The sequence below is a fragment of the Castanea sativa genome, chromosome 8, assembly GCF_040712315.1.
Source record: "Castanea sativa cultivar Marrone di Chiusa Pesio chromosome 8, ASM4071231v1".
Taxonomy (NCBI): Eukaryota; Viridiplantae; Streptophyta; class Magnoliopsida; order Fagales; family Fagaceae; genus Castanea; species Castanea sativa.
Window position 1 is genome coordinate 51736468 of NC_134020.1, and position 71254 is coordinate 51807721.

At 34.7% G+C, this 71254-nt stretch overlaps 6 protein-coding genes across 9 annotated transcripts; 5 read left to right on the top strand and 1 right to left on the bottom strand.

Moving 5' to 3' along the window:
- Positions 1-823: 823 nt before the first annotated feature.
- LOC142607651 (outer envelope protein 80, chloroplastic) lies at positions 824-13865 on the bottom strand. Its single transcript, XM_075779218.1, has 16 exons — positions 13112-13865; positions 11923-12016; positions 11693-11775; positions 11421-11518; positions 11189-11258; positions 9890-9983; positions 7561-7642; positions 7392-7427; positions 5359-5512; positions 5069-5209; positions 4581-4651; positions 4373-4451; positions 4185-4300; positions 3880-4027; positions 1685-1754; positions 824-1092 (listed from the first exon to the last, which is right to left on the bottom strand). The coding sequence occupies exons 1-16, from the start codon at positions 13778-13780 to the stop codon at positions 938-940; spliced, it is 2160 nt and encodes a 719-aa protein (XP_075635333.1). The 5' UTR covers positions 13781-13865; the 3' UTR covers positions 824-937.
- Positions 13866-26290: 12425 nt separating this feature from the next.
- LOC142607648 (copper-transporting ATPase HMA4-like) lies at positions 26291-35347 on the top strand. 2 transcript variants are annotated; one of them, XM_075779217.1, is made up of 9 exons: positions 26291-26380; positions 27492-27774; positions 28544-29289; positions 29415-29886; positions 29958-30125; positions 31114-31368; positions 32000-32122; positions 32302-32787; positions 34190-35347. In XM_075779217.1, the coding sequence occupies exons 2-9, from the start codon at positions 27517-27519 to the stop codon at positions 34580-34582; spliced, it is 2901 nt and encodes a 966-aa protein (XP_075635332.1). In that variant the 5' UTR covers positions 26291-26380; positions 27492-27516; the 3' UTR covers positions 34583-35347. The 2 variants fall into 2 exon arrangements, with proteins under 2 accessions (XP_075635332.1, XP_075635331.1); XM_075779216.1 differs by having other exon boundaries at positions 26292-26520.
- Positions 35348-38238: 2891 nt separating this feature from the next.
- LOC142608108 (uncharacterized) lies at positions 38239-40572 on the top strand. The gene has a single exon (XM_075779815.1). It carries the CDS (start codon positions 38924-38926, stop codon positions 40280-40282), a length of 1359 nt encoding a protein of 452 aa, XP_075635930.1. The 5' UTR covers positions 38239-38923; the 3' UTR covers positions 40283-40572.
- Positions 40573-45930: 5358 nt separating this feature from the next.
- On the top strand, positions 45931-49586 carry LOC142607958 (ADP,ATP carrier protein, mitochondrial-like). 2 transcript variants are annotated; one of them, XM_075779647.1, is made up of 4 exons: positions 45931-46206; positions 47544-48062; positions 48158-48529; positions 49083-49586. In XM_075779647.1, the coding sequence occupies exons 2-4, from the start codon at positions 47565-47567 to the stop codon at positions 49377-49379; spliced, it is 1167 nt and encodes a 388-aa protein (XP_075635762.1). In that variant the 5' UTR covers positions 45931-46206; positions 47544-47564; the 3' UTR covers positions 49380-49586. The 2 variants fall into 2 exon arrangements, with proteins under 2 accessions (XP_075635762.1, XP_075635763.1); XM_075779648.1 differs by lacking the exon at positions 45931-46206 and adding an exon at positions 46401-46508.
- Positions 49587-52597: 3011 nt separating this feature from the next.
- LOC142607146 (pentatricopeptide repeat-containing protein At2g22410, mitochondrial) lies at positions 52598-54903 on the top strand. The gene has a single exon (XM_075778571.1). It carries the CDS (start codon positions 52622-52624, stop codon positions 54623-54625), a length of 2004 nt encoding a protein of 667 aa, XP_075634686.1. The 5' UTR covers positions 52598-52621; the 3' UTR covers positions 54626-54903.
- A 5955-nt stretch (positions 54904-60858) lies between these two features.
- LOC142608062 (E3 ubiquitin-protein ligase BIG BROTHER-like) lies at positions 60859-69524 on the top strand. Of its 2 annotated transcripts, none has more exons than XM_075779770.1 (9): positions 60859-61047; positions 61871-61965; positions 62059-62235; positions 62807-63050; positions 64893-64927; positions 65328-65372; positions 67334-67461; positions 68992-69100; positions 69202-69524. In XM_075779770.1, the coding sequence occupies exons 3-9, from the start codon at positions 62095-62097 to the stop codon at positions 69259-69261; spliced, it is 762 nt and encodes a 253-aa protein (XP_075635885.1). In that variant the 5' UTR covers positions 60859-61047; positions 61871-61965; positions 62059-62094; the 3' UTR covers positions 69262-69524. The 2 variants fall into 2 exon arrangements, with proteins under 2 accessions (XP_075635885.1, XP_075635886.1); XM_075779771.1 differs by lacking the exon at positions 60859-61047 and adding an exon at positions 61166-61428.
- Positions 69525-71254: the final 1730 nt, after the last annotated feature.

Below are 71254 nucleotides of genomic sequence, written 5' to 3' on the forward strand. Positions count from 1 at the left end.
ATTTAGTATTTAATAAAATAAATAAACATGTGACATGTTTTTATTTATAGAGTATATAATAGAACAAAAAAAAAAAAAAAATAGAAGATTTAGACTCGAGATAAAGGCCTTCGATTCAGAGGTTGCACACTCATGCTAAAACCCATTTCAAGTCATTTTTAAAACATTTTATGTTTCAAAGGGTTGATTGTAGTCCATGAAGATTAGGTGTTTAGGTTGTTCACAACTCATAACGCATTGAATTCCCACATTCATTCCTTCAAGGCACACTCGTACTAAAAGATAAGCAATGTCACTTCAGTCCTATGTCCTTTGGTAAGTTGAAATATAACATGTTAATAAAGTGGGTGGGGAACAATCTATCTTGATTTTCTATTATTAGCTGAATCCTTCTTGATAAAGCTTGACAAAATATAGGAAAGCCACATTCTTCACGTACAATCATACTCCAAGAAGCAGGTAAAACCGATGTTCAATTATATTTGGGTCACAGCTCACAAGTTAAGTGAGAAACCAACTACACATACGGCCACATGCATGCCCATAATTGCTGCTTCTGCTTAGTAGTTCTTCAATTGCCTATCTAGGATATATTTTTACTCAAGGCGAAAAGTGATTTCTTCAAATGGAAAAACAAAAATGCAAAACTTAAAACTTAGACCAAGTTTTCCAACATAAAAAATAAAAATAAAAAGGATAAAATTCAACTTATACAAGAAGAAATGCATCCATGTGATTGCGGGAAAGATGGGAAGCAATCCAAGGAGGCATTCAATGTTGAAAATGATGAGATAACAAAACAAAACAAAAAAAGACTTGCAACTCAACAAAAAAATATTATAATTTAGTTATATATTAAAAAAATTAATAAAAATAAGAGAGAAGAACAATTGCAAGTAGCATCCAACAGAGAATGTACTACAATACAAAAAGGACCTTAGTTCCGATGACCAACCCCAAAGTGAAATCTCTTGGCATGTTTGTCATTGAATGCATATTCAAGACGTAGAGGGCCCAATGGCGAGTCAACTCGGATGCCAAACCCATATCCATATCCACTTCCAGGCTTCAGCCTTGCTCCAGCAGGATCACCTAACAAGAAAAGAAAAAAAATATATATTTTTTGAAATTGTAGCCCAAGCAACAAATTGAGGGGAAAGTATCCTGCAATGCGCAAAAAGGTCGGGGGGACACATTTAAGCGATGAAAAATGTACAAATGAGATGAGAGTTTTAAAATTTTAATTGATCCAGAATAATATATTCAGCACCTGAAGCTGGTCTAAATTGCTTTGAACAAATATTCTTTTCAAGATAAAAAGGTGTGCGAAGGTCATAAAATTCTACTGCCCACTTTATTGTTCAAAGTTTTCATTCCAAAAGACAACATTTGTGCTCTCCTGCTTGCCATTGAGGATTTATAATTATTCAACTCTGCAGACCAACATATCACAGGACATGGTTGATCTTTTCAAGCAAACAGTAAAATTGGCGGACTTGCGTATGGCAAGAGGAGCAGAAAAGGCACTCAACTCTCAGAGTTACTGTCCCTTTTTCAAACTTCTCTTTTGGTCATCTCATAATCATTGAAATTATGTATGGCAAAAACAACTGCAATATTGACTAGGTAAATAAAACAAATAACCCAAAGAAGTGTAAATTAAACAAACAAAAAAGCCACCTACCAAGCACAGTTGGGCCTGATCCAAGATCTGTGCCATAGTCAGCAAAACAAACTCCCTCTACTGGCCCCAACTGCAAAACAATTAGTATCGAAGTCAAAATTATAATTGTTTACAAGTTACAAGTAAAGCTACAATGAGAGGGTGAATGATAGCAGAGAGGTGCTGGACAAAGTGAAGAGGTGTTGACTAGGTGGTGATTTTTTTCATTTTTTGGTTATCTTAACAAATGCAAAATGACACATGCATATAATTGAAACATTTTAAAGTATTCCCGGGTAATAATTATCATTGTGTATCAAGAAACTCAACAACCATGCTTACAAACAATAATTCATATAAAATGACTTAATTTACGCTAACCATCAACCTACTGCAATCCTCCTTTTCTAGGCTTGGAACAGATTGAGAACAAAATATAATATGAAACTAAGCAAAGAAGCAAGTGGGGAATCAAAGATACAAGGGAATTCTATGTGTAACCATTTTTTTATTGGTAAGTTACACACTCCCCAATGGGTATTGGAACCAAGACTTCACCCTCCACCTAGCACTTATAGAGACAACATTCTAAATGCCAACCCACCCCCTTATCCTAATTCCCCCAACCAAACACCTTTTTTTTAATAAATCGCCCAACAGAAAAATTCTTCCAAAAAAATAAATGCTTAAATCTTAATCCTTATTTTAGTATCTGGGAAAGATGGAATTAGGATATTCACCTACTTATGGAAATCATGCAATTTTCTAAATTTTGCATTTTATTCGTTATTATCTTTTGAGATTAAAACAAGTACGATGACTAAGTCATCAATCTAGCTAAAAAATTTCCTGGTTTATTTAATCATTCATTTCAGAGAGTTCAGTAATTTGGCCACTTTCAAAATTTTGACCATTAAATTCCTTCCATACAGGAATTATCTAGTTCATTGGTTGCTTCACTCTGATGGACTTTAGGATAATCTTCTATTATAAAATTTACACTATTATTTAAAATATTGCTCAAATTTAACTCAACTAACATATATGAGCAACTTGAGGTCAAGTGGTCAACTACACAAATCCTTTTTCTACTATCATGCTCTATCAAGGGCCATATCATTTACAATCATTGGCCTTCAATATAATACTCACAGCCAAGAGATGTCCTTAATTAACTTCCACTGCAAAGCAAGTGCCTCTAATTTATAACAAATCACTACTAAACAGAAGAATAATGATTTTACACAACCCTCAAATTCATAATTGTTGACCTCACCACACCTCAATCCACAAAGTATGGCTAGTCTTCAAAAAAACTCATGAAAACATGATAGTTATGTGTGAAACTCTTGAAACCGTTTCTCCAGTTCATCCATTCCACTTTAATCTTTCCCTTCAATTTTTACATATAATCTGCAACACTTCAATATACACCATCCCTTCTTCTTTGCTCCTAGCTTTACAATTTATTCTTATACATATCTTGTCATACGCCTGTGAATCTAAAACTTTTCAGGGTTTGAAAAATCAATTGCACACAACCTAGTGGTTGGAGGCTTAGGATGGGTTATAGACCCAAGCATCCTTGATTGTCCCCAATAGGAGTTCCCCTAGATTACCTGATACACAATTCTAGATTACCTAGGAGTGGGTCCAAAGGGCCCTAGGTGAGGTTCCACGTCATCAAAATAAAAAATAAAAAATTGCACATCTAGGATTTCTTTTATTTGGTTGTTTACTATTCTGCTCTTTTCCTCAACTTGCTGCTCTTTGCTTTGAACCACTATTTGAAATCCATCAGGTAGTCTTGCATTTATTTAACTCTAATCAGGCAAATCTAACCAGAGTTATATGTTAAAAACAATATGACAATGTAGCTAAGCTGAAAGCTATTGACTTGGAATGCCAATACTATTTTTTTTATTGGTAAATTACACAATAAGTAGCACAGACAACCACAATCCCCAACATTTCCATGTCAGACACGGACACTCCTGCATGCATGTCCTTAGTGTACAAAAAACTCCAGTTTTTTCATTTGAATGAAAAAACTCAGATTTTTTTATATGTTTTTATAAATTTTGAGAGTTATTATAAATTTCGAAAAATTAAAGTAAACATAAATTATGCCTAAAATGCCAAAGACCAATACTAATATGCCAATGACAAGATGCTTAAAAGCCCAACCCCATGCGGGGGGAAATAGGACCACTTACCATGGGGAAAGATATTTCTCCACAACCAACAGCATAAGATCGACCAGAGCCCACATCACCTTCTTCATAACCTCGAACACTGTTTGTTCCACCAATGGCAAAGGCTTCATGCGGAGGGAAATTACCCACCACATGACCACCAGACAAACTAGCAATGAAAAATGCAAGCAAATTAGCAAACTAACCAGATCATTTGCTATACTTACAATGAATAACAAAAATAATAGGGAATTAAGATAAAGAAGATCCCCCAGCCTTATTTTTATAGGAAAAAAGCCTTTCAAATTATTTGTTAGTCACTATACCTTAAAAGAAGGCGAGCAGGACCGATTTCTACACCCTTCCTGGCACGAGCATTTACTCTATTGAAAGACAACCACTCGGACAAAACAGGAAGTCCCTGTTCCATGCTGACTGCAAACTACAAGACAAACGAATACGAGGGTCACAGATATAGTGAGAATTATAACTTTAAAAAGACTAAATGTCTAACCATTGAAGAACCATGATCACCGGATCCAGTGTAAACACTCTCAAATTTAGCAAGCAGCATATTGTCATGGATTTTGCCACTGCAAAAACAAATAGGGAAATGAACCAATATCGGATCAGAAGTATATTGGAGCTCTTCTGTATAATTCCACTAACACTTGGTAATCAAATTTATAAAAGTTCAGAGTATCAACATTTAAACTAAATACCTTGCAGTAAGAGGACTGCTGAAATGATCCTTGATAACAGGATCTCCCTTTTCATCATAAACACCAGCATGCTGGAACGATGAAGATTTTAATTAGAAGTGATACAAATAACAAATATTTTTAGCGTAAGTAATACAAAGAACATATAATTATACAGAAAAAATTTGGGTAAGGATCTCGTCCAATGTCCAATGTGCACAGGACAGAAGCTGGGGATCTGGTGCCACATGATCAACATAACCAAAGCCAATTTACTATAAACTACAATCTTTTCACTTTCTGATTTTCCAGATACACCATAAAAACTGCAATCCCAGTACAATATCAACATATATAATTTCTACATATGGCCCAGTGGAAATACATTCCACCTGAACTGTAGTTTGCTCTATAAAGGTATTCAACACCTTAACAGTACTGCCCAGTTTAGAAATCATCCTATTTTTCATCTAAACCAGTAATGAATATGGTTATTTTTATAAAATTACCTGAAAAAAAAGTCCTGATGTTCCACTCCACTTTGGCCTGATTGGTTGACTGAACTCTATACCAGCAGTGACACGGCCAATGGTCAGGCTACTACCAGCAGGTTGGTCACCATGAACAAGAGTTCCAGGGGTCCTTGAATTCTGGAAAGAAGAAATATTGAGGTGAAAAAAAGAAAAAAAAAAAAAAAAAAAAAGAAGGTTGTGTGATATTCAGCTTCCTACCATCAAGAAATTCATAGTAATCAGACAATCCCCAACCCCCCCCCCCCCCCCAAAAAAAAAAAGATTACCTGAACCATTATTGTTCTGGATGTCCGCTTGTCATCTCCTTCAATCCATGGGTCTGTGTAGTTTATACGGAATATTGAGTCAATCTGGCCCCTCTCTAAAGAAATATTGAGTTTCTGGCTTCTTCCAAGAACATTTCTATGAGAGTACGCAAAGCTGCAATTGAAATAAGCTAAACATCTTAAATGCAAAGTCGCAAAAATCTAGACTATCTAGTGTAACACTAGATGTTATGACCAGAATTTTTTTTTTTTTTTTTTTTTACCAAATAAACATTATCATTGTTGATTGGATGTGGGAGACTATTAACAATTTTCTCCTACACTGCACTCCAGCTAAAGGAACCTTTGGTCTATGGTTTTCTCATTAGTTAGTGCTTTGGAGCCATGCTTTCTTGGTGAAAGATATTCTTACATTTCAGAGAGATGGTTGCAGGGGCCATCAAAGCCCAATTATGTGCATGTTAGTCAAAGGCAAGCCTGCATGTTAGTCAAAGGCAAGCCAAGCACTCACCTAGGCACCTGGGCATGCTAAGGCACCACTAAGGTGCCTCTAAGGCTCTAAGGTGAGAAAGCCATTAGTGAGGTGCTCACCTTTACAGCCTAGGTGAGCAAGGCAACCACCTTAAGCAATGAAAATGGCACTAAGGCGAGAGACTGTTTTTTTTTTTTTAATAATTAAACCATTTTTTAAATTGTAATAGCTATTATTAGATTATTAATTTGCAGAAACTTGTTAAAAAACCTATTTTTAGATTAAATAACCTCCAGAAGCTTGTTGTAAAACTTATTGTTAGATTAATTAATTTATTATAATTATTAGAGCCAAAATCATGTTAAGCCTATTTTGAAATGTAATAATAGACCTAAATTTTTCATGCAACACAGTTAAAACACACTTGATTATGAGATTCCAAATTTTCGATACATTAGGTACATATGATTCAAGTTCTACATGTATAATAATTATATTTAGAATTTAATGCCTCTAATCAGGCTAACACTTTTTTGTCACCTCGTGCTTCAAGCAATACAAGGCCTTGGCACCTTAAGGTGGCCTTTTGCCTTTGGCTACCTTAATTATGTGGGACACCATTCCTTTACATTTAATGAGGTTTATTTGGCATGAACATAACATTGGATCGGCTGAAGGAATTGAAGAACCTTCAATTCAAGCTCATGTTTCATTGGTAAAGGAACGTTGATGATTTTAATTGTTCTTCTTTGGAGTTTCTTGATTTTTGTAATTTTAGTTCTTAAATTGTTGCTTGGCTCTTATATTCTACCAGTGATTTCAGGCTTCACCCTTTTTTCTTTCTATAAAAATTATATTACTTATCAAAGAAAAAATATTAGAGAATATGGAACTAAACAACAATTAACAATATAAGTCCATATGGTAGTCAAAAGAAGATTTTAACGTTAAAATGTGTAGCAGAAAGGCAAACAGAGCTCCCACAGAAGATTGAAACCAATCCACTTATCAAAAATTGTAACAATCAGTATTAGCACAAGTAGTGCAGTGGTGCTGGTAACCCTGACAAATCTGTGACGAAAAGCCAAACATGCTACAATTTGTATGATATGCAATATAACCAACCAAGACTAACAAATTGATGAGTTAGACCAAGGAGACATAACCCACCAACTTCAACTTATGTTGGTTACTATTTAATATTAACTCACATACAGGTGTCACTGTGGGTGCAAATTCAAGAATTGCATTCACCATGTAATGTTGCGTTGAGATAAGCACTTCAATGTGAGGCCAATGTGCAAGTAAGTTAACACACTTTTGCTCAGATCATTTTGTAAACCTATGGCTTACCTCTAGATTAAAAAATAGACCATTTAAACTGGTCATTTCTGTCCCAAGTTATAAGTGCATCAAAACAACTGCATTTATTCCTATAGATATAGAAGGTTCCTTTGAGCTAAAATACACATAACAATGCACAAATGTCATGTAATGAAGCAGAAAGAAGAAATAAAATTGGAAAAATGTACCAATCAGATAATATAGTTAGTAAGCTTACCTTCCAATGAGTCCTGATAGAGGGCCACTTGTGATCCTATAAATTGAAATATCACCAGGTAAATATTATACAGCACAAAAATTAAAAATTAAAAATTGAAATTTAGAAATAAAAGAAAGCTAGGTCAGATTTTACGCATGAAAGTGCCCTTTAAACTAACATCACTTACCCACTTGATATTCCACCTCCAGCAGAAAAACCTCCATTTGGACGCTCAACAACATTCATTACCATATCAACCTTACCAGTGTCTGTTATGTTGGGGCAAAAAATTTGACGATTAAAAATGAGACTAGAGTACATTTTTGGCTCCTTTACAATCAAAATTTTCACTTTGGCCCTTCATGTTTGATTTCATATTAATAATGGCCTTGCCACCCATTTCCATTAGTAATCTGGTCACCTAGCAGTATATGGGTGACATGGCTTAATGGACACTACTTATCTGGCACTTCAAAATCAGATTACTAACAGGAGTCAACAACAGGACCAATATGAAAACAGAATCAAATATTAAGGATCAAAAGTGCAGTTTTGTCAAAGTAAATAAATAAGATTCGAAAAGGCAAATAGTAAGAAAAAACAAATTGAAGCACATATTAACACATAGAAGCATCTCCACTTAAGAATGCACACATAAGATCATTAGAGCATTCTCATCAAGAATGCTAAATGCTAAATTTTAACATCAAATTTGTAAAAAGCACACTCCATCAAAAATGCTAAATGCTATTCCTTTTGACATCTAGCTACAGTGGGCTGCTATCTCTAGCAGCCCACTGTAGCAAGATGTTAAAAAAAAATACTTGTTTAATAAAACACGTGTGTCCCCTTTTCACTTTTCCTCTCACACGCTCCACCTTTTCGCGCCTATCTCCTTCTTCTTTTCCCTCATTTTTTTTCTGGTTCTCTTCTCCCACGCCTACGCCTCTGCCTCCTCTGTGTTTTTTTTTTTATTTTCTTCATTCTCCCTCAACCCAAGCCATGCTTCCCTTCCCTCAACCATGCCGCCAAACCCATCTACGCTTCACTACTCCCTCTGACCGAACCCACCATCACAAACACAGCCTCTTCTCTTCTTCCTCTGACTGAACCCACAATCACAAACCCAAGCATTCTCTTCCTGATCGAACCCACAATCACAAATCCAACTGCTTATCTTCTTCCTTTGACCGAACCCAAAAACCCAATCTTGAAACCCAAATTCTCATCTCAAAACCGAAGATTTTGGGTTTTGTGGTGTTGTCTTTGAATCTCCAGTGGTCGATATTGTTTTTTTGGGTTTTGTGTTGAATCTCTGTGGGTCTCCATGGATCACTGATTTGAATCTCTTTGGGTCTCCATGGGTCACCGATTTTGGGTTTTGTGGATGCTGTTTTTTTCCTGGGTTTTGTGGTGAATCTCTGTGGGTCTCTGGGTTTTTCTGGGTTTTCCACTTCTGCTAGTGTTTTTTTTTTCAGTGGTGGTGGCTAAGATGGATATGGGTTTGCTGGTTTGAGATGGAAGTGTGTGAGTTTGTTAGATAGACAAGTGGGTATGGGTGGCTGGTGTTTTTTTTCCGGTGGTGGTGGATGGGGTGGGTATGTGTTTGCTGGGTGGAGAAGGTGAGTGAGTTTGGTGTTTTTTTCCCGATGGTGGTGGTTGGGGTGGGTATGGGTTTTGCTGGGTGGAGAAGGTGAGTGTGAGTTTGCTTGGTTGAGAGTGACAGAGAGGAAGAGAGGGAAAGAAATATATATTGAAGATTAAAAAAAATAATAATAAAAAGAATATTTAAATGAATTGGTAAAAAAATATAGAATTTTTTATGTTTGATGTATTGTAAAATGAGGTGTTAAAATAAATAAAGTGGCTTTTTGAGATGCTAAATGCTAAAATTTTTGAGATCCTTGATGAGAATGCTCTTATATTGGCATTTATCATGGTTCAAAAACTAGGCAGAATAAAGAACCAGAAAAGAAGTGGTTTTCAGTTTTATAGTCCAACTGGGGTTCTTCTGGTGGTAGTAGATGATGGCTTATTGTTGTTAATGCATTCACTATGACTAACAGATTTTTTTTTTTTTTATCCTTTGACCTCAAAATTTTTTTTTTTATAAGCATCCTCAAAATATATATATATATATATATATATATATATATATATGAATTACACATAAACATGAACAATCCAGGATGTTCCTACATACAAATGTTTCATATTACCAAATAGGTTAGGGATTAACTATGAAATCCAGACTAGTTTGGAAACAGAGAGGACATAGGATTCCAGGGATAATATTATTATTTATTACTCGAAAGAATTCCTTCTCTCAAGAGAAAACAATTTAATTGGATACCCAAATTGAATCCTTAATAACAATCATTTTTCAAGATTTAGACTTGTAATAGAACTATTTAGTATATCAAAGAATAAGTTAGCTTACCGTGCTGTATAATATCTTAATTGCAAAATAAATATACCTCGACAGGGAATGATTAAGAAAGGAAGATTTAACTCACCACCTGCAGGCTGGGGAATAATGCTAACATCTTCCATGATTCCCATAGTTAATACAGTGTCTACATCTCTTTTTGCTTGAAGAATACTGTAGACCTGAAGAAGGATCATTCAAGATGCAAAAAACCTTATCAATCAGCGAGTACCAAATAAATCTTTCCACATGGAAGACCCATTCATTGCAAAAAAGGGAAAGCAATTTGCTTCAGATTATAATTTAGTCAAAGTTAAAATTAACATCCTAAAGTACAATATTGTGATCATGAATAACAAGCAAGAATATCTATTTCTCCTAAGAAATGAAAATGATAAAAATATATATATATATATATATATTTAAAAAAAAAAAAAAAAGAAAGAAAGAAAAGAGCCAGAAGCAAGAGAAACTCTTGAATGCACAAAAAAAGCAAAGCCTCTTTCATTAGCAGATGCTCATGTCATTGCAGGTTCTTCCCAACATAAGAACGCCCATTCCTCAAGAATTACTCTGATGCTCCGTTTGTTTCAACATAAAATATTTTCGAATGTAAAGTATTTTACATGTAAACATTTTCAGGAAAAAAATTTCAAGTGTTTGGATTGACCTCAATACTAGAAAATGCAAATACAAACCAACAACCACCATAAACCCAATCACTAGAGTCACCACTAGCCACCTAAATCACAAATCAAAGAGAAAAAATCAACAAAAGCCAGCCACCCACTGGAACCCCCAAGCCATCCCAAAAACCTAGATCATGAAGGAACGAAAAACCCACTCACTCTCAGTGATTCCAGATCAAAGATCTTAGCGGCGGTGTTTCTAGATTTGAACCCAGATCCGAGCAACGAGCAACGGTGATAAGGCTCACCTTGGGCCTCTCATAGCGACTTCTCCGATGACAAAACAAGCTGAGATTTGATGGTGGTGCCACCAGAATGGAGGCGAAGAGCAGCAAAGGGTGCTGGTGAAGTGGAGCGAAGAGCAGCAAAGGGTGCTGGTGAAGTGGAGCGAAGAGTGGCGTGCCAGTGGGTGTTGTTGCTGGTTTGGACATGTGTGACAGAGGATGAGTAAAGTATGAGAAAGGGGGAGAAAGAGTCGGGTGTGAGGCTGTGAGATTTTTGTAAAATGTTTTACAATTGTTTTTTTGGTAAAATATTTTACAAGTTTTTACACACCAAGTTTTAGTCAAAGGAAAATATTTTACAATTTTGACCATATTTTACATGCAATCAAACACTTGAAAACGGGAAAATATTTTACGGAAAATATTTTACATCAAAACAAACAGAGCGTGACATTATCAAGACAGATGAAGTACCTGTCCCTTCTTGGTTGTAAGTTGCCGAAGTATTGTTTCGGGCTTTGTCTTCCCAGTAGTTGGCTCACCACTGAAGTCATAGCAATGACACAAATTAATCATGAATTCCTACCACTACTGCTGTTGCTATGTAATGTATGGTACCAATACTGTGTAGGAATGAATGGATGCATGCATGTAAATTTTGTTTCGATAAATATGCATGCATGTAAATCAAATAGGCAACTCTTACGTCTTTCTATCAAGGAAACGTATGGAGATATTATTGACCTCAGCTTCAGAAACTTGCAACCTAAGAATACCCCCAGAGAGAATCTCAACATCTGAAACCTTTGAGAACGATAAAAAACAATTATCCATTAATATGAGAAGTTGTCTTCACAAACCAAGGTAAATATCATGTCTCCAGAAAATCAATTCAAAATTCCTACCAGCACAAAGAAAAATAACTCTACATTCCTAAAGAGAGTAAACATAATATATTTTCAGAAACCAAGCACTCACCAAGGCAAAAAAGCCCCGCTCCGCATACCATTTATTAATGGAAGTTATTGCTTCATCCAAACACCTGAGATTGATCACTTTTCCTGCACAACTTGACACCAAAATTCAAAAACAATAAAGGTCTCTGATGAGCACATTTCAAGACCAGCAGACCTAATAGGCAAATATAATCATATACATGCACGCATATCCACACAGATACACATATAAGAAGATATAAGAAAACCTACCATATCCATCACGGAAAGCATCCTCTAGAAACTTGGCTGGAAGAACATTAGCTCCATCACATACCAACCCTTGGAACTCCTGGTTTGGTTCTACCTTATGCGACAATAAAACCAATATTAAATTTTATAACATGCTGAACTAAATTAAGAACATGTTTCTTAAAATGGTTAGGATACGTATGTACATTTTTCACAGAAGATTACTCACAAAATGTTACAATATTTTTTTTGATAGATACAAAATGTCACAATATAAACACCTCAAAGATAAAAAGGCAAATACGGTGAAAAAATCAGCACGTGCATGAGAAACAGATGTCAATTCACAATCTTCAAGAGGAGAAAGGGGAAACTCAAACTAGTGACCCCTGCTTCCTAACGCGTTGTCTCCAGTCAATTGGTCTAACCCTTGGGGGTGACACTTCTATTAACAGAGGAATAACTTTGATACATTGGTGTTGAATGTGTAGAAGTAACAGTGAGATAATAGAACAATTATTGTTGCATTGGGACATTGCTTATGAAATTGTGAACTTTTATTTTGTTTGTGTTCGGGGTTCACTAGGTAATTGTACCTACTCTTTATATTGTAATTTTCCTTCTTTTTAATTCATTAGGAGCCCCCTATATATATATATTCTTCCAATGTACATAAGGTAACTCCTCTTCAATAAAATTTAATGCTTCAAAGAAAACATTCACTACACAATGCGGGATTTACTTTTCTTCTTTCATGAAACAAGGAGTCACGCTAGATGAAAAGAGAATGGCTCATAGCCTCATACTCCAGTGCAAAGTCGAGGTCCTACTCCTATCTCTTTGGAAGAAATGACTTCCCCATACCATAAATTCTCTTTTAACATTCTCTATTGTCTTTCCCATAAATGCTGCTAAAACTAACACCTTGTAACGCAAACTCATCCTCATCAATATCTTCGTCTTCTCTCCTATCAATTTGAACCCAAACTCACAACCATTACACTCATAAATAACTCTTTCTAACAAAATCATTTCAAAATTCTTCCACTTCTTCCCATAATCCAACACCAACATGATATCTAAATACAAATACTAATGGCCAAATCATTATATGTCAATTCCTAGAGACAAAACAATTACTTTCTAACAAAACCATTTCAAAAGTCTATATATTTCTCATGCTGATTGATGAAACCAATAGAAATGATACCTGAAACACCAATCTGATGCCATCACGCGTGTCCATGGCGACTGGAATACACGACTGGAAGTATCCACTGTATATGATCCTATGCACATCCTCTTGAACTTCGCGCACAGTGAGTGCCGAGTTGTCTCGGCTCGCCTTCAGCGCCTGCAATGCCTCCATTTCCAAGTCCTTCCTCTCGAGCTCCTCCCCATCCTTGTTCCTCACCAGCACTTCACTGATCAGCACCCTCTCCTCATCGCTCCGGCTCGGATTCAGCCCCTTCTGAGAAGAAGAAGAAGACTCGTCGGCGGCTCGAGTCAGAGCCAACGAAGCCGAACAGAGAAGCGCCGACTTCGGTACAAACAACAATCTCTCATACTGCTTGTCCTCGGACTGAGCCGACTCGGCGGACCGAGTTAAAGACAGCGACGCCGAGCAGAGGAGAGACGATCGCCGATCCCGAGACGGAAACGCGGAGTGAGCCGACTCGGCAAGGCGGTTCCAGAAACGAGAGAAATTGAATTGCTTGAACTCGGAGCGAGTCCTGACCGAGTCGACGAGCTGAGCGAGCGAGTTTCGGGTCTTCGCGATTTGGGAGCCGAACGGGAAATTGAAAGGCGAGGGCTTTGGAGGATTGAGAGGGATTTTCAGAGACGACGAAGTGAACCGAACGTCATCGTTTTGAGGCATCTGTTATTTGGAGATTTTGAGGGCTAGGGTTTTTCAGGGAGCTACTGAAGAAGAAGAAGAAGAAGTAGATAAACCCTAGAGTGTCAGTGAGACTGTGAGAGTGATTCAATTTGATTTTGTCTGAAATAACGGTATCGACCCGAATTAGATCCGTATTCGGTGTGTGACCCGAAATTAAAGCGGTTCGAGATGTATTTTCCGGTTTCGGATTCGGCTTTGTGCAAGTGGATGAACTGTTTGGAATCTTAGGTGGTGGTGGGTGAACTTGAGCCCATGCAAAGCCCAATGCACAAATCACCTTTTTTTCTAATTGATGTTGTCCAACACTCATTGTTGTCAACTTGTCATTATGCCTGTTCATAGGTTGGGTTTTTATGGGATCAAATGCAATTTTTAATCAAATTTTTTATAAAAAAATCATTATATATATCTTCTTCTTCTTTTTAGGTATTGTTGTATTTTTGCCTAACTTATTTTTTAGAGATAAACAATAAAAATATAAGACTCTCAAATCATATACTATATAATAAAAGTTAAGTTCTATATGTTGTGTTTGCTCCAAATAGATATCTTACTTAATTGACATTTATCATTTTTAATAATAGTTTTCCTATTAACTTTTTTTTATTAATAGTTGTTTAATACATGGAGTCTTTTGTTCTTATCATCTTTTTAATAACAATTTCACTCTATTTGTCAAATATTATTTGTAATTATATTGTGTATCTCACGGCCATAATACTCATATTAATTATAAAAAATGTGTTTAAATAAATTATTCAATATACATTAACAAGGTCTGAAAATTTAACATAACACAATTAAAAATGATCTAAAAAAGCAAGCAAATCAATAGCATATTTGATTTGATTGGCAAGAAGAAGTATCAGTTTGGAGCAAGGTTGTCAAAATCGGGATCCTACGTAGGATCGTAGGAGATAGGTGAGATCGTAGATCGTAGGATCGGATCGTAAATCGTAAGATCCTATATTATTTGAAAAAAAAACAAAAAAAATAAGCATTTGTGTGTTAAATAATCACATAAATTATACATTCATTAATATAATTACCATACATCACTATATTCATTTATAAGCATTATTTAAAGAGGTCAAAAATCTCAAAACATGACACTCTATTGGAATATTTTTTATTCGGATCCAACTGGCACACTCTCTACATTAGAGTTGAAAATTTTGGTCTATTGGGATTTTATTTTTCATTTAAGTCCAACTGAGCAATCTATTAAGTTTAAAAACATTACAAGAAATAAAGGTCGTTTGGGATCGTCAAAATCGTGTGATCCTATCGATCCTGAACGATCGCAAAGATCCTTGAAAGATCTTAATCGTTTTGAGCAGGTGAGATCGTAAAATCGTAGGATCGTAGGATCCAGATCGGGATTTTGACAACCATGGTTTGGAGACCAATAAAATAACTTGATAAAGCAACGTCTTTGAAATCAATTGAATCACTGAGCTACGCAAATGACTTGATCCTCTTTTAATGTAACATGACTTATGCATCAAATAACAAACAACTAAACCTAATATAAGTCTGATAATAACAAACAACTAAACCTAATATAAGTCTGATATTAGAAGATGCAAGAGGTGGTGAGGCGTAAGGTTATATATAATGTGATTTATTATTTAGCTCATTCATAAACACTATTTATGCCAATGTTATTGTACATTACACCAACTAAGGCATGTGAGAGCAGATTGTGACTAAAGGAAAAGGAACGCTGGCTGAAGGAGAAATTTTAGTCCGTGCCAACGGCATGATCATCTTGGAAAATAGTGAAATTTGCACCTCCTATGGTCAGATGCTATAGAACACTCCTTACTAACTAAGCTTGTGCTACACTACTATTAAATACATGTGTATCACTCCTAGCATCCCTGATATCCCTTTCCTTATCTAAGATTTGCCCCCCACATAGTAGTAAAGCTGCCCTTAGTTCTACCACCTTGACATTGGTGTGCTTTCTCTTTCCTCCAACTGTTACATAGTATATTAGCTGTATTAAGATTCAAATGGAAGAATTACGGTTTGACACCTCTCATCTAACTAGTAACATTCTTTGGACTATAAAAGGAACATGTTACTAAACCATTAGGGCAAGTATCTAGAGAAAACAAGAGAAAAGCTAGAAAGCTTAGGTAGGAAAGTGAGGTAGAGAGAAAAGGCATAAAGAACATCACCATTGCACAAAAACCTTCAATTTCTTTACATAATAGAAATCAAAAGAAAGTAAGGGATATTCTCTTTGCTCACTTGTGGTTTTTCATCCCTTCCAAAGAGTTTTCCATGTATTTTCCATATCTTCTTTACTTTCCATGTTATGCTCGCTCTCCCTTTTGACACTAAAGTGTTAAAGCTTTCATTTTTTGTGTTGTTAGGCTTTTTCACTTAAATGTACTATTAGATCCATCACCCATTCTCTTACACAATTTGATAATCTAACTTTCATATACAGTTATCTATTGATATTGCCAGATAGTTTCAAAACACAAAACATAGCAAAATAACAACTCAACTAATTAATTTTCTTCCAATATCTTAGAACAATTAAGGTTTTTTTTTTTCATCAACTTCATAATTTAATACACAACAATATACATTTTTTTCCTATGTATAATTTATGAGGATATATAAAGTATAGTAGAACTATTTGTATTGATTTATAGATAGTATTGACATTATTATTGTAAGTGCACAATTGCACCTGGACCCAAGAATAGTTATGGGCTCAGACCCAATGAGCCTTAAACAATAAGAATTTGTAGAGTGTGGGCTTGAAACCCAGGTTAGAAGTGTATAGGGATGAAATGACAAACTAAAGATTCCAAGTACTTAGAGACAAAAAGGAGTAATGTAAATAGACCTCCTCGGACGTAAGCCGAAAGCTGTTCTTATATTATATCTCTCTCTTTTTCCTTCTTCTTTTTAGGTTACAAAAAGTTCCGTCCTGTTTCTGCTCCCGGTCCCTCCTTAAATACTCCTCTTTTTAATACTTTATCCACGTGTTGCCCCCCAATTTCTCCCTTAGCCTAGATATTTCTTTTCTTAGTGCCTTTGAACAGTAACTAGAAGTTTCCCTTCCACTGTTTAAGTGTCACTTCCTCATTAATGCGGCCAGGGTGGTAGGTGCAGGGTCTTTAATGTGGAGGTAGCAGCCTTTACCTTTGATATTCTTCCAACATCGGCGCTTCTAGGACATTCAAGGGTTCTCTCCCTTTAACCGTTGGTCTTGACCGTATCATTCCCTAATCTTTACCATGAAGTCTCAGGTTCTTTGATGTCAGTCCGAGGGGAAAACCATCCTCGGCTGGATCCTAGGATCCTCGGCGTATAGGCCGACCCATAGCACCAACAATCTCTAACCCCAGGGTCAGGTCGGCCTTCTTTAACAAGGCCCAAAAGGCCCACATTCCCACCAGGATCCTTTTGCCCCACACAATTATTATTATTACTTTTTTAGAAGAAGTATAGACTTTAATTGAAAAAGATAACAAGAATAATATGACCTTATTTACAAGGTCAAAATATTATTTTAGTCATGAATTATGCATTAGATTACAATTTTGTCCATTAATTATTAATATCTTATATGTTAATTTAGTCCTCAATGTTTTTGTAGCTTCAATGTCACCCTTACGCCGTCTTGCTATCACTATACAATTAACAATTGTTGGTGTGGCATTTTTTTCACTTATTATTATTTATTAATGTGGTATTTTAGGACTTAGAACAAAATAAAATCCCACAAAATTAGACCCAGCGTCAAATGACACATGCGAAGCCATGTCTTTTTTTTTTTTTTCCTAATATAAAGCCATGTCATGAGTACCATTGTATTTTGCATGTAAGGATGTCACTTGCATCATCGTCTCCCATTTTACGAGATTCAGAATAGCTTTAATGTGCCAAATTAATAATACAAGGATAGGCGAAAAAAAAAAAAATATATATATATATATATATATATATATATATATATATAGTTTATTACATTTGCAGGTATTGTTCCGTTCTTTTCAGGGTACGTTTGGTAGACTATAATAAGTTTTGTAATATAATAATTATTACTTATTTCTATAATTTAACTATTCAGTAGTTTGGTTATGTTTTTATTAAAGGAAATAGTCTTGGTACTTGTTATAAGTATTCAAGCCATTGAGATACTACAAGAGCCAGTATTAAAGGAAATAGTCAAGAGCAAATTGAGAGAATCAATTAGGGCATTTTGTTAATGTTGTTCTAGTAACATTGTTTATATTTTTTTGAAATACGTGTGGGTAAAAAAGTATGTAGAAATGCGTGTAATGTTGTTTAAAAACTGAAAATATGTTGTTAAACAACTCTACCAAACGGAGCCTTAGTAGTTTGAAGGCTTTTAAAACATTCAAGAGCAAATTGAGAGAATCAATAATTAAAGCACAAAACTGAAATCTGAAATAAAATTGGAGGACTTGAAATTATATTTACCTAAAAACCATAATACAAAAGATATGACTCAACTCATTCAAATATTGACCTTTGAGTAGTTGAGTTGCGATGCAAACCTAATTTGTGTTAGTGCCTTAAAGCATTCTAATTTAATTAACTTTCTCTCGAATTTTTTTTTTTGAATTAACTTAAATAACATTGCATACCAATATATCTAATAAATCCCCAAAAAAGCACCTATATATTGGATTATCCATCAAATAGCCAAAATTCTAATTAGCTACAATACTTAACAAGACTAGTATACACTAAAGAATTATGACTATAAATGTTGTTACATCTATATCCTTCTTTTTTGCTTTTTTTTTTTTTTTTGGTATCTATATCCATCTCTTCATTCATCCACGATTATCATTCAATTACTTTCTCAATCCATCACGATTAATGCAACATCATCATAGACTGCATGGTATAATGAGGATAACACTAGTGAAGAAGTGATAAATGACACTTGTTTGATTTTGTTGCAAAATTTATTTCACATGCTTATTTGATTATGTGATACTTCGTTTCAAGTAAATCCCATCCATAACAAATTTGATTCCTTGTTTTGTTATCTTCAAAATTGATCAAGAAATTTAAACACGTAAAACCACTGCAATTCACCAAACACTTTTTCTTTTTGTTGTTGAAAGAATTCACCAAACTTCTAAACAAAAATAAAATAAAATAAAATAAATACAAACACATTTTTGCCCATGATTCCAAATAAAACCCTTAAACGTCGCCCTCGTTTGCTTGGATGGAAATTGGAAGTGCTTTATTGAAGACATGAATATGGGACCGGGTGTGCCATATGATTGACAACAAAACTAGTAAGGTTTGCAGTAAATAATTGCAGGCCTAGATACCATAGAGAGTTAAAATTTTGACATTAATATTTTTAGTGTGGAACTAGACAAAAAACACAAATGCAGTGGGGGCAAAAAATGAAAAAGTCATATGATGGAGGCTTTTAACCTAAAAGATGGGAATGAAGGTGACCAAACCTATAAAATAAAAGAGTGATAGCTTTACAATAACATTTATCCACTTGGATTGGGTCAGCGTCTAGTTGCACTTGACTCATCCAAATGATGATACATAACATCATCTGGATGGATCCAAAGCAATTGGACATTGACTTAATCTTTACCCATATTTATTGTGGCAAGCTCACCCATAACTAGAGACGGAGGCATAGTATGAATGGCCTTCCAATTCTTTTTTTTTTAAAATATTAGTATATTGAAGACAGCGTCCCAATGAACGGAGTCGTACACCTTGCAAATATCTAACTTGTTAGGAGTTCCTTTGTCTCTATGAAAGTTACTAACCAGCTAGTGAGCCAGAAGAATGTTAATTTTTGAAGAGGATCAAATATGAGACGGATCTTTCTTCGTAAAGCACGACGGAGCGGTGTTGACATAAGGAGGGTCGACGGGTCAATGCTGTGAGGACGCGTAGTGGACGGTTGTAGCATTTGGTCTCCGTCGGTATTGATTGGGCTTCATGGACTCCTAATCGGAATCAACTTGTGTCTCGCGATAAGTTTGATATGACTTTGCTTGATCCCCACACAAGTGTGAATAAAGGGAGTTCTTGCGTTGCACGTTTGACTATAATAAAAAGACTCCTATATGGAAAAAAAACTCTATAAGGAATGCAGAACCGAAGGAAGTGTTATCCTAGAAGGAAAGGGTTTCTTGGCCAAGGCATGGATGAAACCCTACACCAATATAAATACTCCAAAACCCTCGTAAATGAAGGTACGCATAATTAACTCGACTCTGGCACTCTAGGGTTGTGAAAAAGACTCTAACTTGACATTCGGAGGGTTTTTAGCCGGCACCACACCGGTGCTCTCTGTTAGGTCATCTCTTTTCTTTTTGCAGGTGTTGTTTCGGTTTGGGAGTGTTTGCAGCTTACTGGTGATTTTTTCGGCATCATCAATTTTCATTGATGCTCCTCTGCCTTCAATGAAAGTCGACTAATGGGGACCCACCAACTCATCAAGCACTTCCTTAAGCCGATGTTAAAAAAAATTTTGGGATTTTCTTTATGAGCATGTTGCATAATGAAATAGGTTTGAACTCCTCAAATACCTCCAAGTTATCCACCTTAGGGATTAGCTCAAGGAAAGTTGATTATTTTTACAACATTTTTACAAACTGTTGAGATAACAAATTCTTACTGATTTGCATCTAGGCCTACCACTTACACAATTTTTTTACTTACCAATCACCATGCACTACATTAACAATTTGTAAAAAAGTTTAAAGTTCTAATATTTTCCTCATTTTAAAGACTATAAAAAAAATTTATAAATCTTAAATGTAAAACAAAATATACAAGCCCAAAAAATTAGCGCAACAACAAAAACTCTTGATAGTAAAGCTAAAATAATTAAGCTCAATCAATTAATTTTACCCAAAACAAACAACTTGTTTTTAAAAAAAATTTTAAACAATATATTTTTGTCTCTATTCAATAGCAGACGCACGGATTAAAAAAATAATAATAAAATAAAATTTAGTGGCTATGTAGCAATAGAGCAGAGGCCGAAGCTGCTGCGCAAAGCCATCAACAGAGCTGCCCCCCATGATCCATTATTGAGATGTTGAAAGCAAAGTCTACACTAGAATGGAAATGATAAAGGGATTATGGGACACTATAATCTAGAAGTGATGGTAGTGTACCTTATTCTATAGATCAGAGAAGAGTGAGGGTCTGTGAGGCTATTTGATAGTATTGTTTCAAATGCTTAAGATCGTTAAACCCAAACAGACAGTGAAAAGAAAAGAAAAAAAAAAAAAATCCCAAACAAATATATAAAGGATCTTTTTTGCCCGTGAAACCAAAACGGGCCCTTGGAATCTCACCCATATGCTTTTTCAGTTTTCACTATTGATTCAGAGAACTTTAAGAATTCGAATGCCCTCTAGAGGAAATGGTCCACGCTTGCATGCATGAACCTAGTGGATCGAAATAGTAAAGTAATTTTTTTTTTCCTAAAGGGAGGGAATGATATCAATGATTGATTGCTCTTTGGATGTAAGGACATCATCACCATCTTTGAGATGGAATCATATTTTTCTGCCATCGTTATGTAACTAAGACCTACACAAATTAATTAGAATCATTGATTGTAAGATTATCATCACATAAACAAGTCATTATCCCACCTATTAAGCTACATGCATTAATCCATACATTTTATTTATGTTCATAATTTGAATAAATTACATTTTAATACTAGTAGACTTGAAAGCAAAGTGCAAGCATGGCTTCTTAAGCATGTGGAAGCCAAATTGGAGTTTGCTTTAGCTAGAAAATATATGGTGTTTCGGGTGTGTACGAAGTTAGACACCCACATATGTATAGGTGTCTAGCTTCGTACACACAAAACACTATATACCTTTTATTTCTACCGAGTTGAGCTCAAGTTTACAAATGTAGGTGTCTAACTCCTAATAGCCGAAACATTATATGTTTTTTTCTTTCTAACGAGTTGAGCTTTAAGTTAGTACTTTGTAAAGTGATCAAAATCAAATTCAGCTAAGTGCTCATGAATTTCCTAGAGATTGCATACATTATAAGATGCAAGGATAGGAACCCCACGTACACCTTTGAGATGCCAAAGTCATACCACCTTTTCTATGACACAATGTGTTGGGCAAGTGCTAAACAGATAAACCCTCGAGTGGAAAAGTGGTTGTAGTGGTACTAATTAAGCACGCCTGATTTATAAGAAAAAACAACTAGGACCACATCTTTCAGTGATCTTATCTGAAATCATTGAAAGGATGGGAGTGGAAAAGACTTTATTGTGTGCTTAAAGATTCATCTGATTGATTATGGATGACACTTCTATATTGGTCTTGATTAATGATCAGAGATTGACAATTTTATGTTATGATTAGGTGTTTTTTAAGAGTACAAATGTGCCCAAAGAAAAAGAAAAAGATAGTGAAAAAGCTTACTTGCCATGGCCATTATTTGACAGAAAGGGCCTTCTTTTTCTTTTTTAAATTTTCTATATATATATATATATATATATATATATATATATATATATATATCTGTCAAAGTTTCATTTAAAAATATATTTTAGATATTCATTTAAATTTAACATGGCAATCGTCTAAGAATAATGTCGAAAAGTCAATGAAAATAACAAAGGAACAAAAGAGGCCTGATAAAGGCACATAATGATTATTTTTATAATTGCTATGAAAGAATTTACAATGAAAATATACCTTTAAAAGGTGACTAATGTTGATACAAACACTTTAAAATGCTGTCATGGTTGTGACTAGCTGTTAGAGCATCCAACAGATGCAGTATCTCCATTTTTTCTCCAAAAAGTGCTACCATTTATCCTCCAGCAACTTCTCTATCAACAAAACTTTTTCAAATTTTTTTTGAAGTTGCTACAATACTTCTCTTAATTTAGAGAACACTGTAGCAACTCTATGCCCTTATTTTATCCTTAAAAATTGCTAATGGTATTAAATTTACTATTCTTTCTCTCTCATCCAAATGTTTTTCCTCCTCTCTCTCTGTCTCAGATCGGCATGGAGACAACCCCATCAGATTGGCGCGGTTTTTGTGGAGAAGTGGTTGCTACGACGGCGAGATTGACACAGTTGTGGGTGGTGATGGGTTTCTAATCGTCACTTCCTTCCTCTCTCTCTTTCTCAGATCGGCATGGAGACAACCCCATCAGATCGGCGTAGTTGTTGTGGCATGGTTTTTGTGGAGAAATGGTTGCTGTGGCGGCAAGATCGGTGCGGTCGTGGGTGGTGATGGGTTTCTAATCGGTTTTTGATGATGGGTTTTGGCCGTGGGTCGTTTTGGTCATTTTTTTGGTTGAATTATTTTGGGTATGGGTGGTGTTTGTGTTGTTGATGGTGGAGATTGAGTGGTAGTGGCTGATGGGTTATGGCTTGTGGTAGTTGAGTTGTGGTAGTGGCTCTTTTTTTTTTTTCTTTCTTGGTGGTGGTGGGTTAGATGAGTGTGGGTGTGGGTGTGGTAGTGGTTGGGTTTTGTGACTGATGTGGTGGTAGTTGTCGTGTTGGTTGTGGGGGTAGGGTGATTGATGGTGATGGTGGTGGTGGTGGTGGATGTGGGTTAGCGATGCAGTGGTAGTGGCGTGGTGGTGACAGTGGCAGTAGCATTGTTGTGATTGTGTGGGAATAAATAAAGAAAGATTAAAAAAAGATGAAGAAATAATATTTAAATGAGATGGAGGAAATGATAGAGAATTTGTTAGTAGATATTTTTTAAAAAGTGATAGGTAAAAGTTAAAAGTTATTGTTGATTGTCCAAATAGTACAAAATTATGGAGAAACTGTTGGTGATGCCCTTAGGGACACAAACATATTTGACATACCAAGCCTCACTAAATTTTTAGGAATTATATCCAAAACTCATCCCTATTTATTATATTTGAAAAATACAAACCCATCTCAAATTTGCCTATTATATTGAAGGACAAAACTTATATACAGTACTTTAGGTGCTGTTCCTTAAGTTTTTATCTTAAGATTCTGCTATGTGGCTATTTAATTTAAGAAATATACTTTCATCTATGCGAAAAAAGTCACATGATAGAATTTTTTTTAAAAAAATAACACCTAAGTACTGTACGTAAGTCTTGCTCTATATTTTAAAATGAGTCCTATCAAATGGGTCAGATTAAGTCAGGTTTACCTAAAATTGAACTTTTAAATTTTAACCTATTATTAATGAAATTTAAGCATTAGTAGGCATATTTAATACTAAATAAAATAATAATTAAATAGAAAGGGGATCACACTTATATTTACTATAGAAACCCAATTTTTTAAAATAAAAAATAACTTTAATTGAATATTAAGCTATACGTATATATTTCATTTAAAAAGAAAATAAGAGAAAAATCAGAAAATAAATATAATACTGTAACTTTTTTTTATACCATCATTTCTCCCTCTAATATATCGTGAGTTTAATTCTTTCATTTCTCCTATATAAAAAAAAATTTATTTCATTTCGTGCTTGAAATTAAATTAATTATTTCGTTCCGACAATGAAAAAGGAAATATGAATTACATAATGCAACCAAATTGAATCGAATATTTGTGTTGTTTTTGTTTTGGGTCATTACAAAGTAAAAATACTACAAGTGCCAATTTCGCATTTCCGCTAAATTTGTCTTCTTCTTTTTTTTATATTATATTTTTATTGTTTCATATTTTGAAGTGGTTTTGTTCACATGGGATTGTAAGACAAAGAAAGAAAATTGGATTATTTTATTTTTAGAATTTAATTAATAGCTGCAATTGAAAGTGAAAATACTGAGACTTCTGTCTCTCCACTTTGTCTATGCTTTTCATATGGACCCTGTGCTTGCATGTGCAAGACTGCAAAGATTCAAAGGTGGAAAAAGTCAGAAAATTTACCCATTCTTTGCTAAGCTATAAAAGTTATCTTCCCCAAAAGTTATAAAGATCCCAATTATTTAAAAAAATAAAATGTCAGTAAGTGTGATGCAGCTTTGAAGAATACAACATATTTAATGACATATATAAAATTTGAGTACTCCTACAACTATCATTATTTTACAATATTTTTATAAATTATTGTTGTGACAAAATTTTATTGGTTGTTATTTTTGGGCTTACCATTGGTATCATTTTTTTTATTTATCAATAACCACTCACAATAATTTGTAAAAAATATTGTAAAATAATTTATAACTCTAACATTTTCATAAAATTTAATACTTTGAAATGTATAATTTATTACCATTCCAAAATAGTTGTTTGTTTCTCTCAATACAAACATCATCGCCTCTCCTCATTCTCTCTCTTCCCTTTTATTATAATATGCACTTATACTTGATTAGGGATGACAAAGTGTCTGTCCCATTTTGAGAAGGTATCAATAATCCTGTTCTATCCCACCCTTTTCTCATTGGAAAAGGATCCTCTCAATTTTAAACCAATTAATTGTATGATTCGTATTAATATTACAATAATTATAGATTATTTTTCAAAAGAAGAAGTATAGATTGTCACATTATTTTAAAATTTAAAATGAAATGATCATATATTTTGGCAATGAAATGGGGATAATTGTGTTTGGTTGAGATCCTTATCACCAACAAAGCAAGACGAAACCCATAACTTATGCTTTTTAAAAGTTTGGGGATTCTCTTATGGAAAAAAAAGTTTGGGGATTCCCAAAGTGACACAAGATCTAACCTAACAGGACCTAAAGACCATTTTAACCAAAACGATGTTGCCCAAAAGGTCATGCAATGATTTGGTCAATTATCACATAGATCATCCATTACCCATAAACAATAGGACCGTGGACACAACTTTTCCCATAATACATTTTACAATTATTGAACATAGGTTACTAGAAGTGATGAACATAGCTAACACTTTTATGGACCTACATTACCGAATAAGTAATGCAACGTTCTCAACATTTTCGCAATAAATATGTTCTTAATCAATAAAAAAGTGAAGCTAGTGATGAACTCAAATTAGAGCCAATAATAACTTATAGTTTAAAATTTTTTGTTTCAAATTTTTTATAGAAAAAAAAAAAAAAAAACAACAGTTAGGGTCTGTGTGTTACTATTGTTTAAACAACAATTTTTAGTATTTAAACAATATTACACATCTAACCCAAGGGGTTGGCCGAGTTGGTTGGACTCTCAGTCTCAAAGTGTTTGTACTAGACTCGATTGAGTGTGCTCTCTAGTTCAACCAGTACTTTACCCTTTTGTCCCTTAATTTTTTTGACGATTTTTTATATTTTTCATGAAAGTAACGTAAAAACTATTGTCATTACCATAAAATACTATTAAAAAAAAAAAAAAAAAATCCTTTGAGTTGCCTGCGGTTATAATTAGGTACCGGGAATGTAACAAAAGCCGCTAAAATTTTCAAATTTTCAAAAGCGAAGAGAGAGAGAGAAAAAGAGAGAGTATATAAAGACAGAGCCCTCCAAAACCGCAGAAAAAATAGTCCCACAGTCTCAGAACTCTCTCTCTCTCTCTCTCTCTCTCTCGCCGACTTCACCACTCAATCAATCCCTCTGCCTCTGGTACTTTTCTCTCAAACCCTAATCCCTCTTTTTCTTAGCTCTTACACATATATATTCACCAAAAACCCTAATTCTCAAAAACCCTAGTCATCATCGTCAACATCGTAATCATTGTCAATGAAAGCGACTTAATCCAATAGGCATTGACTCTATCTAATTATCTCGGTTTTCTGATTTAATTAAATTTTTGGGGTTTCTTGGTTAATCTTTGATACAATCAAAGCTTTGATTTTGATTTTGATTTTTTGTAAAGTTGTTTGTGGTTTGAGAGCTTATTATAAAGTTTGAATTTTTTGTTTTTAGTGTTTATTTGAGGGTTTTTATTTATTTTTTATTTTTATGGTTGAGCTGGGGAATTTTGTGGAATTGCAACTGTAATCAATTTTTGGAATTATTATGGGACTTTGATTTGATTTTAGTTTTTGTTTTTGAATATTGTTATTATTGTTTGTGGTTTTTGAGATTATTAGAAGGTTATAAAGTTTTTTTTTTTTTTTTTTGATTATTTGTTTGATATTGTGTTTTGTGATTTGAGCTGATGAATTTGGTGAAATTGTAACTCTAATCAATCATTGAATTAATACCGATTCATACAAGGTAAATCATTTAATTGATAACTGGGCCAAAGAAAGAACTTTAAATTAATTAGTTTATATTTATCTCTATCAAGAAATTAAAAAAAAAAAAAAAAAATTCAAAACTTGACTGAAATCGCAATTTTCTAAAAATTATTTCCATTGTAAAATATTGTGTTTCTACGTTTACCGTTTCTATTCCTCAATTTAAACAAAATTTACAATGCCTTGGGGGTAAAATTTTTCAGGAACAAGCACAGGGACTTTGATTTGCTTGTTGAATTAGTCAACTATGTGCGTTTATTTATTTATTTGTTGTTGAGCTGAGAAGAATATCAATGTGTAAATTAATGGGATCTATTTTTCTTTATATATAAAAAAAGAATTTTTTAGGCTTTGGGAGTTATTTGGAATGTTTGTGGACCAATGTTGTTGTCTAATATCCTGCAATTTGATGATCATGACCTTGTGTGTTGGGACATTGTAGTACTTGGTATTGTATATTGAGTATATTTTCTTTTTCGTTTGTTGTTTAGGATTGAGTAACTTGAGTTGAGAATTATGGAGGTTAACGGGAAGGATGATCTTAATGCACCACTATTGAAGTCTTTGGATGATTTTGTGGTTGATATCCCTCAACCAACTAACAACAAAGAAAGGAAAATTAGGACGGTTAAGTTTAAAATAGGGGAAATCAAGTGTGCATCATGTTCAACAACTGTAGAATCTTTGCTGCAACAGCTTGATGGGATTGAGAGTGCTGTTGTTTCACCACTTCAAGGCCTTGCTGCCATCAATTATATTCCAGAGCTCATCAAGGTAAGTGATCTTTGTAAACTTACTGAAGAATTTATGTTCCAAAGCTCTGTTAAGTGTTTATCATCTCATAGTGATTTTATATCTAATTGAGTTTCACAACCTTGCTACATGTGCACACACTCCTCCCATGTATTTGTGTTTTTTGACAGCTATAGTTAAATGTTTCAAGGTTTTTATTTTATTTTCTATTAAATGATTTCTTGGTCATTCTGATGTAGAGAATAGTATATGAATATATGAACTTGATTTTGATGCTTAGTTTATTATTTTGAGTGAATTTGAGATACCAAGTTCAGATTTCATTCCTCTTTTCTTCTACCAAAACATAAATCTGTTATTAAACCACTTGGATGCTAAGGAGACTAGAGGAAAAGAAGAGGATACTTGAAATCTTAAAATGTTATGGTGTGAAATATACATCACTGCATGCGTGTGGAGATATGTGACCTTGATTTTGCCTCTCTGTGATTGCATGTGTGTGTATGTGCATGCCTACAAATTGCCATTCAAGAAAATGTTAAACAAAAGGTGACCCTCGCCAAGATTTTAATTTTTTCTGAAAGAAACCAGTTCTTTGCTGAAGTGAATTTACTTGCAATTTTCAGGATGATGCAGAATTTATATTTATTTCACACAAGGAAAGAAAAATATTTATTTCACACAAGGAATGATTTTCTTCTGGTCCATATCTGGTTGCTTTAATCCTAAATTGTAACTCCTATATTTATTCTTAGAGGCTGGAAAAATTAATAATGTGATTTTTATTTAGGTAAAAAAAATCAAGGAAGCAATAGAAGAAGCAGGTTTTCCAGTTGATGAGTTTCCAGAACAAGACATATCAGTATGCAGACTTAGGATTAAAGGAATGGCATGCACTAGCTGCTCTGAGTCTATTGAGCGTGCCCTTCAAATGGTTGATGGAGTGAAAACAGCAGTGGTTGGTCTGGCCCTTGAAGAAGCAAAGGTCCACTTTGATCCTAACCTCACTGATACTGATTGCATCATTGAAGCAATTGAAGATGCAGGGTTTGGAGCTGAACTCATTAGCTCGGAAAATGATGCAAACAAAGTGCATTTGACAGTTGAAGGAGTTAATTCTCCAGAAGATTTGACCATTATTCGTTCCTCGCTTGAGTCAGTTGTAGGTGTGACTCATGTTGATATGAACTTGGAAGAAAAAAAGATTACTGTTGCCTATGACCCAGACCTCACTGGTCCAAGGTCTCTTATTAATTGCATTAAAGAAGCTGGAAATGGCTCCCAATCATACAATGCAAGCTTGTTTGTTGCTCCAATTCGAAGAGAAGCTGAGCAGCAGCAGGAAATTCGGATGTATAGGGACCAGTTTTTCTTGAGCTGCATATTTTCAGTTCCAGTATTTGTATTCTCCATGTTACTCCCGATGCTTCCTCCTTATGGGAACTGGTTGGATTACAAGATTCACAACATGCTCACCATTGGGATACTTCTAAGGTGGATTCTTTGTACACCTGTGCAGTTCATCATTGGTCGAAGGTACACAACTAGTATTTTTTACTAATAATATAGCCACAGCTTGAGTATATCTGTTTCAAAGAATTTTTAATAAGCAAATACCTTTCTGAGCCCAATAATTGTTTGGCTTTGGTTGTCCTTGTCAGGTTTTATGTGGGATCATATTATGCTTTGAGACGGAAATCAGCTAACATGGATGTTCTAGTTGCTCTAGGCACCAATGCCGCATATTTTTACTCCATGTATATAGTGATAAAAGCATTGACTTCGGACAAATTTGAGGGGCAGGATTTCTTTGAAACAAGTGCCATGTTGATATCCTTCATTCTCTTAGGGAAATATCTGGAAGTTCTGGCTAAAGGAAAGACATCAGATGCTTTATCAAAGTTGACTGACCTTGCTCCTGATACAGCTCATCTGTTGACATTAGACAATGATGGAAATGTTGTCTCTGAGGAAGAAATTAGCACTCAGTTATTACAAAAAAATGACATAATTAAGATTGTTCCAGGTGCAAAAGTTCCTGTTGATGGCATTGTTATCGATGGGCAAAGCCATGTTAATGAAAGCATGATTACAGGAGAGGCAATACCCATTGCTAAAAGACCTGGTGACAAGGTACTGTGTCTTCTTCTTTGTTGATGTGTGACATTTGAATGTATTCTAAATTGTACTAATGCCTTGACCAGGTTATTGGTGGCACTATGAATGAGAACGGATGCTTACTGGTTAAGGCCACTCATGTTGGGTCAGAGACTGCACTTTCCCAAATTGTTCAACTTGTTGAAGCAGCACAGCTTGCCAGAGCTCCTGTTCAGAAACTAGCAGACAAGATATCGAGGTTTTTTGTTCCTACAGTGAGTTTTTCCCCATTGGATTTCTGATATGTAATATGCTATTTTAAAGAGTTTTTCTGTTGAAAGTCACAGTTTTCATGTCTTTACTCCTACTTTGTTCATGAATACTGACTACTTTGTCATTGACTACTACATACCCTTGAGGAATGAAAAGATTATTTCATCTTATTTTTGTTAAAGGACCTTGTATAACTTCTAACCTCCTGTGGAGACTGATTTTTAAAGAAAGTTACCAACTCCATTTTTCCAAAGCATCTGTGAGTGTTGTGTGCCAGAAAAACATAACAGACCTAGTGTTTCAGCAAAATACTGTCAGTGAGAACCCGTGTTTTACGAACTAAGATGTAATTGGATGGTAAGAAAGTACCCTGGCTTAGCAACAAATGAAGGGGAGCTTTTTGAGCTTTCTCCGCCAGTGGCTTATGTAGTGGTTGGCCTTAGAAAACTTGCTAAGCTTTGATTTCCTCCATGTTCCCCTATTAAATGAAGTGGAAAGTCTTCACTTAGTAGGCATTCTATAAGCGACTCTTCAAGTCTACTTCTCTCTAGAAGACTGAGTTAATGGATGCATATTATGGAAAGTGAACCAGTTTTCCATAAGACATAGAAATTGGATACACACACAGCTTGGTAAATTGACTAATTCTACTGCTTGATTTGCTTTTGATAACTTCTGGAGACACTGGTTCCCTTGGTTTCCTGTCACATGTAACCTTGTGGCTTCTTTTGTTAATTTTATTTTGGACAAAATCTTAATTTTGCTTCTAATCCACTATATTGGACCACCACAAACTTTTTTTCATTGGATTTTTGTTAGTTTTTCTGTTACTTCATTTCCTACTATAATTTTGATTTTTCATTGAGAGGCCAGGGTTACAAATAATGTGTATCATGCCATTTCTTATGTGATCGTGCCATTTGTTACAGTTTGATATTCTTTGACTACTGTTTATTGGAAAAGTAATTTATTTTTTTCACCCCACATCAGGTTGTTGCTGCAGCCTTTTTAACATGGCTGGGATGGTTTATCACTGGACAAGCTGGCCTTTATCCTGAATATTGGATACCAGAAGCAACTAATAAATTTGAGCTTGCCCTGCAGTTTGGTATTTCCGTGCTAGTGGTTGCCTGCCCGTGTGCTCTGGGACTAGCAACCCCTACAGCAGTCATGGTTGCCACAGGGAAGGGTGCTTCACAAGGTGTGCTTATAAAGGGAGGAAATGCACTTGAAAAGGCTCATAAGGTAAATCCACTATAACTAAATCTGTGTAATCAGTATTGTTTTTATTTTACAGGTTGTTTTTGCTAATGTGTGAAATCCCTTAACATAGTCTTGTTCCTACTAGCCTAGCTATCCACAAAGTATGCCGTTCCAATTTTTAGTAGTAAAAGCTATGTTTGACAAATTGTACCTGAAAATTCAGAGTACCATCAGATTTGCACCACAGGATCAGTGCTCGATGCCAAATTCTGTAAATCTCCCAAGGCTGGGAGCTGTTTCTCGCTCATTTGTATTAATGGAGGTTGCTTGCTTAGAGTTTGTCTGGTTATCATATCACCAAATGTTCCACTAACATAGCCTATTGATATTCAAGTTTTTGATAAATTATATCCTTCATCTAGTGATTTTTTCAACCTCCCCTCCTTTGGCAAATGGTCATTTCCTTCTGTTCTTTTTAAAAATTTTATTTATTTATTTATTTTAAATTTTGTTACAATTTGAGCCATAGTCTTGCAAGATGAATTTCAATTTATGTCACTTTTTGCTTTGGAGTGGAAAGGATTTTTTAACACTTTTAAAATTCATTATTACTTTAAAAAAAGAAGAAGAATTTTTTAACCTGCCGTTTGTGTTTCCTTGGCTGATAATGCAGGTGAAAACAGTTGTTTTTGATAAAACAGGGACACTGACAGTTGGAAAACCAGAAGTAGTCAGTGCAGTGCCCTTTTCCGGTTACTCCATGGAGGAGTTTTGTGATTTGGCTACCGCTGCAGAGGTTGGTGTTTAAATTTTGATATGAAATTCAGATTTTCATATGCATTTTTTGAAAGATCTTTTGTAGTACAACAGCAAGGCCTGTATTGTATGTGTAGAACTTGGCCTGATTTCTTTTTGATAAGTAAATTAGACTTATAAATAGAATGATTTCTTGAACTTATTTTCCACATTTGTTAGGTAAACAGTGAGCATCCTATGGCAAAAGCTGTGGTGGAACATGCTAAGAGATACCGTCAAAAGATTGGGTCCCACACAAAGCATCTCACAGAGGTGAAGGACTTTGAGGTGCACACAGGAGCGGGCGTTAGTGGCAAAGTCGGTGATGCAACAGTTTTGGTTGGGAACAAGAGGCTGATGCGAGCTTGTAAAGTCCCAATTGGTCCTCAGGTTGATGATTATATTTCAAAAAATGAGCAACTTGCTCGAACGTGCGTGTTAGTGGCCATTGATGGGAAGGTTGCTGGAGCTTTTGCTGTAACTGATCCAGTGAAGCCGGAGGCTAAGCTTGTCATCTCTTATCTCCGCTCAATGAGCATCTCAAGTGTCATGGTGACCGGTGATAACTTGGCTACTGCAACTGCCATTGCTAATGAGGTTGGCATTGACAAGGTGTTTGCTGAGACTGATCCACTGGGAAAAGCTGACAAGATCAAAGAATTGCAGGTAAGCTAATTTGGCCTATTTACCATGTTGACACAGTGCAGTATGGTATATAAATCTCTTTTGAAAGGTAGTTTCAATAAGTAATTGGTAAGGTGACAGTATAATTGAGAAATGATTATGATGGCTGAATAAGTATTGAAATTAGGGAAAAAAATTCATCAACAAAAAAAAAAGGGAAAAAGAAAAGACAGCTGCTCCTGCAAAAAAAAAATTAAGTTTTTAATTCCTCAACATGCCATGCATGCAATTGGCCGTTTATAATCTTTGAACAAAGAGTCCTGTTACCTCACCATGTTATTTTCACCATTTTGGATTATGTACAAGTATTAATTCAATATATATATATAAAGAGAGAGAGAGAGAGAGAGAGAGAGGAAACACACCAATAGTCACTGTCCAAATTTCTAATAGTTTAATTACTTGGTTCTAGGAACCCGAGTGGAAATCTGACCCAGGGTACCAAAAAGGCATCTTTCCATTTCTCTTTGCATATTAGTATCATTTGAGTTGGTTAGTGGAAGGTTATATGGAGGGGAATTTTCATGTGGATTGGGAAGTTACACAGGCATTCAATAGCCTTGAACCTATGATCTTACTCTCTATCCCCTTTTTTATTGGTGGAGGGAGTGCCCTTCCAGTTAGAGCTCTTTGCTAATACAACTAACTGGAACTAAAAATTATTACAAATTTCTAGATGTGGCTTTTAAGCTTTCCACTATAATTGATGTGATTCATTGCATTTTGCAAAATATTTGGACTCCATCAGTTTTGTTTTCAACATTTTGTGAGCCTGCTCTGTTTTGTTTTTGTCACTTGCACATTCTCTTACTCAGCTTTAGATAAATATGACTAGGTGCTCTACGGATGTAGCTTTGTGCAGCCTTCCCAAGCTTTATATTCATCGGCAGTAGTTCTGTAGCCATACAAACCAATAAGTTTTGGATCCATATATCATAATTTAACTTTGATCATAATTATGTTTAAATTTTATTTTGATAATTGTGGTAGCATTTATTGTTCATTTAGAAAAAGATCAAGTGGGGCATGCGAAATTTAAACGCCTTACTTCTATTGCTTGTTCTTGGAGCCCCCATCTTCTAAATCACAGTTTGATAACTTATTAATAGGTTCCAGCAAATTTATCAGTTTAAAATTACAAAATTTGTACATAGGTTTTAAAACTATTACAAATCAAAAGAATTATAATATTTGGGACCGATTTTCAGATTAGTGGACTACCAACCAAAGTTAGTTCTTCTGGTGTCGAAGTGGTTCATAGACTTTTAATACATTTTTTTTGAACCGATTGAATGGTGATGAATTGGATGTGATCTGATTGCTATTGAACTGTGATCTCATTAATTTTTGTCTTATTTGACTTGTTCACTGATGTTGGATGCAGATGAAAGGAATGGCTGTGGCAATGGTTGGAGATGGAATAAATGACTCACCAGCTTTAGCTGCAGCAGATGTTGGCATGGCAATTGGTGCTGGCACTGATGTAGCTATAGAAGCAGCCGATATAGTTCTTATCAAGAGTAACTTGGAAGATGTGGTTACAGCCATTGATCTCTCTAGAAAGACTATGTCCCGAATCCGGCTTAACTATGTTTGGGCCCTTGGCTACAACATCCTTGGCATGCCAATCGCTGCTGGAATTTTGTTCCCCTTCACTGGAATTCGCTTACCACCTTGGCTTGCAGGTGCTTGCATGGCTGCTTCATCCATTAGTGTGGTTTGTTCTTCCCTCTTATTGCAGTCTTATAAGAAGCCTTTGCATGCTAGAATGCCATAGGAGCCATGCCTATTGTTGCTTGGTTGAAGCTGGTGTAGTACTGCAAAGCCATGCCTAATAGTTTCATTGATTGGCTTACAATAAAAAATCAATTATTAACTGAAGATAGATTGCCACAGCGGGGTTGTAATCGTGATTTGTAATGTAATTTCTGGGATCATTAGAGGGTAAATATCACCTGTATTATTAGTGCAGCTTTTTCTAATCGAATTGGGTAGAGCTTATAACTTTTATGCTCAATAATCAGGCAGATTGATTCATAGGATTTAGAACTAGTAGACTGTGGTCCAGGGCAATGTCATGTGGGAGGTCCCCTCCTCTTCCCCCCAACCCCCCTAAAAGAGAAAGAATTGGCCTCTCTAAAAAAGAATGAGGTGGCCTTCACTTCTCTCCTTCTGATGGCATATCCATTTGGGGTTGTTCCCGTGTTCCCATTCTCTTTCTCATTTTCAGTCTGGCTGAAAATTCTCTCTCTTTGATAGTCTCTTTTCATCCCCCTCTTAGACCATCAAAAATTTACCTCTCATCCTATCTGGTTGTTTATATGCAACTAAAATGCATAAAATTGTAGAAGTTGTAATTTGGTGGACTTGTAGTATAAATAATGAAATGCTTTTCGAGGAGCTTTGGGTTTTACTGTGCAGTATGATTAATGAATCTAACATTTGGTTGACTGGTTATGTGTCAGTCTGTAGTCTCTCCACCAACAATGGATATGCAAATTTCTCCACAGATCATACCTAATTTCTTCACATCACACATATTTTAAAAGAAGACTTTGCATATCTTGCAATTGTAGTGTGGGTATGATCTGTGAAGAAACTAGGGTCACAAAAATCTTGCATTATCATTGATGAAGCTTGGGATGAGTTGGAAGCAAGGAAATGGCAATTATGTTGAGGAAGTTGATAAACGTGGTTTCAATAGAGAGGTTTTTTATTTTATTTTTTATTTTATGTCAAAGATACTACTGCATTAACTATAAAAGAGTATGCATTGTAGAATAAGGATACAATGGAGCCAGTAAGATGTGGAGTGAATAGAATGGACTACAACTTTACGAGCTTTGTTTCTTAAAGATTTCCAATATGCATATTATGTGCAATTCTTGGCTCACAGATTATAGTTAGATGTAGTTTCAATAATGCAATTCAAAATATAACTGCTTTTTAATGAAATAGAGATTGGAAAAAGGGCAAAATAGATTGGTATTTTGCATCAAGCTTGAGATGTTTGGTGGGAATCTCATTATCAATATGTTTGTCATGTGAAATCCAATTATTCTTAATGTGGTGATGCTGACACAGTTTGCCATTATCAATATTATTTTTGGTTCTTGTAAATGTAACTCAAATTATGATTGCTTTTAATGAAATTGAGATTAGAAAATGAGCAAACTAGATTGGTATTTTGTAGCTGGAGATGCTCGGTGGGAATCTTATTTTCAATATGTGTTGTCTTTGATAATTGATAAAAATGTTTGATGCAATTTTCTTTGTTATTAACACTTTCTCAAATGAGTGAGTCCATTGTTCTCAGCCTGGTGATGTTGAAGCAGCTTACCTAGAATTGACATCATTTAATTTTGTTTTGATATATTTAATGAAAAAAGATTATGGCAATTACTAATATTCTTTGCCAAGATTTGCATGAACATTCTTAAGACATTAGAGCTATGCGTTTCTATAATCTATATTGAGTAGAAATTGCCCAGAATGTATAGCTTGTAGTTGTAGGGGAGAGCAGCAAGACATGCATGCCATGAGAATGTCCTTGTTTCTTTTGTCATGTTCTCCTCATATTAGACTATATCTACTGGCTAATTGTCAGTGCGCACATTATTGCAAACACAGTACGCAGAAATTGTTGTTTAACTGAAATCTTGACTTTAAAACACGATTTCATTTCAGGCCTAACTTGTCAGGCGTAATTTATGTGATAGACACTACTCATGTGTAATAATGTCTTGTTGTTTTTGTTTTTTTGGGTTAAATGCGTAGCTACTAGCTAGCCACTGTTGTTAGGGATATGTCCCCTTTTGTCATCTTCTGTTCTTTGAATGTACGTAGCCAATGTTTGAAGGCATGTGTCCTTGCCCATGCATTGGTCAAGTGGTTTCATTCCCCACCCCAATACCATCCCCCATTCCCCTCTGCTGCTCCTGTTCTCTCCTCCCACGGGATGATGGGACAGATCCTTGCCTGTTTTCATTCGCTTAATTGTGTTGTCAGAGAAAAAAGGTTGTATACTTCACACTTATTTTATGATTTTCTTTAGAATTTGAAAATGTGTTATTTTGTGTATGTAAAATACATTACATGAGAGTATTTTATAACTTTTGTTTACTATAGCATTTTCTATCCATTAAATGACAATAAAAACTTTTTAAAATTGTAAGGAAAATTAGTGTTGGCATATTCCATTATAAAAGTGTTGTAAATTTGGGTTATCTGCTTTGTATTTTTATAAAGGGTGTGAAAAAGGATTTAAGGGTGAAGCTATTGTTTAATGTGCAAGATTGTAGAGCTGGTTCACATGAAACATAAATTCATGCAAAATGTTTTGTCAGTCCCCACCTGTCCCTTGCTCGGGTAAAACCATTTATGAAAGGTTGCAAATGAGTTCCTTTTAGGTTAGATTTTGCGGCTACCTCAACCCTAATCCTTTTCACATATAAAAGTGAAATTTTAACCCCAAGTCTCTATTAAATATTTGATCCAACAATTATTGATCATCCACATATCAAGTTCGACTGTTATCATTGAAAACATTAAGATGTACTCAGTTACTTGAATTAATAAGAATGATGTTGTATGAGTATAGGATTTATCACAACATTCTTTTATAATGGACAGATGGACCACCTTTGTAGACAAAATAAAATAGAGAGAAAACATTGAGAGAGATTTCAATTGTCTATCTAACGTCTCTATTAAATATTTGATCCAACAATTATTGATCATCCACATATGAGCAAGTTTGATTGTTATCATTGAAAACATAAATATGTCTTCAGTTACTTGAATTAATAAGAATGATGTCGTATGAGTATATGATTTATCACAACAACCTTTTATAATGGACAGATAAACCACCTTTGTAGACAGAATATGTATATAAAATATAAATAGTTATAGACATAGGCTATTATTCAATATCCATTATAAGCGATAAAGTTCTTTCCAAACACCAATAAGGATCAAATACATTGTTTGTAATCCTTATACGATAGAGAAGCGTGTTACCGTAAAAATTAATTAGGAACACCTTTTTTTTTTATATCCTAAATTAGAAAAATCCTAATAATACATTTTTGTTTTGAGAGACTACTAATAATAATTTCATCATAATAATTTCTCCTAAATAATGGAGATAAATAAATAGTTTTTGAGACAGGTTATTATTCAATATTCCTTATAGGTGACAATATTCTTCCCAAAGGCCAATAAAGATAGAACCCGTTGCTTGATACATACACGCTCTATTGTCTATAGCCTACAGGGTAAAAACTAAAGAGGAAAAAACAGTAAAGCCGTAATATTATTATATTTTCAGTGTCGAGGAATCTGAATTAGTGCACAGTGTTTGTGACAAAGACACCTACCACCGACCAACAGTGCATCAACACGTTGCATAACACCGTGTTTCAAACTTCTATCAAACCAAGTTTTGACGCAGCCCCAAACCCCCAAAGCTTTCAAACTCTCTCTCTTTAAACTCATTTCACTGTTCAGTCAAAACCCTTTCACTCTCTGTGATTTAAACTACCCTTTGTGGATCATCAAAAGGTAGGCTTTAAAAAGCCCAAGCTGTTATTTATTTTTTTTATATGTTTTTGTTATCTGGGAAATTCTTGGTTCAATAACTTGGTTATCTCCTTCTGTAAATATGCTTAAATAAATGCAGTATTTTGGAGAAAGAGAAAAGTTTGAATCTTGTTAGGTGTATATATATGGTTTCCAGACTTTTGTAGCTTATGACTAATATGAAATATAGATGGAGGAGGCATGGAGTTGTTGTAAGAGAGTCTAATCTGTTCTGGGTTTTGTGGAATTTTTGTTACTGTTTCTGGTGACCCTTTTGTTTGATTGGTAATATAATGGAAGGAAAATAGGATTTGGGTTTGTATTTTTTTTTTTTAATGATGTTTTGGTTGCTTTGTTGCTGAGGATGGAAGAGTAAACTCATTCAAGTTAAGTAGTTGTGTACGGCTTGGTGTAGTTTGGTTCTTTGTTTTCTTGATTGTAAAAATTCAAAATTTTAGTTTGTATTTGTTTTCTATTCCTACTTTCTGTGAGCATTGAGAAAGAGGTTTAAGGTTTTGGGGTTAAGTTTGGAAAAATGGACAGTTCAGGTTTGGGAGGTGGGTTTTTGTCTGGTCCGAATGGGGCGATATTAGACCTTGAATCGTCAATTCATAGACACCAACAGACACAATTGGGTCATCCTTTGTTAAGACATCAAAATCACACGAATGTGATGAGTGGCCTTGAATGTGACCACCACCCCATTGGACTTATGGAAGAGAAAAGCTCGATTTTGAAAGGTATTTCGATGAATTATAGCAAAGGGAAGGCAGTTGCCCCCATTAATATCCCCAGTTGTAACAATATGAGTGAAGAAGATGAGCCGAGTTTTGCGGAAGATGGGAATGGTGACAATGATGGGGGGAAACAGGGGTCACCATGGCAGCGAATGAAATGGACAGATAAAGTGGTTAGGCTTCTTATAGTAGTGGTTGCTTGTGTGGGTGATGATGGTACAGTTGAGGGTGGTGAGGGGCATAAGAGGAAATCGGGGAGTTTACAGAAGAAGGGTAAGTGGAAAACAGTATCAAAGATAATGATAAGCAAGGGTTGTCATGTTTCCCCACAGCAGTGTGAGGACAAGTTTAATGACTTGAACAAGAGGTACAAGAGGTTGAATGATATTCTTGGTAGGGGAACTAGCTGTAGAGTGGTGGAGAACCCTGCTCTTATGGATTCAATGCCTCACCTCACAGCAAAGGCGAAGGAAGATGTTAGAAAGATATTGAGCTCAAAGCACTTGTTTTATAAAGAAATGTGTGCATACCATAATGGGCAGAGGATTCCAAATTGCCAGGATCTTGATCTACAAGGCCATTCCCTGCCTCTAGGGAGTTGCTCAAAAGACAATAATGGGTCAGACAAGGAAGAAGCTGAGGAAAATAATGATAGTGATGATGATGAAATGGATAATGAAGATGATATTAATGCTGAAGGAGATGGGGAGAGGATGGGGGAATTCAGTGGGAGGGCAAAGGTGAGTGAAGAGGAGGGCCATTTCTGGTCACAATCTGTTGAGCTTGAAAGTTTTGAAGCTGAAATGGCTGGGATTTTTCAAGACCCTACAAAGTCATTATGGGAGCGAAGAGAGTGGGTTAAGAGACAGACGTTGCAACTTCAAGAACAAAAAGTCAGCTTCCAGGCTCAAGCTCTTGAGCTTGAGAAACAGCATTTTAAATGGCTTAGATACTGCAGCAAGAAAGACTGGGAGTTGGAAAGGTTGAGGCTGGAGAATGACAGAATGAAACTAGAGAATGAGCGCATGGTATTGCTACTGAGGGAGAAGGAGCTGGAGATAGATTTCAGGAGATCTGAAGCATCCATAGACCCTACTTCTGTTGGCATTGACAGACTGCAAGGAAGAGATCAGATTGACTTGGGCAGGCATGAATAGCTTCTTGCAAAAGGGCTACAGATCATAAATGACTTCCTTCTAAAGCCTTCTGCAACAGAACTTTCACAAGTTAAAGCATCATAAGCAAACTAACCTTATGAGCCACTTGTATTGCTTTAGATAAAATTTAGAAATTATTGATATTATCTTTTATGTTGGCCTTTTTGATGTAAAGTTGAAATGCAAGTCAGGTCGCCTTTTTTCACATAAATTTCTCTTGTTATTCAGAACATGTAATTGCATGTGATTTAAAGTGATAATATTATTTAGTCTTCTGGCTTTTGATTTTCTGTGACGCATTATTTACATCTTAACAAAGGAAACTTTGATTCTGTTATTGAATGTGAATGAAGCAGCCCCGCCCCCCCCTAAAAAATTAGAAATTAAGCTTCTACAGTTCCCTTTCCCCCTGACACTGGAGCTCCTTGTTTTATCTTCAAGTAGTTCCCATGTTTATTGTTCATCTAATCATCTTAGTATTTGGCATGCTCTAGATCTATTACTGTTGCATTCTCTGTATCAAGTTAGTTTGAGTTTTTGTTGATAGTAGAAGTCGCAATTTTTGTTCATAGTAGAAGTTTCCTGTAAAGAGCTTGTATCTAATACATTAATTCTTGTACTAATTATTGTCATGGCAAATTAGCTATTTATGTAATCTACTGTTGATTTTGCATTTAATTCATCGGCAATTATATTTTCTATTACATTTGTTCGTGTTTCTTTCCTCTTTCTTAAATTTAACATTTTCATTTTCCTACCACATTTTTCAGCTGTATGCATTTTTTTTTTAATTCAACTTGTTTTTGTATGGGCAGCGTGCGACATCTTTTGAGTTTTTTGTATTACCATGAAGGATGTTATTGAACTGTAGTTTTTCATGCCAAATTGTAGCATGAAGGATGTGACAATTTTTTTGTTTAAATTGTAGTTTGTGTTGCTAATTGGATGCTTTGCAGCTGCTTCTCGATATAAATTTAATAAAGTTAGTTCATTTTTGTTGGCCTCCTTTGTCTCATTGTCTGGGTAGTGTCAAAATATGTCACTTCATCTCCAAGACTCCAACCCCCATCTTTCTTATGTGGCTGTATGAGTTCTATTGTTTTTTTCTTCAGTGTTGCTGCCCAGGATGTGGATTTGAAAGTATCTGCTATAAAAAGATTCAGCATGATCCTGTAGCATGACCTATTTACATTTTTCACACTGTTGCATACTTGCATGCTTTAGTTTCTGTGAGTCTATGAAGGATCTCCCCAAACTTGCTCTTCCTAGTTGGGATATCAGATATTTTGTGATTTATTTAAGTAAATTCCAAGTCTGGGATGATGCCATAGATTTTGTTTATAAACATGTTGAAGTTAAACATTGCACATCTAATTAAGAAGCATGAGTTCTTCTAAGTTATATAAGGCCCTAAATCTTTACAGTTTAAATTGATATCTCACAAGCTTTAGGGTTGTTCGCTCTAAACACGCATTCATATTTATTAAAAAAAAAAAAAAAACCTCTAATCACATATTCATATAGATACATGAGCCTGGAGGATAGAGTTGAGGGAAGGTTTTGCTGGGGGTTTGGCATGGGCCATGCCTACTATTTGTCTCCAACTCAGCTGGTGAAGCTAAAAATGATTTTTTGTTGGTTGACTTTTGGGATTTTTTTTTTTTTTTAAATAACTATAAAAGCTAAACAATTTTGTTAGTTAGCAATATTTCCAAACTATTTAGGAAAATAAAAACTCGAGTATGTTGGACTCGATTTCATTGTAGCAAATCGAGTCTTACATACTTGATTTCCATGAGGTGCGTAGCTGAGGTGGATTAAGAAAATCAACGTGGAACTCTAGTCTTAGAGACTCGAGTTCTCTCCTAGAAAACACACCCAAAAAACACGAACAAACAGACCAACCCAACCCAGAAAACACGAACCTTTTTTGCTTTGATTGAGATCGTGATTCAACAGTTTTTGCTTCGATTAAGAAAACACGAACCCACAACTAAGGGTGTTTGCGGTGCGGTTTAGCTAAAATCATAATTGTATCGCACCTTATTTTTGCGGTCACATATGCGGTGCGGTGCAATGTATAGTTTAGCCAAAACTATAACCACACCGCACCTCATTTTTGTGGTCACATGTGCTGTGCGGTGTAAATTGAAATAGAATATCACATTCTATCATTGCTAGCTTTCCAATCTGCCTTTTCCTCTCCTTCCTTCTAAGCAAAAAGCAAAGTTTATACATATCTATATACCCAGATTCAATATCAAACAAAAACAAAGAAAACTCACAAAAATTAAACTTAAATATCTAACATAGGACCCATCAATAAAAAAAAAAAAAATCTAGCTTAAATATCTAACATAAGAAGTTCCAAGTGCCAGTATACCAACAACAACACAACAATAAAAAAAAAATTAATAATAATAATTAACAACTGGTGCAACAACAGTGAATTGAACAAAGAAAATCTTTAACAATAGATTAACTTTAACAACTTGTCCTGAGTGAATAGTATAATAGGCCAATAGATTAACTTTAACAAAGAAAAACTTGAATTGAACACATGAATACCTCAATAGTAGAAGCAACTGGTGCAATGACAGTGAGTAGTCTAGGTGGAAATGTGGCGGCTAGGGTCTAACTTTTGAGGGCTAAGAGAGTGATAAGATTTTTAATTTATTTTTACTAGCAAAAGTTACATAACAATGAGATACGGCTTGGGACTAGGGTACTAAATTATTAATGTATTGATCTTTTAATATTAAATAAATAAATATATTAATATATGTAAAGGGTGCGGTGCGGTTTGTGCGGTTTTCATATTATAAAACCGCAAATCACATTGCATCATGCGGTGTGGTGCGGTGCAGTTATGCCATTTTGTGGGCGATTTTGGTGCGGTTTTTGCGGTTTGGTGAACACCCCTACCCACAACAGTTTTTGCTCTGATTGAGATATTGATTTGGGTTTGGGATTTTCAGAAATGGGTTTGAGATTTTGAGAAAAATGGGTTTGGGATTTTGAGAAATGGATTTAGAAGAAGAAGAAGGAAGAAATAAAAACACAAATTGATGAAGAAGGAAAATCTGTCTTGGGTTTTTGGGGGCTTGGAAGAAGGGAGTGGAACGGTAGATGGAGAGAAAAAACAAAAAGAGAAAAAAAAATGAAGGAAGAAGATGGTGAACAGGAAATCAAGTCTTAAAGACTCGAGTTCCACATAGATTTTTTAGTCCACCTTAGCTTTGCCAGCACATAGTAATCCAGTCTCTTAAACTCGATTTGCTACAGAAAATCGAGTCTAATAGACTCAAGTTGCTAGTTTCCTAAATGGTTTGGAAATGTTGCTAACTAATAAATTTGTTTGGCTTTTATAGTTATTTAAAAAAAAATCTTGACTTTTGTAATTGTAGTTAGAGAACTTGGCTGTGGAGGTGCTGCTTGTTGAAAGAAAGTTTCTACCAGATACCTTATGAATTTGATTCTTTTGGCAACGATGGAATAGCCACAAATTGTTTCAATTATCTCTCACTTACGTTGTATATCTTGCAATATTGCCCACTTCATGTTTAAGTATCATTGATATTTCTTGGTATTTTCAACAAAAGTATTCAAGGTATGAATCTCCATTCTACACTTAAGATCTTTAAAAAAACAAGGAAAAAAGAAAAAAAGACTAGGTGCATGCAATTGCACATGAATCTATCCCTAAGTCTATAAGGAAATGTGTACTCTTGGTATTGACATTTTTTTAGCTTCTAATAATGAAAAAAGCTAGAATTTGCTATATGATAAATAAATTATTAATTATCCTAAAAGTATAAATTGTTAAAAAATTTGAGAATCTAATGATTTAAACAATATTCAAATAATAACAAAGAAATAATAATCAACTGAAATTGTAAGAGGCTTAATATAAAGTTTTTCTTCAATAACAAACCAACTAAAGAGGCAACACTATCTTAAAAAAAGAAAAAGAAAAGGGGTGTCTTTGGAACTAACCAATTTCCTATTCTATGTTTGAGAAATTAGCAAATACTTCAAATAAATTACTTTTTCAGTTAAGGCTGTTTGAGATCCGTTTAGTTTGTTGAAAGGGAATTTTTTTTGCTGAAAGTATTGTAGATAAAGGTAAATATTAGTAGAAATAGTACAGTGAGATCCATGAATAATATAAAAAAGGGTAGTAGGATCCATGAATAGTAGCAAAAATAAGTTGAATAGTAAAATAAGTTGGCAAAAAATAAGCTAGCCAGATAGACACTAAGTATGTGTTTGGATTGCGTTCCTGGCATGCTGCGTTTGCGTTTTCCTTTAAATTTTTTTTTTTATTGAGAAGCGCATTTCACGTGGAAATGTGTTTGTCAGTGGGTCCCGCGCACTATGCATAGGACCCACTACCTCTTTGACTAGCAAAAATTTAACTGAAATGTGTCTGTCAATGGGTCCCGTGCACTGTTCACGGGACCCACAAACTTTTTTTTTTCAGCAATTTTTTTTTATTAAAAATGAGTTCCACGACATTATTTACACATATAAAAATTATTTTACTACAGTATTTTCAGTTTTCAGCAAAATAAATGTTATCCAAACGCGCCCAAAATCTAATGAAATTACAATATTACAAATGCAATCTATGAAAATAACAGTGTAATTCTCAACTTTTTTCTTAAATTTTTTTTTTTTTATAGATTTAATTGAAAAAGTAACAAATTGGAGGCATTTTGCTTATTTTCTGGACATAAAAGAGGAAACTAGTTGGTTTCAAAATGAAAGTGGGAATTGTGAAACACTCTACAAACATAAAGGTCGAAAATGCTTTTTCAAAAAAAAAAAAAAAAAAAAAACTAAAGAGGCAGATGTCCTCTGCCACATTGGCTCCATTTGTGTTCACTAGCCACGAGAATTGAGTCCAAATTATTTTATGCAAACCCAATGATGATGACGAGGGAGAGAAATTAAATTATTTGATTGGTGTGAGATCTGATTTATGATCCTTCATTTGGCAGCCACCAACTATTTTAATTTTTTCCATTTTGATGAACCAGAACCATTGTATTTTGTTATCATTTCCCTTTTTTTTTTTTTTGTTTTTTTTGTTTTTTGTTTTGAGAATGAATGTATTTTGTTATCTTGATTTTGAGCATTCTGACAAAAATAATAAAATCAACATAAAATAAAGTAACAGGAACAAATGCATTTTAATACATATTCAACACATAAAATTTTCCAATAAACTCTCCATTAAAAATGCTCACCCGAGCTACAAGATTTTTCGCTAAGAGAAATTATTCACTTTTACGGAACCCTACCACGAGTTTCACAAAGGAACTCACATCTCTTGTAAAAGAAGAAAACTTGTTCTGTAAGAGCAAATAATTCTCATTTGGACCGACAGCACTAATTAAGAAAGTTAGATAAAAAAAAAGAAAAAAAATCCGAAAAGGAAAGCATCTACAGCCAAGGCTTTGCTAAGAATCTGGATTCAATTGTCAAATCAAAGTTGGCATTGCTAACCAAACAGAATCATCATGATTTCAGGTCAAAAAATTAAAAAAAAAAAGTTTCCAAATTGAAAGTATCATACCCAACTTTCCTAATTTTCCTCATCAAATTTCAAGTGAAACAAACACAAAACAAAACAGCAATCACTACCAAAAATTGAAAGTCAACCCATCCATCCACCACCGTCTGATCTCACACACTCACAATCCACATCAACGGTTAACAAACTCCCAAAACCAAAACACAACGTCACAGATTTGACATTCCCTACGTTATTAAAAAAACAACAACAACTTTGTACGTGAAAATAAGCCACAGCCATATATATAAAACCCTCTCTCACATTTCCATTCAAAACCCTCATGCATTTTTTTGCACTTGCCTCTCTTCCTTTCACTCTCCGAGAACCAAGGCAAAGCCAACCGGTACTCTCTCTTTCTTTGTCTCTGACTTGGTCGGTTTTTCTATATGTGTTAGTGTCTAAAAAAGTGTTAGTGGTTTTTGTGTGTTTCTGTGAACTATCTATGGTTGGCTGTGTTTGTTTTAAGGATAGCTGGAGTTTCGGGTTGTTATATGTTGTTATTATAGTTTTTTTTTTGGTTGTTGTTGTAATCTAGGAAAAGGGTATTCAGATCTCTCTTTTTTTTTTTGCTTTTGGGTTTTCTCGGATTTGTTTCATTCTCTGTCTTCCTGCTTTTGTTCTTGGCTTTGGATATCATTTCTGCAGGTTGGTTTTGATTTAGATCTATGTATGGTTGATGGTTGCTTTTGTTATGTGAATCTGAGGCTCATTGTTTAGATTTTAGATATGGTTTTAAATTGATTAATTGAGATTAATGTTTTTTTTTTTTTTTTAAATTTGAAACTTTGATTGGTTTTTTTCTTTTCTAATGGGTTGTTTGGAAAATATTAATTGCTTAATCATTATGTATTAATTGTACGTTAATTTCCTCAATGTAAATATGGGGTGTGATGGGTAAGATGCATTTTAACTTGTTAGATGAGACATGTTTTGTTAATTAAAAATGAATTATGGTGGTAAATCTGAGCAGGGAAATGCTATTATTTAAATTTTCATTGGCTCAAGTATTGAGCAGGCATATAAACTAATAAGAATAAGTGATCGTGTTGAATATTGGTGTTAGAACTAGAAGTGGTAGACTGATTCAGTCAGGTAGTGAGGTCACTAAGAGAGCTCACTCTTGTATGGCAATTGTTTTTGAGATTAGTTCTGTTTGATTCTGTTTTTCAAGGTGGGAGTTGTTGTCCATTTCAATTGATTGTGCATGAATGAAACTGGATTTTGGTTATTTTCTGTTTTTTTTTCCCTGATCAGTTAAGATGTCAGATTTACACAAAATGAAAAATCAGCTTGATGTTATTTATTCATTGAGCTAATTCATCATGACTATGGACAGTTTCCTGTTCAGAACACACTGTCACCTAGTTTTTTCTGGATCTTTGTGGTGTTTAGGCTCATAATTTTTTTGATCAATGGTCGTTTATAGTTATAGATCATATGCTCAGTCTCGTATAGACAAAGTTGGTGTATAGGCAAATAGTACTCAATCATGTTGTGTTGTCAATTGGTGCTTCTCTTTCCTCCAGGTGGATGTACAAGATTCAGTGTGTAGAACTTTGATGTTATCTTTCATTGATCTATCTGTACACTGATTGAACCATTTTGTGGTCTGTAACCATCTCAATCATTCTAGATAGTTATTGGTTCTCTCTGACCTCTATGTGTTGAAATGGGTTGCAGGGGTTTTAATTGCTAGAAGTGATGGCTATGGCTGATAGGCACCAGCACCCAACTGTCATGCAAAAGTTTTCTGGCCAGCTCCATCTCAGCTCCAGCGTTTCCCAAGATGTTCAAAACCGCTTTCAAAGTCCTGCTTTGTACAAGAGAAATTTTGCATATGGAAATTACTCCAATGCAGGATTGCAATATCCCATGACTCAATCATGCAGAGCTACACAGGATTTGTCATTGCTTGCCTCACCTGTGTTTGTCCAAGCCCCAAAAGAGAAAGGCTTTTCTGGCTTTGTTATTGATTTTCTTATGGGTGGAGTTTCTGCTGCTGTGTCCAAAACTGCTGCTGCTCCAATTGAGCGTGTGAAGCTCTTGATCCAGAACCAGGATGAGATGATCAAGACTGGTCGGCTATCTGAACCCTACGAGGGAATTCTAGATTGTTTCAAGCGAACAATGAAAGATGAGGGTATGGTAGCATTGTGGAGAGGGAACACAGCTAATGTCATCCGCTATTTCCCCACACAGGTTTGCCTTTTTCTTATGTTGCTGCTAGCATTTCAATTTAGCAATAACTTTTATTGCAGTGTGTTTATTTAATTAGTTTTTAATTTCTCCCCCAGGCCTTGAACTTTGCTTTTAAAGATTACTTTAAGAGGCTGTTCAACTTCAAGAAAGACAAGGATGGCTACTGGAAATGGTTTGCAGGTAACTTGGCTTCTGGTGGTGCTGCTGGTGCCTCTTCCCTGCTCTTTGTCTACTCTTTGGATTATGCTCGAACCCGTCTTGCAAATGATGCCAAGGCTGCAAAGAAGGGAGGAGAGAGGCAATTCAATGGCATGATCGATGTCTACAGGAAGACTCTCCAATCGGATGGTATTGCTGGCCTTTACCGTGGCTTCAACATTTCTTGTGTTGGCATCATTGTGTACCGTGGTTTATACTTTGGAATGTATGACTCATTGAAGCCAGTGCTCCTGACTGGAAAGATGCAGGTTAGTGACTTAGTTGGGGGATTCATTTTATTTATAATTGTGATATGATCTGATGATTCTGCAGTTTGTGATTTTGTTACTTACATAGCATGGATATATCCATAATTAACACCATCACTGATAATTTTTAGGCTTATTGACATGTTTATAAATTTTGGAATAAAGGTGTTTTTTAGGCTTAGTTCTTTATGTTCTGCGCCTCGACTACCATTGCAATGCATTTGCACAATAATAGACTTAGGGTCTGATTGAGATCTGTTTATTTTGCTAAAATTGAATTTTGTTGTTGTTGAAAGTACTATAGATAAAGGTAAAAGTTAGCTGAAATAGTATAATGAGACTCATGAATAGTACCAAAAAGTGCAGTAGGAGGGTAGGACCGATGAATAATAGTAGCAAAAATAAACTAAATAATAAAATAAGCTGGCTTTTTAATTTGGAACCAAACGCACATTTAGAGAAGCAATGTTCAATATTGCAACTCTTTTACCGTAAATGAGTCTTGTTTTTCTATCTCAGGCTCTTGATATGGATTATCTTGATATGATTTCAGGATAGTTTCTTTGCTAGCTTTGCTCTTGGTTGGCTCATCACAAATGGTGCTGGCCTTGCCTCGTATCCAATTGATACAGTCCGGAGAAGAATGATGATGACATCTGGTGAGGCTGTCAAGTACAAGAGCTCCCTCGATGCATTCTCTCAAATCCTTAAGAATGAGGGTGCCAGATCTCTCTTTAAGGGAGCTGGTGCAAATATCCTCCGTGCCATTGCTGGTGCTGGTGTGCTTGCAGGTTATGACAAGCTTCAGTTAATCGTGTTTGGTAAGAAGTATGGTTCAGGTGGCGCCTAAACAAAGAGACATCTCCACTCCCATTTAACTATAGATGTTGATGAAAATCTTTTTGAATTCAGCTTTTCATGAATTTATTCTTTATTCAATTGAATAACTTAGTTTAGAGGACTTTCGCCACGAAAAAAATTGTTTCCTTCTTGAAGGATTTTTGTTCTCCCCATAATCTTCGATTATCAAAGCAGTTGCAATTTCACTTTGTTGGATTATTGATTATTCATAAGCAATTTTAAGTATCGCCTTTTGAATTTTACCACATCTTTAGAATTTTGTAAGAGCTTTGCTATGTTGTGGATCATTCTCTTCTTTTACTTGAGACTTGAGATAGAAAGCATGTTTGATGAAAGCTATAAATATGATATTTAGCTGAAATTAGTTGCCTGTAGTTTGCAGTGGCATTTAAACCGGCCCAGTTTGAACCTTGTTGCTAAGGTTTCTGATATTAATATATTATCAACAAAATGTCCTAGTTTGGCTACAACTTCTCCAAATACTTAATATATTTTTATTAAATGTGAATTTTGACAAATTCACTATTGGATTAGTTTTTTTTTAAAATATATTTCATAATTGCAAAATTTCTAAAAGATCAAAAATTTATAGCTATTTTATCAATCAAATGTTTAGATTTTAAGTTTTATAGTCTAATATTATGCATAAAATATAAGTTTATGGATTGAATAATAAAAATAACATTCAATGGACACAAAATTTGATATGTGTGTTAAGAGTATAAAGAACATGTAATTAAATTGTTATATTTTTAAAATATGCATAAATGTAGTAATTTTTTAGTGAGAGTTTTAGTTATTTATTACAACCAAGTTTGTACCCAAATTTTATCCTCAACAAAATGGAAGCAAGGTGATGATGATTTTATCTTACAACTGAACCATGTAACCTCTAGTGAGATTAGGGTTTGTGGTAGAGATAGTTTAACTACAAAGTGACACAAAAAAACACATTATATTTCCATGGAAGGTTTACCAAGTCCAAATACATTATTTTTTAATCACTAAAGGTCCGCTTGGGATCCACTTATTTTGTTGAAACTGAAAACTTTTTGCTGAAAGTATTGTAAAAAAAAAAGTAAAAGTTAGCTGAAATAGCACAGTGAGACATATGAATAATACCAAAAAGAGACTCATGAATTGTAGCAAAAATAAGTTGAATAATAAAATAAGTTTGTAAAAATAATCTTTGACAAAAGAACACTAAACCCTAAGACTTCATCCTCAGCGGATAGGTGTTTGAAATCTATCTGTTACAAAAAAGTATCGGGTCGTTTTTCAAAATTTAAGCCCCTATCAATGCCGGTTGAATGTTAAATGCAATTGAATGATTGATGCAGTCGCTCAAGGCTCCAAGCAAAAAAAAGGCCTCCAAATTTTAACCAATATGGTTATTTATAACCAATAAATAAAATAATATTTTTTTATCAAATGAAAAACAAACAAAAAAGAGAGAGAAATGCTACGTTTACAATATTTTTCACAAAAATTTTACAATAAATCCTAAATAGTAAGTTGTTATAGCCTATTATTGATGAAAAAAAAATAATTATAGTGGTGGGTTCCAATAGAAAACAAGAATCAACTTAACACCTAGCATTTGTTGTGAAAAATATTATGAATGTTGCACTTAAAAAAAAAAAAAAGCAATACACAAGAATTCATAACATTATTCACAATAGTTGTGTTAGCAAACTTTTACTAGTTCTCATCTAGGTCCATCATTAATATTACTATTTTACTTACCATTATTAATGTGCCACATCAACAAATCTGAAAAATTTTATCAAATTTTTTGTGTCTATAAATTTTCTAAAATAAGAAAAAAATTCTACATAATTCATGTTAATTAGTAGTAGTTTTCGCCTTAAGCCCCCTAATGCATCAAGCTCCCCTGGCCTCTATTTCTAATTATCAGAAGAATGATTGCAAGAAAATATAAAAAATTGCAATTAATTTAATAAAAGAAATGACCTTCTTGTTTTTTTTTGGTTAGTCTGGATCTCGGTATATAGATATATGTTGGCCAAGAGTTAATATTGTATTATGGACAAAGTTTAGCTATAAAATTGGTTGTAGTCTAAAGCTCTAGTGCTAACCTTCCTCAATATTTTTTTTATTAGAGGTAAATTTTAACAAATTGACAATTGAATTACATTTTCTTCTTATATCTTTCATACTTGCCAAATTAATAAAAAATTAATGATTATTAGCTATGTCATCAATAAATTGTTTAAATTACAAGTTTTTATAGTTTAAAATTATGCATAAAATATAAGCTTATAGATTATATCGTAAATAATATCCAATTGACACAAAATTTGACATGTGTATTAAGAGTGTAAAGAACATGCAATTTAACGTTTAGATTTTCAAAATATAAATTGATCTTTATTTTATTAAGTAAGGTTGTAACCTAAGATTATAACCTATTTTGTAACTAAACTTTGTCCTTGTATTATACTCCAAACCTCGAAATTTTATTGATAAATCTCAATCTCTCTCTCTCATTAACAATTGATTGGAATCACACCTCATGTAGCAGCGGTCACTAATATATCTTCCTTCATAATTAAAACCATGTATCTTCCTTCATAATTAAATGAACAAATCTTCATTTATAACTTTAAAATGATCTCAATCGCTTTTACTTTTATTGAAATAAAAATTTCCAAAATATGTGTGTGTATATATATTTGCTTTTCTTTCGTTCAATAAAACAAATTTCAATACATTTTTCAGTCAGCCTAATGTCTTAAATATGAATTTGAATTTTTAAGTGTTTACAAGAAGATATAATTAAATAAAATTCCTTAAGGGAACAAACAACAATACACAAAGGCACAAAACTTTGGTCCACTCCACATATTTTGCTTTGAAAAGCTTCTAGCTTAATAGCTTATTCACCTACATTTTTCTCTTCCTATTGCCTTAATTAGATCATTTTTTTTTAATCATCCATAGATCTTAGCCAATCACATAAAATTAATAGTAGATTTCAGTTAGTTTAATTAGTAAAGTCTCTTATAGTTAAATATATAAGAGATTTGAAATTTAATTCTCGCATATACTATACTATACTAAAAACTGATTGATATTTTAATTTAATAATACCTAAAATTAATAAATAATAAAACATTCGACTTTACATCTATAACACTCGACGTAATATAAATTTTTGGTAAAGAAGTCGATCTTGTTTCCCGCCAAAACCACAATGCAACACAGAAAATGCACACACTCAGATCTCTACGTTTATTCCCAAACCCACTCTCACTCTCTTCTTCTTCTTTGCTTCACACTCGCTCTCTCTCACTCCACAAGGAAAGAAGAAGACCCACAAACTGGAACACAACCCACACTCTTGTCCAGACAAACCCACTCCTCTCTCTCTTAGAACGATGCAAATCCTTGTCCCAGTTGAAGCAAGTCCAAGCCCAAATGACTCTCACAGGCCTTTCGTCAAACAGCTTTGCTTCAAGCCGGCTTATCGCCTTTTGCGCCATCTCTGAGTGGCGGAACCTTGGCTATTGCTCTCAGATTTTGTATAATTCGAATAACCCAAATGTTTTCTCCTGGAATGTTGCCATTAGAGGGTATTCTGAGAGTGAAAATATGGAAGAAGGGATAGTTTTGTATAAGAGAATGTTGAGGGATGGTGGGTCTTCGAGGCCCGATAATTATACTCATACTTATTTGCTTAAAGTTTGTGCTGGCTTGTCGTGGAAGTTGATGGGGGATGAGATTGTTGGGCATGTGTTGCAGATGGGTTTTGATTCCTATATGTATGTGCACAATGCTGTGATTCATATGTTGGTTTCGTGTGGAGAATTGGTCAAGGCACGTAAGGTGTTTGATGAAAGTTGTGTGAGAGATTTGGTTTCTTGGAATTCTTTGATTAATGGGTATGTTAGACGTGGGTTAGCATGTGAGGCATTGGGAATTTATCGAGAAATGGAAGTGGAGAGAGTGAGGCCCGATGAGGTTACGATGATTGGGGTGGTTTCTTCGTGTGCCCAGCTTGGGGATTTGAAGTGTGGGAGAGAATTTCATCAGTATATTGAAGAAAATAGGTTGGAGTTGACAGTTCCGCTTTCTAATGCTCTTATGGACATGTATGCCAAGTGTGGAAATCTTGAGGAGGCACAAGCAATATTTGATAGTATGGAGAATAGAACAATTGTTTCTTGGACTACAATGATTATGGGATATGCCAAACTTGGGTTTCTGGGTATTGCACGGAAGCTTTTTTACGAGCAGCCAGAAAAGAGTGTTATTTCATGGAATGCAATTATTGGTGGTAATGTTCAAGCCAAACACAGTAAGGAGGCTTTGGCTTTGTTTCATGAAATGCAGGCTAGTGATATTAAGCCCGATGAGGTGACTATGGTTAACTGCTTATCTGCATGCTCACAACTTGGAGCAATTGATGTTGGCATATGGATCCACCGTTACATTGAAAAACATAATCTTTTGCTAAATGTTGCCTTAGGAACTGCTCTAGTTGACATGTATGCCAAGTGTGGGAACATCACAAAGGCTCTCCAGGTTTTCCGAGAGATGCCACAGAGAAACTCACTGACTTGGACAGCTGTTATTTGTGGCTTAGCCCTTCATGGGAATGCACATGATGCCCTATCTTATTTCTTGATGATGATTGATAGTGGGTTGGTGCCAGATGAGATCACCTTTATTGGGGTCTTATCTGCTTGTTGTCATGGAGGTTTGGTTGAAGAGGGCCGTAAATATTTTGCTCAAATGAGCTCCAAATTCAATATTTTCCCCAAGCTCAAACACTACTCCTGCATGGTGGATCTTCTAGGTAGAGCTGGTCATTTGGAAGAGGCAGAAGAGCTGATTAAATGCATGCCAATGGAGGCAGATGCTGTGCTTTGGGGTGCATTGTTCTTTGCTTGTCGTATTCATGGAAATGTAACAATGGGAGAAAGGGCAGCTTTGAAGCTTCTTGAGTTGGATCCTGGTGACAGTGGAATATATGTTTTGCTTGCAAATATGTATGGGGATGCAAATATGTGGGAGGAGGCTAAGAATGTAAGGAAGATGATGGTGGAGAGAGGAGTAGAGAAGACTCCAGGTTGTAGCTCAATTGAGGTGAATGGCATTGTGTATGAGTTTATTGTTCGGGATAAATCACACCCTCAATCTGAACAAATTTATGAATGTTTAGTTCAGTTAACAAGACAATCAGAGCTTGTATATCCAATATACTTGTAATTAGAAACAAGTAGTGCTGAATTTAGCAAGCAAGAGGGGAGGGGAGAGGAGAGTAGATGATGGATCTGATGGAAGTTGATATGTTGATACTGAAAATTGTTCATGAGCCATATTGTAAGAAAACCCTAATGGTTGGTTTTCAGAAGGTAGCTCGTGAGCTCCATCTCAGTTCCATTCTTTTTGTAAGTGTCTAACTCACTGCAAAGGCTTTGCGAAGCTTGCATTTTATCAAGATGTTAGAATATTGGTTAAATGATTAAAATTTTCATTTTCTAATAGCTTAAGCTTTAGAGATCAAGTTATAGTTTATCAAGAGGCATTGAACATTTGGGAAAATATTCTGTTATTTGTTAAGATTTCACTTTTCTGTGAAGTACACATGCTAAGCTGTCCTTTAGTGTTTTCAGCTCATTACCTGTTATTTCCCAGATTCCTAAGAAAAAGGCTTTGCCATTTTTCTCTGGCAGGGCCCTCCTCTGATTTATTGTGCAAAGCTTGTGTTTTGAAACCAGGAAGATTGGCTGGTTGACTATCTGAACCTAAAATGGATGGGATATATACCAGGATGTTCTTTGTCAAACTCCAACTCAGGTCCACTAAATCCTTTATCCTTTGGAATTTACTTGTTATCTCCATTTCATCCATATATTTTGGGCTTATTACTGTTTGCATTCTTCCCTAGGTCTTGGTCATTACATGTCAGGAGGAGTAATTCAAGAAGCTGGAATTTCATGAAAGATCAGTATCTAAAGCCAGAGGATTCGAAATGAGGAAATTTGCTTAAAGATAGGGGTAGCCTCTATTGATGAAAAGATGAGGGCAAGTCACATGAGATAGTTTGGTCATGTGCAGAGGAGATCAATTAATACATTGGTAAGAAAGAGTGAGTTGATTCAAGTAAAGGAAATGGAAAAAGGTAGAGGATGACCAAAAATATCCTTAGTGGAAGTAGTTATAAAGGACATATCAATTAAAGAAGTTACAAAAACTTTGACTTTGGATAGAATAGAATGGAGGAAAAGAATATAGGGAGCTGACCTTTACTATCTTATTGAGGATCTTTAGGCTATAACTGCCCCCAAAAAATTTGGGATTAACACTTTGTTGCTGTTGTTGTATTAGTAATTTAGTATCTAAAGCCAAATCAAAGTATATTTGTTGTGACATTTGAATGATCATAGAAAATGGAGGTCTAGTGTAAATGGTTTGGTGATGTTCATGCACATGGTTGTACTGCTTTTGAATCTTACTGTCTCTTCCCTTGACCATGCCCAAAACTCTCTGGTACGTGACACAAAGGTGTAAATAGGTGTGGTGAATGTAATGGCTTGATTGAAATCTGCAACAAGATAAAAGTTCCAATCTGTTGGTGTTGCAGGTCTTTACCATGAGTTCAATCAATCACCATCAATACCTCTATCTTCTATTTATTAGTCTTGTGAGTGGGTGAACATGGGGCTACAGATTGAATTAAGGCCCAGCAAGAAATGATATATTCAGGCCTGCAAAAAAGGAAACAAAAAGTCCAACTTAGCCCGGATTTGTTGGACCATATTTAAGGCCCATAAAGCCCAAATCCGTGTCATATCCCATTCCGATCCCTCAAACTTTTTTCTTGACGTGACATATCTTAATTTTTTTCTTAATCCTGGAAGATTTCGCTTTTCATGTTTCAAAAATTATTATTAAGCTTTTGTGTTGAATAATCATTATAGTAGAGATGCAATTGTGAATTTTATTCAATAGATTGACATATATGACCATGTAACTATTCTCTTTATTTGATATAGTTGTTCTGTTTGATCATTTTAATAGATAAAGTTTTCCTTTAAACTAGTTTGAACTTAAGAGAATTATTCTCTAACTTATTTTATGGTGGCACATGAAACCATCCATGTATTTTATTTAAACTAGTTATATGACTTACTAAATAAGTCATGTGACTAAAAATACATAAAATAATTTTATCAATTGTCACATAATAAGTTAGAGGAATTTTATTTCAAATCAATTTGGAGATAAACTTTTTCATTTTGATCGGGCATGAGAAGCCTTTCTTTTCTTTTTGGGTGTGAGCTGATGTGAAGTATCCTCAATCCAAGACCAGCCATAAAAGCATACATCTTGAGCTCTAGCTAGCCTTTGGGCAAGAAAAAGGTATATGAAGAAGAAAAAATTTGATAGTTACTTGTAAGTTGTAACATATATGTATATATCACACTATTTCTTCTTAGCAGCAAATGCGGTCCTAAGCCCAAAATTGTATTTCTATTTAGCCATTAGGTGGATTTTCATTTTACAGACAGAGCATTTCCAGTCTCAACCCCAATCAAATTGGGACTTTCTTAAGACTTATTTTTACGATAGGTTTCAATCAACCAAAAGTATGAAAGTTTCTTTAAACGAAGGACCAACTAGGCATCCAAAAGATATTGACTTGTGTGTGTGTGTGTGTGTGATTTGTTTTCTTCTATTCATGGTAAAGGCCAGCTGGTGTATTCGATTAAACAGTCTCGAATTTCTTTGGATCTAACTCAGCATAAATAGAATTTCTTTTGCCCAATATAACTTGCTTTATAGAATTCGATTGGCTTTAAATTTACAAAGACATTGTCTGTGGTGAAACTGATTGAACCTATCACATGTGATATGACAAGAGGAGGAGGGGGATGTAATAATATAAAAGCAAATATTCTTTTTTGTACGTATTGTCGTGTTTGGAAAAAAGACGGTCTAAGGAAACAATTTTTGTATCACAATTTTGACTTGATTGATTGTGAGTGATGACGAAAAAACGATTGGTTCATATAAGAGTAATTATTCACCACTCACAATCGATTACTTCAACAAGTTACGACAAAATTTATGATCCTTGATATACAAGTAGGGTTACAACTTCCATTTCTATGCCAACAACACCATTCAATTGTTGTGTTCCAAAAGCACCTAGCCACGTCCTCTTAACGTGTCATTGATCATCAGGGCTTGCCTATAAAGCCCTAAAGTAGTAAAGTTGAAAGGAAAAAAAAAAAATGAAAAAGAAGAAGAAGAGAAGTAAGTATAAAAGGGAATCCAATTACCCTCTTGGCCTCTCTAGTCTCTACCTCTACAGCCTATGGGGGCAATGGAAGTGAAACAAAACCAAGTAAAAAACTTTTGGGTGTTGAAATTTAACACAGCCAACTTTGTGTTTGTGACACGTTTTCAGACAAAAAGAATGGGAGAGAATATTATGACTCGTCCTTCACTTCCCTTGCACGCCAGGTTTTTGTTCCATTCTGATTACTCACTCATTCATGTCTCCTTCTTTAGCTTCTCTCTCTCTCTCTCACATGCATGCCTGACAGCCTTTGCTGTTCTTGCTTGCTCCAATCTGTGATTGCATAAAACCCCATGGAAATAATTGGAATAAACCCAAAACAGAAGTCATCTAGTAGAGGTGATTGGGGGGAACAGAATTAAGGTGATTTGAAGCACCTTTTTATTTTGGTCAATTTGTAATCATATTGTCAGCACTAATAGCAACATTTTTCTTTGGTGAAGAGAGATTTTCTTAAACCTCTTCACCAATGATTGGTTTCCTTATCTTATTTTACTATCTATCTCTACATTTATAATGGGAGAGAGAGTGAGAGGTGAGCTTGCTTTACCAAGCATCACTGGTTTTTTTTAATAGACTACAATATATATAGATTTGATCATTGTAGTGTACTAGTTTGTCAGTGTCACCCATGAGTACTTTCACTATTGTAACATAAAAAAAAGTATGAGCATGGTGGGTTAAACTTGAGAGAGAGGGAGAATTAAAAAAAAGAAAAAGAAAGTAAAAGTGAAAAGTTTGTTATAAAAAAATCTTCTACAAAGAAAAGTAAGAGCTACGAGAGGAAGATAGGTTTCATGATTATATAAAGTTTCTTATATTTAATTTAAAAATGTTCTTATTGCATGTTTTGAGATCCATGGTTATACACAAACACACATTCACTCCATTATAATCACCTTCCCTTCCAAGCAACATCTTTGAAAGGAAAATTTGTTACATAATCTATTGTATTTAAATAAAACTGTAACTACTTACTTCAAAGTATATGTTTTGCTTTTTTTACCCCACTCTTATTCGATTTCTTCACTTGTCTACTATTTTTGAGAGTGTTAAAAGAATGAAATGAAATTTAATTGATAGATCATGAAAAACTAGAATGGAATGTAACAAAGAACAATATATTTTATGTAATATGTATGAGAGTTTGTAAAAGAAAGTGTGAAGATCTTTGTACATATTAATTAGAATTTTTGAATGCTATGAGATAATAAAATATTGTAAAATCTCTTTCAATTTGTTTCATTTTTATTTCTTCTTCCCTCTCAAATAAACTTATAAGTGCTTAGTATTAAGGCAACAAATGGTAAATGAGGAAAGCTCTATTGAATTTGTGTCAAGTTTTTTGTTCTTTTTTCTTTTAAGCCATAAATTAAGTATTTGATCTCATATTTGTCTTAAATTTCAATCTTACACATCTCAACAACTAAAATCTATCGGATATGAAAATACTTGAACCCTAGACCTTGAGAATTACTAGGCATATATTAATATTAAAAAAAGGCTACAATAGGGATTTGAATTCACCATCTAATTTCAATGCAATGGTAGAAAACCTAACCTATGGTACTTTGTTACTTTGTTTGCTACAATGGCCTTCCCTAACTGTTGGAAATATGTCATTATGAGACTTTATCCACAAGTAAGAATTCTTAAGCAACCTTTTGAAACTCATTAGAATTTCTTTTGCCAGCACATAACAAAGTTAGACCCAGTAAAGGAAATTCCCAAAAGTCATCTTCATTCTCTGTTTTATAACCAAAAAAAAAAAAAAAATTTCTAGTATGTCCAAAATAACATGATGGTTTTTTGGTTGTAAAATTGTACCTTCATTCTCTTTCCTTTTTGTTCTATTGGACTTTGGTTTTTGGGAGATAGTGTTGGCTATTTGATACCCTACCTGGATGACATTAAATTATGTTGTTGCCCACATGATTATTAGCAGAGCTAAAACCAGCTATGCACAAAAGGAAAAAGAAGAAGTATTTCTTTAATGATAGTGTGCTTGTAATTTTAATTCCTAACGAACCCCAACCGACACCAACTTCCATCTTTAGAGAGTCAGATGGTTTTGGTGACCCTTCTTCAACCACACTTATGGTTCATTTTCTGTGCACAAGCCAACCACTAACTTCAACCCCTATCCACAAAATCCTATGATTCTGTTCTCTATAACTTTGGCACTTGGCAAATGGTTCAACCTATTATTATATAATAGGTTGAACCTATTATTATAAAACTTTGCCTTCAATGGAATTCACATGATTCAATTTTCTAAGCATGAGAAAGAACCTATGATTAGATTTGGATGATGGTTCTGATTTTGTGACTTTCAACAGCTAATTAATTATGGTTTGCAAAACTTCTAAGCTTTTATTTCATGTCATGTCAATAGGTGATAGAAGCTTAAAAGACTACTACCATGGATTATCACAAACCTTGCTAACATCTTAAGTCTTAGAAAAAAGAACTACACAACATGTTAACCACATTTATCATCCAACCCAATTTCTTTCAATCATTCTACCTAAAATTGCTAGAGTTATTTACTCACGTATATGCCAATTTAATTTAATAATCACACTCATAATTAATTTGTACTCTAACACACTATTAAAAGCTTGAAAATATTTCTAAGGAGTATCATAATCTCTTAAAAAAAAAAGGTTAAAAAAAATGACTGACGTAAATTTTTATTTAGATAATTTGATTGATACAATGAGTGACAATAATTTCAAATGAATCAAAATCAAACTTAACAAAACATTCCTCTCACCAAATCACAAAAAAACAACATTTTTATCAATTGATCACTCACACCCATATTGTCACACAAAATCACATTACTCACAAACTTAGAGTGAATGAAACAACCCATGCTCTCTCTCTCTCTCTCTCTCTCTCTCTCTCTCTAACACTATACCCCACAAAAATGCATGTGAAAATGAATCATCATGATTCATTGGTGGGTGAGGTAGCTATAACATTTACATACACACAAATAAAAATTACTATATACCAAAAAGGAAAAAAAGTAGTAGTAGAGTGCTATAATTGCAAACACACGCCGCGTGACACTGGATCATTTCCCCCCCGCACTCCATAACAAGGTTCGCGTGTCTCTTCATAAAATGATAAAAGCCACAGCTTGAAAACCAAGCTCTGTGAAATAAACAAAAACCACAACACCAAAACAAAAAAACCCAAACGGAATCACGTATTTACAAACCTGCCATTCCCTTCCAACTTTCACAGAGAGAGAGAGAGAGAGAGAAGAAGACGAAGACGAAGACGAAGCTCGTTTCATGAAAAAGCGATCAATGTCGGTTCTTTAATCTCTCTTTGGAATCCTTCTTTTTCTCTTTTTAAATTTTTTTTTGGTTTTTAATTTTTTAATTTTGGTTCTTTTATATTACGTGGTGCATTGACTCCATTAAGCTCGCTTTCTCTCACTTTCCCGAGAAAATTCGGTTACGGAAATTGAAAATTGTGAAAAAACCGTGAATTTATTTATTTATTTTTTTATGCTCTCGGTGAGGTGGTGGAGATCAGTTTTGTGCCTGTGGTGTAATGAGGAGCTCGTTTTTGTTTGTTTGTTTAAGTTCTGTTTGGTTGCTGAGAAAATTTAGTGCAAAGGAGAGGAATTGAGACGATTTTTTTTTCGTTGTTGTGTGGTTTTAGTAGAGGACGAGTTTCAGCTTTTGTAAGCGTACATTTCTTGCTTTTTGTGTTAAGCTCATTAGTGATCGGAATGTGATTTTGAAAAATGCTAGTTTTGTTCGTTTGTTATTTTTGTTTTCCTTCGTTTTCTCAGTCGCCAAACAGAGATCTTGATTTTTTTTTGTTACATTGTGGTGAATTCAGCTTAAATTTTGATGTTAATGGAATATTATTACTTTGAAAATGTTGTTGTTGTTTTGATTTGGAGAGAAAAAACAAAACAATAAAAGAAATATAGAATTTATTGTGCTTCAATGTTTGCATTAAATGGGTTAGATTTATGAACTAATAGACTATATGTGAATATGGAAGTGGTAATTATTGTTGGTGTTGTTGTTGTTTTTGGTGATTACATTTAACTTGCGAACTTAAGGCCTTTGAATTGACTTGGGAGGCAATTGTGTTTGTTGGTTTTGCATTTGTAGGAATCGTTGAAAGGCTGGAAAGAAATCGGCTTTTGGTGATGGCTTGATTATTTTGCTGGATGAATGTGTTGGCTTGGATATTGTAGGAAGATCAGGTTTATTTCTTATGTCTAAACATATGTTTTCTGTGTATGCTTAATGGTTGTGTTTTGAAGATTCAAGTATAATTTGTTTTGTTTATGCTACAGATTACTTGTGTGAGAACTTAGTGGTGGAGATTGAGAATGAGTTGGAACCCACATATGGAAGTTCATTATGTGAACACCAGCTATCCTTATAGTACAGCTGGAAGCTTTATGGAGTACTTTGAAGGACTTACGTATGATCATGTGAATTTCATATTTTCTGGTGCTTCACATGCTCAGGTACTTTATGTTTCATGTATATGTCTTTTTCTTTCAAAGAAATATAGGGAAATTATATTTATTGGGGTTAAATAAAAAGAAAAGAAATTTTCAATTAAAGTTTAGTAAGTTACACACAACTAGTGGGTTCTGATGATGAACAAAATGGAATCCATTACCTCACTCTTCAGCCCCTTTTTTTTGGGGAGCAAGTGCCGTTTTAGCCAGAACTCATTGGCGGTTTTTCTATATGCTTTTAACAATGATTTGATCCAAAAGATTGGAACAGTTTATGTGAATTGATAAAGATTGTTCCATTGTTATAATACTCTGTTTCCCATATGCAGATTTGTAAGGAAGCTGTACTTCTTTGATTAATTTGGATCTTAAAATTGCTCATAATCTCTGATGTGTACTCGAATTCTTTTCATTGTTTATTACCAATACTATGTACATTTGAAGCTTCTAGTGTTTGGTTACATTTTGTCTATCTGTGGTTAAAATGTAATTGGTTTAACTTGTAATGGAAGATCACTGCAAAAATTATATTAAGATTTTCATGTAAGCATAAGATCTACTCCTATATGTGCAGGAGAGTGTGTACCCACAAATGAATACAAGTTTTTACAAGTTTGGATTTTCTGAACCTGGGAACACTTCTTATTATGATCATGGTCATACCTATGCGGTGAATGATCACGAACCTAGAATTGATGAGTACAGAAGACCTTTTGAGAACTCTTCGACAATCGTTAATGAACAGGCTGCTGCGGCACATACAGAATGGGAAGGAAATGCAGGCACTAGTACTACTACGCATGACAATCCTATGGAATGTAAGTTCTGACCTTAATAGAATGGAGAAGATATTTGATTATTGCAAATCTTGTTAATATTGCTCAATACTGCACTCAAGAGGATATTGCATTACAGATATTTATGCATGCTTGTCAATTTCATTGTAATGCTGAAATTACTTCTTGATGCTTTCACCAGTTACTGCTTACCTTATGTATTACACTGTCATCTTTCTGTACAAAGTATAATTCATTCTGAATTTCCACTATTTCTTACTCAATAATGACTAGCTGTATGGTGGATTTCCAGCTTAGCTTCTCTTTGGATGCAAGATTTCACATCATAGTCCCAACTGTTCCTATCCAACAGATTGTAGTCAACATTTTAGGCTGTTTGGTTTGGATATCATAGCTTATATTCTTACAATGAGTTCTAAGTTCTGTAAATATTTTAATGGACAGTGGAAGCTTCAAATTTATCCTAGGTTACTCCCTAGACTATCTGCAGAAAATTGGTTATTTTTGCATTTAGGAGATGCAGAAAATAGAAAAGCAAGCGTGAAAAGAACAATGCATCAAGAGGATCATCCTCCGATATCTTTCTCTTGCTTTTTGCTGAATTATAAGGATTTTATTTACTACTATTACATATTAGCTCATTGTCATTGATAACAGCTTCATAAAACTTAGGAGGAAACAAAGAAAACAAAACCAGAAGGTTTGTTTTCAAAGACCATCTACTAAGCTTGTGAATTCCTATGTTAGCTTGCCTTTTAATCCAATTAAACTGACAGTTAGAGAAACTATCTTTCAGCACCTTGATATCTTCAAGAATCATGCTATTCACAAGCTTGTTAGATGATCAACACCTCCAAATGCATCCAGTCAGCATTTGTTATCCCCTTCTCCAACAGTGCTGTCTAGATTTCTTCATGAGCTATTAAAATTGGAAATTGAGCTGCTATAGCTTCAGCAGTCTCTGGTTTGCATTTTTGAGTAATCTTTGACCAACTGCTGCTATACAAGCCTTTTTTTTCTCCAACAGCTGCATTGCAATTGATCTTGAGACTTCCTGGAGGGGGACTGCACCATTTATAATCAGAATAAGGTCTTGGGTTATGAGATAAATCTTTTAAAACAGAATTCTGTTTTTCCACCCTGGCATTAATTGTAAATGGAAAATGTTCCAGTTTCACTTGGCTTTTTTCAATAATCGTTATGTTCTCATTTTCCATATAATCTCAATCACAACAGTTCCAATATCTTTCTCTAACTTACCCAAGCAACATAGGAGGGAACTTGCTAACCAAAGAATGGAGTGCACAGCTGACAGAAACAAGCTTGTCAAACCTCTTTTGTGAATGGGCAACCTATGAGCTGGTGATTCATTAGGTTGAAATTTGAAGAGCTGTAGTCCATATACTTTCATGATATTTTCCATTGGTATAATCTTCTGCTGTTTCATGGAATCACCTGATGTGAACCATCACGATTGGAAGCCCCAGTATTCAGTGTCATTCATCATTATTTTCCCTACTCTATTCTCACTTAAAGTAGCTGTGTGTGCTGGGAACTAAGGAGAGAAGAGTGTGGAATGCCAAGTTAGCAAGCATTTTTTGGACATTTATACAAATTTAAATTTGAATTTGAACTTAGATAGTCCGAAGATATAACATATTGACTTTCTATGATGGTTGTACCCTAAAATTTTCTGTTATTTGATGTTTTTTTATTGGTAGGACATAAAGGGATATAACGGCCATTTTAGAAGTTTTCATGATCCTTTCTTCCCTCTGATGTTATTTTTTTTTTCTCCTATAATATTTATTTGGAATATAAACAACTTGTATCTCAATTTAAGTTTCTTCTTTTATTTTACAGGCCCACGGAGACATCATAATTCTCATGATTATCAGGTGTGTGAGTTGTATAAGTTTTAGTGCAAAATAAGACGTACATAAATGCTTTAAAAGTATGAATTGCCTCTCATGTTTTGCTTCAAGTCTATCTTTCTCTATGACCTGCACACTAGCACAAACATACACGCTGAGAAGGTAGAGAGAGAGTGGCGGGGTACAGATCTAGTTCCTGCTTCAATTCTCTCTCTCTGTAACATGAATTTTGTGTAAACATGCATAGAGAGAGGGAGGGGCACAGCCATCCAGGCTTCTAATAACCAATTTCCTTGATAAAATGTTTTTGTCACATTTGTTGGGCCCCAAATTTTCTTTCAAGATCATTTTTGCTTAATGGGAGATACTTAATGATAGTTGAACACATTGATTAACTGAAGCAATTTCCCTTTGAAATGGGCAGGTCGTTTGGCAAGACAACATTGATCCTGATAACATGACCTACGAGGTTAGAGCATAAAACTCTCACATTTTCTCTTGGCATTGCTACATTTCCTGATTAACTGAATATGCCTCTTAATACTTATTTTTGAGTATATATGTAGATTTTGGTTCTAAGATTATAAAAAGGAAGACAGGTTAAGAAGCTTCCACTTTTTGGCTCATGGAATTTTCAAATCTCATGGTTTGGGAAGTTTTAAGAAGCTTGTATTTTGCAATTAATATATTCAATGCTTTTATTTTGGCAAAAACTGTGGCAAGTTTGGGACTTCTGAGAAACTTAGTGCAATTTTCAAGTTGATCATACTATAATCATAATTACATGTCATGCATGATTAACATGTGAGAGAGGCAAAACCCCTTGGTGGAAAAGATTCTTGTAAGAGGTGTTATTGAGTGAGTCATTTCATGAATGACGCGGTTGCCAAAGTCCCATTAGTGATGCCATATAGTTTAAAGCGGATTTGTTTGAATATGTAAGACTGTAAAAGAGGCTGTAGCCAATGCACAAAGCTCTCACTTCTACGGGATATAAGTGATGTGGGAGACTTGATTAGTACGCAGCCTTACCCCCAATTATCGGGGGCTATACTAATAGGTTCTTTAAACTAAGCAGGTCATTGGGCTATTCTGTCATTTGTTTTTTGGTGGGTGTCTAGAGCTCTTCGAGCACCTAACTATTTCCCCGGGTGTGTGTAATCTTCCCATCCCAGACACCAATTAATTATAGGAAAGAATCCATTGGGGTGGCCTCAGCATGCTTGGAGTTTTAGACCTAGGATCTCATGAGGCCTTGGCCCCAGCAAGCTGGAAACTCATATTAAAACTGAAAACCTTAAGTCTTTTAGTGGTTTCTAGAAACATTAAGTCTATAATCTTAAGGACACTGCTTGGATGAAAGCATCGGCAGCTTCCATGGTCTTTCATTTTTGGATATTATTGCAGTTTTGAACTTTAGATTGTAATTTTCTGGTAATTACTATGCACACCTCCATCATACCTTTTCTACTGTTTCTCCAATAATTTAAAAAAAAAATTATAAATTGAAAATGTGGTTCTGGTACTCCAGATTAGCTTCATATTAGTAGTATAACTTGTGTGCTAAACAATCATGCATAAGTTATTCGTCAAAAAAGAAAGAATCATGCATAAGTTATAAGCAATCAGATTGAACACCTAAATACTCATTTAGTCATATCTTGGTTCTGTTTAATGTGATGACAATTGTAGACTCTCGGCCACTACTGCCTTTCCACTGAAAAATCATCTATATTCCTGTAGTCATTCAATAGCATTTTGATCAAAGTGCTAAACTTGTGTTAAAGCCTAGCAGAACCACTCATTGCTTACATTAAAGCCCAATTCTGGTGGTTGTAGCTAGGCATGACATGGAAAGCCAGAGGAACCAGGTCATAGCTATGAGTGGTTGCTTAAATTTCATTCCTGTTATTTATCCTCTCCATAACTTTGAGTCATATCACTCTAATGAAAAATAGGAATGTGGTTCTTAGGCTGATGATTTGTGTAATGAGCCAATTGTGACTCTGTATTATTTCTCATGAGGTGGTAATGTGATTTTAATTTGAGCCTGTGGGAAGGAAAAGGTTTTGGTTAAGCAGATCATATTCCAACTTCCTTTATGCCTTATGAGCTTTAGAAGGTTTTGGTTAAGCAGATCATATTCCAAGCTTCCTTTATTCCTTATGAGCTGTCACATTTGGACGTGGAATGTTGGATTAGAGTTTAATGCCGATTTGGCCAAACACATTTGATTAATAGAGACTAGTTGCTTTTCTCCTACAGTCTTATCTGATTATGTTGGTTGTTCTTAAAGCAAAATATCTGCGATATGTGAAAACTCTACTTATGAAAATTTTGATGAAAATTGAAATTATTGAATGACTAATTTATTACTCCTTCCTTTATTATTATTATTATTATTATTATTGACAGTATTTTCATTTTCAGGAATTACTTGAATTAGGTGAGGCAGTAGGAACTCAAAATAGAGGTCTTTCTCAAGAACAGATTTCTTTGCTTCCAATCTCAAAGTACAAGTGTGGTATTTTCTCAAGAAAGAAGTCACGCGATGAGAGGTAATGTTTGGGCTTATGAATTGTGCTTTTATGAGATTCTGATATCTTTGTTTACTTTTCAACTGGCTTTTTTATTTTTTTTTATTTTTAAGTGTGTGTGTGTATATATATATATATTATTGTAAATATATTTTATTCAGCTTTTGAAGTCATGATCCTTTCTATTTCATGGGATGAGATTATCACTTTCTTCATCACCTGTGGTAATTTAATACCTAATCTTTCTTTCAACAATAATCTCCCTAGGCTTAGACTAAGTTTGATTTTTCCAAAATGGAGAAAAAGAAAGAAAAAGGATAAGGATAAATGGAAAAGAAGTCATTTGAACCTTCCTGTTCTTTCATAGGCATGTTATTCTGAAAAATGAGTACTATGAAATGACATTGCTTGAGAGAAGTTTGGAGATAGATTGCGTGATCATATATTAGTACATTGTGTAGGGCTACGCAAATTCAAATTTAATTGAAACTTAAAGGAGAAGGAAAAAAGGGATAACTGTTAGGTTCAACTTGTTACAAAATGATAAAAACCAAAAAAATATATGAAATTAAAAGAGAGAACCATAAATTCTCCCCAAGTAGGATTTGAACCTATGATCAGCCTTTTAACAGCCAACTTCTCTACTACTGAGCTATTGATGAACAACGGCTCAAGGAAGCCTACTCTTGTTCTTTGGACCAACATAAGACAGAACAAAAATTGGTTTGTCACTCTTTTTTTGACATAGAATATTCAGATTAATATTGGACACAGGCAGTAGCCCTGACTTTCCTCCCCCTGCTCTGCACAGATGATAGCTGAACAATTTACCATCATCTATGCTACTAGTATATTAGGTAAGTTTTCTTATGGACGGTCTTGTACTCCAGTAACTTGTTGAGATACTTGTAATTTTGTCACTACTCAGGGTAAAAGTGAAAGTGTGACAGATAACCAGCCAATCCCTTTTTTCATCAACAATTATTGACATCTGCCTGTGCTATCATATCATTGGCCTTAAATTCATATCTAATAGATCATCAATACCTCCGGGAGAGAACTTACAAACTCGTATTCATCAAATATTCTAATTACATCGTAATAATGACTCCATATATATAATATTTTTTTCTTGCACTTATGGTTTTATGGACACTTTGCTAGGCATGGTGGATGTTATGCATGTACATTTTGAGACATTCTCTCTCTCGGGAACTTCAAGTTGAGCTTGGCATCATGGCTATTATCAGACATCTTTTTGGGCATCATTATCTATAAAATCATCTTATGCTTGCATGCAGAATTTCTAATATATGTGCATCAGAGCATTAATGTACAAAACTTTTAGAATGCATTGGGGGTTGGATATGCGCTCATCACAGTATAAGGTGCATCTGCATTGCTTGCCTTACACTTCTGAGGCCTTCCTCCATAAGCATAAGAGCACTGGAATTTTATCCAATTTGACTAAAATTTTTGTCTTTCCGTCTCTGTTCTTACTAAACTTTTTATGGCCTGTTGGTCTAACTTGTTTAATTTTGTCCTGTATAGATGTGTGATTTGCCAGATGGAATATAAACGAGGTGACCGACGGATCACACTACCATGCAAGCATGCCTACCATGCTAGTTGTGGGACCAAATGGCTTAGCATCAATAAGGTAAGCTATTGTGATTTTTAAAGATGAAAATTATAAAATATCTCATCAGTGGCGTATTTGGCCATAACCCAAAGTTGGCTGACAATTTTCTGTTTTCTCAGGCTTGTCCCATATGTTACACTGAGGTGTTTGCTGATGCTTCAAAAGATTCAAAACAGTAAGGAATAATCACTAAGAAGAGAAGTGTCATACCTTTTTTCTTTGTTTCTCAAGTTCGTTATTTTTCTTCCACACAAAGTTGTATGTTTCACTCTCCCACTTGCTTATGTTAAAAAAAAAAAAATCACTTCCTTTAGTAAAGAACCATTGTATTAGCTTCTACAATAAGGGAATTCAGACCATACATGATTGGATGTGTTAGTAAGGCAGGAGATTGCAGCAAGTTTGTATGATTCATCATATTCTATCTTCTTTACTTTTCCAAGCAAGATTTATTTTTCCCTAGCTTTTCGATCATCTATTCAACTTGAAAGTATGGATGTCACAATTATTAAGGGAGTGTTCGGAAATAACTCTTGGGGAATGGACCCAAATGAGTTATACTGGTCACTAAAATGATTTGTAGGCGTAGTCTTGAGAGTGCGTTGCTGGTCGAAGCTCACAGGCTTGAAAATTTTGGCTTTGGGAGCTATTTGTTCTTGATTTTGGTTTTAGTTTTTAAAGCTGCAATTATCCTTATCAAATTCATGTCAAAACTGAGATGTCAATGCCAGCAGATAGCCACACGGGCCAAATTAGATCTTGCCTTAAACTAGAGATCTTCTACCCCGCTCCTGGTCTGCTAAACTGTGTTGGTCCTCTCTCTATGATTATATCCCACGTTTATTCCTCCTCTTCAAGCGCAGGATTTGTTATTAGGAGCATTGTGTTGTGTTGGGGCAGTGTTTATTATGCACAAGTTGTTGCACCTTTTTTTTGGAGCTGAAATCATGAGTTGAATTGAGTTACGAGAATTGACCTTTTGGGTAATAAGTTAGAACAACCGCATCAGTTCGGCCAAATTTTTTCGTCTATTTTACACTAAAAACCTATTTTTTCTATTTTACACTACCATTTTTTCAAAACATCCACATCAGTTTATCTACTTTACAATATTTTCTATTTAAATAATATTTATTATTATTATTTTATTCATATCTATGTTTTTAATATATTTTTTTTCATCTTATCCTCATCTCAAGTCATGTGATTATCAAAAAGTCTTTAACCGTTCTCTCTCTCTCGCTCTCTGTCTCTCTCTCTCTCTCTCAACGTTTAGGAGTCCCTCAACTCTCTTCCTCTCTCATGTCTCAAACCAAAAGGTTTGGTACTCTCTGAACTCTCTTCCTCTCATATATCAAACCCAAAACTCCAAAACTCCCACATGGCAGAAAATCTGGCGACGTAAGCAAGTAGATCCAGGCAACAGCAAGGCAGATCCACGGCGGCAGATCAAGGCAGATCCGACGGCAGCCGCGGTGGCTAATTCGGTGGGTTTGGCTTGATTTTGAGTTGAGTTTTCTGATGGTTTGATTTGATTTTTTGTTGATTTGGAGTCAATTTTGTGGTGGATTATGAAATGTTGAAATGGGTTGCAGTGGTGGTGATTAGGTGGCGTTGGGTTGGTGGTTGGGTGGTGCTGGGTTGGTGGTTGGGTGTTTCTCCTCCTCTTCTTTTATTCTTCTTTTGTTGGATTACTATGTTTGTTGGGATGCTATGTTTGTTTTGTGAATCTGGGTTTCTTTTGCTAGGTTGGTGAATGATGAAAGAGAGAGAATATGAATGGTGAGAGAGAAAAAATTAATTAAATATTGTTATACACAACTATAGTAACCATGTATATTTACACGGTTACTCTATCAAGTGTGTAAATATGCACGTCTTTACATCCACTGATGTGGGCAATTTTGGAAGAAAATTGTGTAAATTTGGACACTTTTTGTATTATACACATTTTTACATCTGCTAATGTGGATGCTCTTACGAGAATTGAGTTTGACTTATCTCTAGTATTTTTTAATTAGATGTGTCTTTTTATTTTAAATACACAATAGCAAGTAGTAGTGAGTTTTAATCTACGAAAAATTATTAGGTACTTCCGGAGTACTATAAATGTATATTCCCTCCTCTCACATAAATGGTGGGTTTCATCATGAATTTAATTAGTAGGACCTA

Excerpts from the sequence above, each read along its gene's own strand:
- LOC142607651 (XM_075779218.1), bottom strand. The coding sequence starts at position 13,780 with ATGCCTCAAAACGATGACGTTCGGTTCACTTCGTCGTCTCTGAAAATC. Across the intron at positions 4,452-4,580 it reads AGCAGTCCTCTTACTGCAAG|TGGCAAAATCCATGACAATA; the intron begins GTATTTAGTTTA and ends TTGTTTTTGCAG. Across the intron at positions 4,301-4,372 it reads GTGATCATGGTTCTTCAATG|TTTGCAGTCAGCATGGAACA; the intron begins GTTAGACATTTA and ends TTTGTCTTGTAG.
- LOC142607648 (XM_075779217.1), top strand. The coding sequence starts at position 27,517 with ATGGAGGTTAACGGGAAGGATGATCTTAATGCACCACTATTGAAGTCT. Across the intron at positions 30,126-31,113 it reads CGAGGTTTTTTGTTCCTACA|GTTGTTGCTGCAGCCTTTTT; the intron begins GTGAGTTTTTCC and ends ACCCCACATCAG. Across the intron at positions 32,788-34,189 it reads ACAAGATCAAAGAATTGCAG|ATGAAAGGAATGGCTGTGGC; the intron begins GTAAGCTAATTT and ends TGTTGGATGCAG.
- LOC142608108 (XM_075779815.1), top strand. The coding sequence starts at position 38,924 with ATGGACAGTTCAGGTTTGGGAGGTGGGTTTTTGTCTGGTCCGAATGGG.
- LOC142607958 (XM_075779647.1), top strand. The coding sequence starts at position 47,565 with ATGGCTATGGCTGATAGGCACCAGCACCCAACTGTCATGCAAAAGTTT. Across the intron at positions 48,063-48,157 it reads TCCGCTATTTCCCCACACAG|GCCTTGAACTTTGCTTTTAA; the intron begins GTTTGCCTTTTT and ends TTTCTCCCCCAG. Across the intron at positions 48,530-49,082 it reads TCCTGACTGGAAAGATGCAG|GATAGTTTCTTTGCTAGCTT; the intron begins GTTAGTGACTTA and ends ATATGATTTCAG.
- LOC142607146 (XM_075778571.1), top strand. The coding sequence starts at position 52,622 with ATGCACACACTCAGATCTCTACGTTTATTCCCAAACCCACTCTCACTC.
- LOC142608062 (XM_075779770.1), top strand. The coding sequence starts at position 62,095 with ATGAGTTGGAACCCACATATGGAAGTTCATTATGTGAACACCAGCTAT. Across the intron at positions 62,236-62,806 it reads CTGGTGCTTCACATGCTCAG|GAGAGTGTGTACCCACAAAT; the intron begins GTACTTTATGTT and ends CTATATGTGCAG. Across the intron at positions 67,462-68,991 it reads AAGAAGTCACGCGATGAGAG|ATGTGTGATTTGCCAGATGG; the intron begins GTAATGTTTGGG and ends TGTCCTGTATAG.